Source organism: Equus quagga, chromosome 13 (assembly GCF_021613505.1).
Source record: "Equus quagga isolate Etosha38 chromosome 13, UCLA_HA_Equagga_1.0, whole genome shotgun sequence".
Taxonomy (NCBI): Eukaryota; Metazoa; Chordata; class Mammalia; order Perissodactyla; family Equidae; genus Equus; species Equus quagga.
The window spans coordinates 1772934-1842687 of NC_060279.1; the positions used below are offsets into that span (position 1 = coordinate 1772934).

A 69754-nucleotide genomic window follows, 5' to 3' on the forward strand; every position below is an offset into this window, starting at 1 on the left:
GTCCTCATCTCCACATAAATGGAGAACTTCGGATGGAGAGGCTGATGTGGCTAGTGAGTCTCTGCGAAGATCCAAGAAGGCGTCTCTGCACGGATCTAACCCGAAGGCAGGCTCCCAGTGTGGTGGAGAGGAGGCCTGGCTGGGCTGAGGTCTGTGGGTAGGAACACATGCTGGCAGAGGAGCCAGGGGAGCAAGGGGAGGTCTGCGGTCCATACTCCCACCACCGGAGGGGTCTCTGCTGCTGGACGCCCAGGCCGGAGGCCCAAGTGTCGGCCAGCAATTGCCTCACCTAGAGGCGACGAGAGGGCTGAGCTGGCTCCACAGGGCTCCCGGTCTCCCTCCGCCTCCCCGGGGGGCTGAAGATGGCAGAGATCCCAGGGTGCTCCTCTCTGCTTGGTGGCCATGGGATGAAAAGGAGGCGGCTTCCGCTGACTCCTGCGTGATATGAGGGCGTGGGAAGGCCCCACCCAGGCCCAAACTCAGGACAATATCACTCCCTTTTTCTCCCAGGACTTTAGAGCTAACAATGCCTTTTGTGTGCACTGACTCACTTTATCTTCGTCACGACCCTAGACAGTGGCCAGAGAGGCGTCGTCGCACTCCATCTTACAGACAAGCAAACTGAGTCTTGGAAGATGAGGGAAACTTATTCAGGGGCACACCTGGTGAACAGCAGACCTCGGACAAACCCGGGTTTGCGGACAACACCACTTCCCATAACTGAAGGCTGACACCACAGCCAGGCTAAGTGTTGCTTCTCCATGAGCAAATGCAGGTGCCCTGGGAGAGGTAAAACCCTGAGCCATTCACACCTTAGTATGAATTAATTTATCCCATTGAACACTTTCTCTACTCTTCCAGAGAAACACAAGTTAGTATTTGCAGGGGTTGAGGAAAAAACACTTTCAAAGAGGCAGAAAAGGAAGACAAAACTTCTACAAATTCCATTGATTTTCTATTTTTTTCCTCCCCGAGGCTGGGTCCTTTAAGCCACGAAACTTAGCGCCATCGCCAGAGGGGAACAGCTAGGGGGTCTTTGTGTAAGAGATGGGGGATGCTGAGGTGAGCTAGATAAACTCTTTCTCTTTGAACATCTTGAAATCTCCTGAAAAGACAGAGATAAAAATAGGCCAATGACAAACAGCTGGTCATTGCTTAACTGGCGCTCCCATCTAAGGAAGAGCGGCTAAGTGTCTGGGTTAGCTAAGTTCTCTTCACTGGAGACACAGCCGTCCTCACACAGTTATCACTCTCCCAGAGCCTCGTAAGCCTTCCAGCCAGACTGCCCCTTTGTCACCTTGCTCAAGTCTCTCTTCCCAGCGCTGCGCAGGACACCGACCAGCGCAGCCAGGTGAGGGCCTGCAGGGCCCTTGTGGAATCTCTGGCCAATTCTCCCATGATACAGATGAGGAAACTGAGGCCCAGACAGGGGCGATGCCTTGCCCAGGGTCACCACAGTGAGGTGGCACCGAGCCTGGGCTCCCACTGCAGGAGACGTCCCACCAGGACACGACCCCCAAGGGTTTGGCTGGGGAACCCCATGTTCTGTGTATGGCCAAGGAGGAAGGTGGGGTGGTGGTGATGGGGGGCGGAGGGGCCACACCAAGGAGAGGAAGCTCTGAAGCTAGGGAGGAGGGAGAAGATGGAGAGAAGGCGCCCACCAGGAAGGCTGGGAGGCTCACAGGAAGAACTCAGCAGCATCATTCACAGTCTGTCTTCTCGGACCTCGAAAGCCAGGGCCAGTTAAAATTAAATTTAAATTAGTCAATATGAAATAAAATAAAAAATTCATCTCCTTGGCTGCAGGAGCCACATCTCAAGTGCTCAGCAGCCACACGTGGCTAGTGTCTGCTGTACTGGACAGCGGGGCGGGAGCTCGAGTCCATCCTGGCGGAAGGTTCCGTTTGGACAGGCTGCTCCAGACGCCTCATGCGCGTGAGCGCATCTAAAAAACAGCTTTCTGAGTGTCACTGACACTTGTAGAAATGTAACAAGGAAACTCCACTCACAGGTGGTCTCCCCCACTATTAGCATTTGACATATGTCCTTCCAGTCTCTATTCTTCCTTTAGAAGGAAATTCACATGCTGCACGGTCCTTGGAAAAAATGCAAACAATATAGGGGCCTAGAGAGTCAGCATGGTCCCTCAGGAGCCCTCCCCAGAGGAAGTGCTGTCAGAGGCTTGGCAGGAAGGAGTTTGTCCCAAGTCTGAGTGTCCCTCAGCCCCAGCGGCTCATGGATACCGTGGACACCGAGGGGCTGCTGTGAGGGCGGAATCTCCCTTGCACCGCCCTCCCATCCCCACAAGACCACCAGTCTCCCCTCTTCCACTCACCCAGCACCCAGGCGCAGCTGGGAGTCCTCAGGGGGGTCCCTGCGCTCCAAGAAGCACCTCAGCCCTCGGCCTTGCACCCTCCTAGGACCTCTGCCGAGAAGCCTACCCTCCTCTCTCTTCACCCAGCCCTGCTCCGCTGCACAGCACCATGTGGGACCCGGGTGGGGCCCCAGGGGGTCTCAGCGGGGTCTCCCAGCGCCCGCCCGAGGAGAGACGGACAGACCGACTGTATGCCTGCCCTGCCTCTCTAGGTCCCTAGGTCTCAGCGTTCTCATCTAAAGGAGGGAGACAATGACACCTACCTGACGTCTTGCCGGGAGTTAAATGAGGTGATAGATGTAAAACATTTCACATTTCAAGATCCTGATTATTGTCACTTTGCAGAGGAGGAAACCCAGGCTCAGTGAGACCTGCCCATCCCCCAGGGTCCCGCCGGCAGGAGGTGGCAGGAACTGGGCCACGTTGTCTGGCTCCAGTGCCCGCCCTGCTGCCTCCCAGGGCAAGCCCTCTGTGAGCTGACCCCTGAGCTCCAGAACGCCCTGGCCCGGGGCGCAGGGGAGCGAAGAAGGAGGGAGGCGGCCGCAGACAGGCAGGTACCCTAACCCTCTCTGTGCCCAGTCAGAGGTCTGCTGGGTCTGGCAGCAGTCCCTGCCGCGGGGACGTCCCTGCCGTGGGGACATCCCTCCCACTGCAGCTCGGGCACCCTGAGGCATGTGCCTGCTCTCCGCGGACCTCAGTTTCCCCGTGTGTACAGCAACCCTGACACTCTGTCGTTCTGCCCTTCTGTGACCTCCAACCCCAGGAGACATCAGGGACCCAGACTCAGGCTTGACCAGGGGCAGGAGCCAGCCTGCCCCTCAGACCAGACCAGTCACTGACCCTGGGTACCCTTGCTCTCCAGGCTCCCTGGGGCCCTGAGGAGGGGTGGGGTGTGACAGGTCTGCTCGGTGAGAGCAGGTTTGGAAGGAGGCTCAGCAAGGGTGAGGTGGCAGGACGCGCCTCTCAGGCACAGGTGTGATCACTGGAGAGAGGGCACGCCCGCCAGCTTCCTCTGCCGGCTGCACCGGGTAGGAGCCCCCCTCCCCCCCATGCATCCGATGCCCGCTTGCCAGCCCTTCCTTGCTGGGTGGTGGGCAAGGAGGGCCAGAGAGCCAAACCCCAGCTGCCCCAGAACCTTGAGGACAGGAGTGGGGAACCTGTCGTCACAGGCCGAGCAGGCCAGAGGCCTTGCCTCCCCCAGTCGCCCTCCCTGAGAGGGAGCAGGAGCAGACAATGGCCACGGGTGACTCACCAGTGAGCCATCTTCTCATCCCCACCCCTCTGGCCCAGCCCAGGACAGTCCGACTTGTCCTCCAAGGGGGCTGGAGACCAACCTTCCTCGGCAGCCAGCTTCCTCTCTCTTCACCCAGCCTGCTCCCCACTCTGTGCAACACCACATCAGGCAGGGTCCCTGGAGGGAGGGATTTGACGGCAGCAGACCCGGGCGGTCAGGGCAGACTCCTCTGTGGAAGCATCGGAGGCGCAGGGGCCTAGATGTGGCCTGCTCTCCCCTGTCCTGCCTCTTCTCTCCTCCACTAACCTCCCTGAGTCCCGGGGAGTGGTCATTGTCATTTTTTCATCTCCTTCTGGGATAAGAACTTGGATCCTGCCTGCAATTTATTCCCTCCTGAAAGACCAAATATGTGGAGCAGTGTGGAGTCCCATTCCATCCATGTGGGACAGAGCTGACTGTTAGAAAGTATTTCCTTTTGCTTAGTTACTATCTGCCTCCCTATAGAATCCACTAGACAGCACTTCAAGAATTTAATGTCCACTGTCAATGTCCATCTACTCTACAATTCTTTGCTCTGGGCCAAATACCCTGAGTTCTTTCAGTCACTCCCTCCTAATACTGGTTTCAAGATCTTCTGACAGCTTGGCCTGTATCCTCTGGAAACATTTCCGTTTGTCTGTGTTCTTCTTGTACCATGGTGTCTAGAACGGGGCTCGGCGTTCCAGCCAAGGTCAGGCCAGCATAGAGTGTGCATCGCCCGGGGGCTCTGGCATGTTGTAGATCCCATGAGTTCTGTTGTCTTGCCACCTGCGCTGAATTCCGGGTCAGCGAACACCTCCCTGGCGCTTTTGGACCCATGTGGCTGTTTAGCAATGTCCATGTTGAGTGGGCATGCACAGGTCACCCTGGCCTGTGTGACTGCTGCCTCCAAGGATTTGGAGGCCCCTACGCCTGCCGGGGGGGTCCCTAGCAGATGACACCCCCACAGAGGGAGCCCGGGCTCAGGCAGCAGCTCTGAAGGGTTCTCACTGTGGACTCCCTTGAGGGTCTGATGAAAACCCTGCATCTTCTTCCCAGAAAAATGCACCTACTCCAAATCCTGAAACAGAGCCAGCCTCCCTGCAGCCCGCTCCTGAGGCCCAGGTTAGGAATCTCTGTCTGGAAGCCCATGATTGAAAAATGAACCCTGAGACAATCTTCCTGCTCAAACTGCGGGGTCCAGGGCCCATCACAGTAACAGCCTCTCTGCCAGGGCCGGGCCCCACAGCTCACGGAGCACGCTGCTCTGAACAGACCCTAAAGTGCAGGTTATAACTGAACAAACAGGAGGGCAAGGTCCAGAGGGTTCCAGTGCCCTGTGCAAGGTCACACAGCCAATCTGGGTGGAGTCACACTGGACTTTCCTACCCACATGGTGCCTCAGAGAAGCCCAACACAGTCCGCCTGCCAGTGGGGAAGACAGGATGGGAGAAAGGGCTGTACTGGGCAGACTGGTTCCTGCTGCTGCTCTGCAGAGGCGCACCCAGCTGGCCTTGGTGCTGAGCTGTGGTTCCAGCAGCCTCTTTCCCGGCAAAAGCAGGGGAAGGCCAGGCTGCCAGCTGTGGCTTGTGGGAGAGCAGGGACAAGGGCAGAAACCAGGCCTGGAGCCTGAACTCTAGCACCCAGGGGACAGAGAAAGAGCCACTGGCCCCTGCCTCTCAAGGGTGCAGACACCTCACTTGGCAGGAGAATCAAACCCGGCCGGAGGGAGTGGGAGTCAGGGAACAGTGCGCGTCTGAGCACACCGGGCTTACTACAGGCACCAGACTTGACGACTGGAGGTCAGTGTTTACATTGCCAAGGAATTCTTGCTCCCTAAAATCCTTCTGCTTGACCCAGAAAACTCCTCTGCCTGCAGGGCCCAGCTCACTCCCCCCACGAAGCTTTTCCCCAGTTTTCCCTGGAGGAGGGCCTTGTGTCCAGCCGGTGTTCAGACCCCACTCAGGCACCGTCTGACATTACCTGCACCCTCTAAAGACCGCGGCCTGGCGGGCTGGAGCTGGACTCAGTATCTGGCCCCGGCCCCCGGCAGCAGGGGCTCAGTCTGTTTGTTCAATAAGCTCCAGACGCCAGACATGACGAGCTGTCCTCCACTTGCTCTGCGACTTCAAGCTGGGTCTGAAACCTCCCTGGTCAAAGAAGGCCGGCCCCGCACCACCCCCGCCCCATCGGAAGCCAACGATGGCCTCCAGAAACCCTACGAAGATACATCTAACGGCTTTTTTCCAGGTTGTGATGTGTGAGGGAGAAAGTTCAGGAGAGAAAACTGTCATTTTTATGTCTTTCCCCAAACTGGATTATTTCCCTTTGCTCCAAACAGTTGGCAGAGACGTCTGGGCAGAGAAGGGTCGGAGCGTGGACACTGCTCTGCGGGCAGCTGTGGTTCTCCATTCCAGGCTGGCTTGCAGCCAGGCGTGGGCTGGGAGCTGCTGAGGGAGGGCTGGGTGTGCAGCCGGTGGGTGGCTGCTCCGGCCTTCGGTCACTAGCTCTCCTCACAGTGAACTAGTAAATTCATGCTGGTTTTATGCATCTGTCTACCTCACGGGACTGCCAGGCTCCGGAGGGCAGGAATCACATTTATTCAATTCAGAATCCTCAGGGCTGGGGACAATGCCAAGCACACATAGATGCTTAATACATGTTAAAGAAAAAAGCACTGCCCCCTCCCTGCAGTCTTGTTTCTGGGGCAGCCCTGCCTCTCTCAACAGGAAGAGCTTGCTAGTACCCCCTCTGCTGATGGGGTCCATCGTGGTCCTCCTCCCTCCAGGCTCTTATGGGGAAGGCCCTCTCCCCAGGGCTGCTCTGAGGCCAGTGCTCTGTTTATCTCCAGCCCCAAATATGCTTCTTAGGTTTTCCTGCCACCTGGCCCGAAGCCCCGACCACCCCAGCTGTTCCACTGCACGGCCCCACCCAGATGCACCGCCAGCCTCTGACAGCCTTCGGTCTAGGGTGCTACCCGCAACCACAACTATTTTTAGCAGAGCTCAGGCGAGAAGGGAGGGGGAGTCAATGACCTCCTGCCTCATGTTGTTGACATCCTCCCCTGCCCCACCCACCCTTCACCCACCAGTGTCATTTCCCCCTTTTAATAATGCCACCACCCACTCTGCTGTGTTCCACGTTCCACCCCAGGCTGTAACCTCAAGCCCTAAGTCCTCAAGGCCCTCAGACACATTCACTTTTCTGGAAGAACAGGGACTTCTCCATCCTCTCCAGGGTCAGACATCCCAATGTCCGACCCAAGTTCTCAGTCTAACTTAAATCTTTCCTGCTGTTAAGGTTGCCAGATTTAGCAAATTACAGTACAGAGCACTCATTTAAATTTGAGTTTCAGACAAGCAACAAACAATTTTTTAGTTCATCATGCCCCAGGCAATACTATACTAAAAAAATATTCATTATTTCTCTGAAACTCAAATTTCCCTGGGCATCCTGTATTTTATCTGGCAACCCTACCTGCTGTATGTCTTTTCACTAGAGCAAGAGCTTTCAAATGTTTTGGCCTCAGGATCCCTTTACACTCTTAAAAATTATTGAGGACATTCAAAGAGATTTTATATGGGTGAGTTGACGTTTACCGTTATTAGAAATTAAAACAGAAATTTAAAAAATATTAACTTATTTTAAAATAACAGTTTAAAAAATAACAGTAATAACTCATTAAGTGTTTAGATAAACAAAGCATTTTTACAAAAAATGACTATATTTTTCAAAATAAAAAAATTAGTGAGAAGAGTGGCATTGTTTTATTTTTTTTAAGATTTTTAAAAAAAATTTTTCCTTTTTCTCCCCAAAACCCCCAAGTACATAGTTGTATATTTTTAGTTGTGGGTCCTTCTAGCTGTGGCATGTGGGAAGCAGCCTCAGCGTGGCCTGATGAGCGGTGCCATGTCCGTGCCCAGGATCCGAACCAGCGAAACCCTGGGCTACCGAAGGGAAGCACGAGAACTTAACCACTCGGCCACGGGGCCGGCCCCCATTGTTCTATCTTTTTTGCAAGTATTTTTAATGTTTGGTTTAATGAAAGAGAGCTAGATTATTTTCTTTAAGAATTTTTAAAAATTTTAAATTGTGGTAAAAAATATAGAAATAAAATTTCCCGTCTTAATAAGATTTTTGAGCATACGGTGCAGTGGTGTCAAGTACGTTCCCGTCGTTGTGCAGAGCTGGAACCTTGTATCTCCAGCATTCAGTCTACTGTAACATCACGCACTGTGAAGACCCTGGAAAATTCCGCTGTGTACTCACGACAGAATGAGAGTGGAAAAGCAAACGATGTTTTCATACCGTTAGTAAAGCAGTTTGACCTTGCGTATCTTCTGAAAGGACTTGGGGGAACCTCCCAGGGGTTCCTGGACCACACTTTGAGAACTGGGACTCTAGAGCCACAGCCGAGACTTCAGCAGCGACCAGCACCAGCTCCCTCGCCCCTTAAATTAATCTGGGGTGGGGGATGGTGTGACACTGCACACGTAATTTAGTGCAATTCCAAGCTTCTTCTCATTTCTGAGGTGAGTAGTGGGGATGGGAGGAGGCTGCGGCTGGATCTTGCCTAGTGAGTGCCTCAGTAGGGATGGAAAATGGGTCTAGAGAGACTCTGACCCAAGGGGCCTGGCCATCGGACACTTGTTGCCGAATGAACCAAGCTGAGTCTGCTGAGCGAGAGGGAGCTGCAGCTGTGGCTCCCATCGAGGCTTTCAGAGCCCTCTAGACACGGTGAGCCTCTTCGGGTCGGGAGAGAGGAACGAAAGAGCCTGGTGGGGGTTCTGGCTCCTTGGGAGCTCGGTCAATGAGCCAGTTGCTTGCTGCCTCACCCCACCCCCACCCATGGCTGGCAAGGGAGGGAGCTAACCAACGCTATCTCCGGCCCCTACTGGGCACATGTCTGCTCATTCTGACCCTTGCTGTCATTTCCTCCATGGCTAGGTGAGAGCGAGTCTAATGTTGTCGTAAGGACAGCTGGACTCTCACATTTTAGCTGAGCAGCCTCAAGTGAGATCCTAGGCGCCTAGAGCCCCAGTAAGGGGACTTATTCCTCTACTGCCCAATCCAGTGATCCAAGAGCAGGACCCAATACAGCCAGTGGTCTATCCCTCGTCCACACGAGTGTCCCATTACAACCAAGTCCAACGGGACTTGAGTGTCTTACACGTTTTCTATACCAGACACATACCCTTAGCACACTCCCCCTTGTGCTGTTCACAATCACCCTGTAGGTGTTGGTTTATAGCTTCAACTTTATTATACATAAATTCCTTGAGGGAGGGGACCGCGTCTTAATTGCGTCTGTATTTTCCATGGCACCCAGAACAATGGTAAGGTCTCAATCCGTGATGATGGGTTTATTAGCGGGTGGGTTTTCACTGATTTAACAATCAGATTCCCCTTTATAAGGGGCCGGGAGAGCAGGTGGAGGCCCTTTACTAAGCCGGCCCTGAGGACTGACTCTCACGCCTTAGGTTTCTGCGGTGAAGCAGCGCTTACAAAGCATGTTCCTGTGTCGTCTCATTCAATCCTTGCAGCAACATGACTGGTATTATAAGTGGACGTGTGAAAGTGACTCTCTAAGCAATTGCAACGTGCTCTGCCCAAAGAAAGAATGTGCTAAGCTAGGGAGGTTGTATCTGTGGCACCAAATATGTGTGGGGGTACTCTCCAGAGCTGCGCTGGGGCAGGGTGTCCTGAACCTGACGGCCTGGTGGATCCCGGCGGAGGACAGGCTGGCGCTCTGTGAGGACCATTCAGCTAGCTCTCCTTGCCCAGTTTCTGAGCTCTCTGAGTAATGTTCCCACCCCATGTGAAACTGCCAACAGGCAGTGCAGGAGCCCATCGGCAAACCGAAGCATCTGGTTGGTTTGACAGCGGTTATATTTTTCATTGAAAATCATTGAAACGGCATTCCGATTGTATCCGTTCATCTTCTGGAGCTTTGTGAGTCTGCCCCTGAGCCTCCTAGGCCTGTTGCAAGCAAGGTTTCTGAGCAGCAAAGCGAGGCCCAGACCCTGAACTGTGAAAAGGGCTGAAAGGAAACTGGGCCACCACATGGGCTCTGTCCACAGGCGGCCGGCTCTCCCCAGGCCCCACCTGGCTTCTCCAACGGCTCTCCCATTCACAGAGAACTGGGCACCGGGCTGGGAGGCAGAGCAAGCCAGGGGCCCCTTAGTTGAGAGGGAGCCATGCCAGTGGCTGGCCTGCTTCGAGTGCAAAGCACTGTTAACCAGGGACCCACCTGCTTGATGGACAGGACAGGGATCAGGAAGCCTGAGGGGCAGCACCGGCAGGGTGCAGCTGGGAGAGCTTTGAGGGGTACCGAGCCTTCCCCCAGCTTCCAGGGGCTTGTGTCAGTCCTGCTGCCCCGCAGGCCGGAGCCCGGGCCAGAGTGGCCGGAGCTGGCATTCTCATCATGAGGAGACAGCAGTGAAGAGTAGGGAGAAGGGGTGCTGGCTGGGCCCTCAGCTCCAAAGGCAGAGCTGAACTTCCACCCGGAAATGAGGTTTTGGCTTCTTGGGCTGGGAAAATCCTGGCCGGCAGTGTCTGTTTATCAGGGAAGCTGAGTCAGACGCCGAACTATCTTCTGAAAAGCTCTGCTGTTTCTGGAATTTCATAGGTCAATGCCAGGCCCCAGATGCCTTCCTTTTCCCTGGGGAATTCCTTTGGGGGAGGGGGATGGGGGGAGAGAGTGGAGACTAGAACCTGCAGTCCGAGTTTTTGCCCTTTTATGGACTTCGAAGCCCCCTCCCCCACCCTAAGATGACTCATTCCCCTAGCTTGACCCAGAGCCCCTGGAGAGGAGAAGGGTCAAACTGAGAAGGTGAGATCAGCTGTGGAGGGGGTTGGAGGCTGGGAGAAAAGGGAAAAGACGACTGAAAAGTGTGGGGAATTCTTTTATGAAGCAACCTCTGAGGGGAGGATTTTTAGAGGTGAAAGGAGGCAGAATGAGAGAGAGAAAGGTTCTATCCCAGAGGGAAGCCGCATACCCAGGGGCATAAAATTCCTCTAAAGAGGTAGGCCAAGGGCCCTACCTGGAGTAAGTTCTCAGACTTCAGTGTGAGCAGAGCCACTTGCCGGGCTTGTTAAAATGCAGATTCCCGGGCCTTCAGTGAGCTATGCCCAGGCTCCCCAGAGACCTGAAGCCAGAAGGCCTGAAGCACAGGAAGAGGCCTGGGAATCCGGGAGCTGGCTCCTTCTCCCAGCTTCGGTTGGACAACGCAACTCCCATCCCCTCTGCCAATGTCAGATGCAGAGCCCTGGCCCAAGGGTGACATTTCTAACATCCTAATAAAACCTGTGAAAGCCTTTGAAGGTGTGCAGCCATGGAGCTGGAGGGTCTTGAGGAGTCTTCCAGTCCCGGCCTCTCATTGCACAGGTAGGGAAACCAAAGCTCAGGAAGGTTCGACCACATGAAGGGCCATTTCCCCCAACCTTCTCCTGCCACCCCAGGAGAAGGCCCTTGATCTTCCTCTGGAGCGGGAAGCCATCCCAAACAGGCAAGACTGCCTCCCCAGCTCGGCACCACCCACCTGCCCCGCTTTCAAGCTTTTACAAGCAACTCATCAGCCTTGGGAAGAACTGCTTTCCGTTCCATAAAATCCCAGAATCTTTACAACTAACGATCTTCAAGTCATCTTGTCTGATTTTCCATCCAAAGCAGAAATTCCTTCTCACAACAGCTCCTAAATCTCTATCTCTAACTCATGTCTCTTTCCCAGATTCCAGACTCTTATCTCCACTGGAGGTCTGAGTGCTCCCGACTTCCCCCACGCCCTCCACCTGCAGGCCTTCCTGTCTCAGCTAATGGACACACCACCCTTCAAATCCTTCAGGCCAAAAGTCATGGAGTTGACCCCCACTCCCAACCCTGGCTATTCTCAACAAGCAGCTGGAGGAATTTTTTTAAATTGGTAAGTCAGACCATGCCACTCCCTTTGCTCATAGCCTCCACAGGCCCCCCATTTCAGTCCGAATGAAAGCCATGGCTGGATAAGGGCTCACAGGGCCCTGTGTGATCTCCCCCACCCCCTCATTTATCTCCCTCAGCCCCCTCTCTGCCACTCTCTCCTGCACTCACTCTGCTCCAGCCTCCCTGGCTGTTCTAGAGCTGCCTGACCTGCTCCTGCCTGAAGGTCTTTGTGCAGGCTGGTCCCTCCCCGGAGCACTGCTCCCCCAGACACTGACTCCGTTAGCTCCCTCCTCTCCTTCAGGTCTTTGCACAAGGGTCCCATCGTCAGTGAGTCCCCTGTTCACCCCTATTTACAGTTTTATTCTTTGTCCCATCCATCTCTGTACCCCATCTTCATTCTCCTAATACTTATGACCTGCTAATATACTATATAAGATACTTACCCATTATACCACTGCTTTGTCTTTCTTCCTCTGTTACAATGGAAGCCCCATGAGGGTAGAGATTTTTGTCAGTTTTGTTCGCAAATGTGAACGGGGCCTAGAACAGTGTACACTGCAGGCACTCAGTGGATAGACCCTTACTGAAGGAAGGAGTGAACGCATCCTGCAGGTGACTGCTTTTTCAAGCTGGACCCTGCATCTCGGTGGCCCCCACCAAGGTGGAGTCCTGCTGTCTGAGCCATGAGGCTACCCGTCTACTCCCTTGTTCAGAAGGCTACCCCTGTCATCTGTTAGGGGATTTCCCCAAGTTCTCTTCCTCTGCCTAGAAGTCCCCAGGCTCTTCAGCTCACCCTTCGTCCTGGGTGCATCCTGCTCATCAGGACATGCTCTGGCTGTCAGTCGCTCTGCAGATCCTGACTCGCAGAGCTGACTGAGGAGCTCCAGAGGGTGAGGGCTCTGTGCCTTGCAGGGCACTGCTCCTCCCACACTTCTGAACCCCCATTTCCCTTTACTTGAGCCCACCAGGAGGGCCCAAGGCAGCCTGGCTGGATTGGGGCCAAGGGAGAAGTGAAAGGGTTGTCCTGATGGTGGGGACAGGCCAGAATGCCCTGGGGGTGTCCCTCCTTGCACATGGAGGACCTCTGCACTACCCAGGGAGGGGGTCCACTCGGGGACAGTCTGGATGGACTTGCCTGGGAAAGGGCTGAGGACAGAGAGAGGATCTGACCAAGAGGTTTCCTGTCTTGGTCTCAGAAGGCCCTTTCCTGTCTCCCAAAGTTGTCCCCTGCAGTTGCAGTTGTTGTCTGGGTTATTCACATTCCAGAAGCACTGTTGTGGCACTAAATATTCCTAGGCTCCAGCCTTCTCCCCGTGGGCCCCACGTCACCTCTCTGAGCCTGCTTTCTGGGATGTTTTTGGTATGAAGCATCCTGGCAGGTGAGGGGAAGGGCCCTGCAGCAGCGATCCGCAGCCCAGGCTAGGTCTCTTTGGGGCCAGATAATAGATATTCTCTTCCCAGCCAGACTCTCCTTTCCCATTAGGCTCCCCCACATCCACCCTGTCTCCCCGCCCGCCCCTCCCAACTCCCGGCCTAGAAGGAGACGTTAAGCAAACAGAGCACAAAGAGGACAAAGATCTCAGGACCAAACACCTCCACTTTTCCCCTCCTTCACTGAAGTCCCCCCGCCCCCCACTGAGATTGTGCTGAGGGACAGGGCTGCAGGGGCTGTGGCCGCGCCCTCCCCCCATCCCACACGCTGCTTTCCCTCCTCTGTGGCCTCCCTTCTCCCCTCCTGGCCACTTCAACTTCTCCGTGATCCCACTCAGTCCTTCCTTTCCAGCTCCCTTTGGGGCTTGTGGAGATGAGGGGAGAGCATTTTAGCAGAAGGAATTGCTGTATTCCTTGCGCCTGCAGAAGAGCATGGCGTGTAATAGATGCCCGATAAATATTGCCAGTTCCATTCACCTATGTTCTCTCCCGCGCTCTCCAGCCAAATGCAGCTTAAATGACCCCCCTCCCAGGCTAAGGTCTGGCATCCCACCCGGCTGTGGGGTCTGGTTTTCCCATTTGCTAGCTAGGCAAGTTATTTAATGTTTTTGAGTCTCAATTCTTCTTCTGTAACATGAGAATGATAAAGATTGTAACAAACTAACAAGGTTATCTCTCAGGAGCATTAAATGAGATAACACGGACAGCATAGGCACTTCCTAAATGGTAGCCCCTATCATCTCCTCCGTTGCAATTTTTTTCTGTCACCCAAACTCCCCTTCAACATTATCTGAACTGACATTTTCTCCATTGAACTTTACTTATTTTTATGCAGGCTAGCTTGCTGTCCAGTCTGCAGCCTCCTTGAGGCTAAAATCTTGTGTTGCACCAAAGACTCAGCAATTACCTCTCTCTTCCATAGAGCTTAGCCCGCAGTAAGGCTGAATCCTGAGCTGAATGAATAAATGAGCACAGACACCCCCACGGCTGAACCCCGTGCTTCGTGAGGGGAAAGACCCCTCCCCCATTTTTCTGATGTCTACCCGGAGTCTAGCCCAGCGCTCCAGCACTCAGTAGGACCTCAAAGGTTTTAGACCGAAATACCCCAGTTGTAGCCTAAGCCATTTCTTGTTTGCTCTTGCATCTTGACCCCACAGTTGCCTCGCCTCCCCACTTCTCCCCCAGACTCAGCAACTTTGCCAGATGCAGGGCGGGGAGGGAAGCTCCAGCGCTGCAGGCACCCAGGGCTGCAGGAGGACAGGTGTGCTGCCGAGCGGGGAGCTGGAGCTGCGCAGGCCCGCCAACACCAGAAGAGGGAGGGAGCCAGCCGGCGGCCTGCCTGCACTTTGTCCTTATCCTCCCTTTCATCCTAGCCCTCAGAGCCAGAGTTTCTCAATGGAACAGGCGTGCAGGGAATGCTCTGCAGGGGGCTGAGAGGGTTGGCCTACGAGGGGGGCATTCCAAGCATTCTTTACTTCCTCTCCGAGTCAGGCGGTGGGGGCAGAGAGGGGAGCAGCTGCACAGCACTGGAGGAAAGCGGATTTCTTTGGAGGGAGAGAATAAAGGCAGTGGGGGCGTCTTCAAACAGCAGGGGACAGAGCTGGAGCGCGGAGGAGGGGATGGAGGATGGGGGAGGGGTGGGAGGAGAGGGAGGGAAGGATGGGGGCGGGGCTGTATAATCTGCCAAACCCAGCTCTTCCTTCAGTGCTAAAGGCAGGAAGAGCAAATTGGGACCCTCAGCCCAGGGCTCACCCACCTGCGTGGTCGACAGGGCAGAAGTGCTGATAGAGGTATAACGGGGAGATTTCAGAGCTAAGAGCTGGAGGGTTTTTGTTGTGTTTTGTTTTTATTAAGCAGGCTCTCTGTTTCCCATGCGTGACAGCCCAGGGGGCGTGTGTCAAGAGAAGGTTCCAAGACTTGCGTCCCACCTCCCCGAACAGAACAGCAGAGGCTACTTTCCCGTCACTGTTCTGGTTTTTAACGGAGTGGTTCTTCCCGGCCACAGAGGAAGGGAAGAGGCACTATCAGGTAGGCAGAATTGGGCGTGGAGCGAGGGAGCCCGAGACCCCATCCAAACAGTGCAGTGGGACATGGATTTAAAAAAGGGCCCCCCCTTCCCCACCATCAGCAGGAAATCACTGCAAAAATATCACTACACAAAAGTTAGATGTCATAGTGGATTTCCCCAGAACATAGTATTCACATTACTGAAAACAGCAAGATTCACTTTTTTAAAAACACAGAGCTGAAAACATAAAAATAAATAAGGACATTCCAGGGGCCTGAAAGTCCAGAGAAACGGACGTGTCCATTCTCAGTGGCAAGAGCAACTTGGAGGCCGGAGAAGTTCAGAGTCTTTGAGGTCCAAGGTGGGCTCCAGGAGAACCTGGGCCCTTTGAGATGAAGTCCAAGAGCAGCCTGAGCCCTTCAAGTCTTTCAGATTCACAGCAGCAACCTCAGGAGGCGTGGGCCGGGTTTGCGGGATGGGAAAGGGGAGAGAACCTTTGAGGAAACAGAGGTTGTGTTCTCTTACTGCTAGGATAAATAAGGGAGGGTGCACTCTAGGAGACCACTCCCAGGGCCCCCAGGCACATTAGGGGGTGCCACACTCCAGGTTTAGAGCTCGGTGGGGTTGGGAATGTAGATGTGCACTTTCCATCCCCACCTTGCCAGGGAGGCATCCCGCACAAAACTTACTCATTGCAATAAAGCAGATGGGCACTGACAGAGCGCTCTTTCCAGATCTCCAGGGCTTACTACGCATATGAGAAACAGGAACCTGGCCTTGGCCGCTGGCCTTCCCTTCTACTTCTCTACTCTGCCCCTCTACTATCTCCTTGGTTTGATGGAGCTGAAGACGTTAAACCCTCTATGCATTTCACTTGCCCATTTCCCACATCCAGCCCTCCCCAGGGCTCAACTGCAAACCACCTCAGCCTTCTGGGCTGGGATGCTGGTCCTGGGAGGCAGGGGAGAAGGCAGTCTCCCCTCAGGGTGCAGCCAACTGCATCTTAGAGCCTGCCTGGGTAAGGCAATGACCCGCCCGCCCTCAGCTGAGCTTTGAGCGGACCCCTAGTGCCTGTCGGTAGGTCTCCGTGACCTCCTGGCAGTCTGTCACAGAAAAGCAGCTATCCCCCAGGGGGTCCTGCCACCAGCACCTCAGGCCCCTGCTTCCAGGGCCCTCTGAGGGGGGCTCCTCAAGCCCCATGAGGTTGTCCACAGATACACAGCCCCGCAGTGGGGGCTCGGGGAGCCGTTCGGGCAAGTCCAGCTGGTCAAAGGACTCAGAGGACAGGATGCTGTCCTCACTCACAGCCCCTGAGGGGTGACTAACCCGGGCCGGGGGGCGAGGTGAGGCCAGTTCATCCAAGGAGCCGAAGGTGGCGGGGGTGGTGAGCTCCGAGGCTGTGCGGGAGAACCTGCCGTTGTGTTTGAGGATGCCCTTGCGATGCAGGAGCAGCCCTGAGGCTTGCAGGGGCTTCTGCTCCACAGAGTCCCCACTTACAAACACGTCCCCTGCATCCAAGAGCTCCCCCGACTCGCTGGGTTCAGGAGACGAGTAGTAGCCTGATTCCCGCTGCCGAGACTTCTTGAGGATGCCCTTCCTGGGGAGCAGGGCGGCAGCCTGTCCTGGGCTTGTGGGGGCGGGGCTGAGCGCAGGGTCCTCCCGGGCCCCCTCCAAGGAGGTCGATGCCTTCTTCTTGAGAATGCCCTTTGGCAGCTTGAGGTTGCCTTTGCCAGGGTGAGGGGAGGTGTCATCAGCCGGGTCCCCCTGGAGAGACTGGGCCATGTCATTCTCTTTGCGAGACTTCTTGAGTGAATGCTGGCGCTCCAGGCTGGGGGCAATGCTCCCACCTCCAGGAGCATGCTGCTTGAAGAAGCTGCATACCTTGGCCCCGTTCTCCAGGAGGGGGCGGGAGGACCGCCGGAGCCAGTCAGCCACGGAGGCCCGGCCAGAGTCGCTGCCAGGGTGCCCTCCCTCATGCAGAGCCTCCTGCTCACTGACACGGGTGGTGTAGCCCCAGTTGACCCACCAGTGACTAGCCACATCCTCTAGGGTGGCCCGGCGGGTGGGGTTCACCATTAACAGCCACCGGATCAGGCCACAGGCATCTGGAGGACAAAAGACAGAAGCTTCGGATGGGCAGCCATGAGAATGGACCCCACAGCCCCTCTCACTGACCGACCCCCATTTGTGCTAAGACGTTGCTCACTCCTGCGTCAGAGACGTCCACTCCACCTAGGGCTCCTCTCACACCCAGCCCAAGTGGCTCCCTACAGCCTCCAGCTTTCCTGGATGGGTTCTGCCAATTTCCTCTCCATCCCATGACCCCTCAGGCCCATGGCCCCCTCCCTAGCTTGCTTTGTATGTTAGTATGGATCCCCTTCTCTCCCCTGAAATGCAGCCCTCTTAGGGTAGAGACTGTGCTCAAAGGTAAAGCAAGGCCCTCACACCCTCTTCCTGCCTTCTACATCACACGTGAAAGGAGAGAAAGCTTTCTAAGGATGAGGACAAAAGCAGTGGGAACTGAGACTATTGTAGCAAAGAGGATCTAAGTTAGACCTCAGGAAGCACTTTCCAAATATAATAAAGCATGCTTGAGATATCCCTTCCTTCCTTGGAGGTCCCAGGCACTGGAAGCAGAGAGATGGCAGCAGGAGATGGGGTGGAAGGTACCCTTATCTACAGGGGGCTGCCCTCTTCACTTTGTTGCCACTGTCTAACTTCTGCCTCAGGAATCAGCGAGGGACACCAGGTTCTGGACGAGCACACCCACACCTCTCACTCACCAGAGGGTTTAGGCGGCTCCCGGTAGGCCCCGTTACTAATTTGTTTCACCAGCGTCTTATGGTCCTGCCCGTCAAAGGGCATGGCGCCATGCACCAGGATGTACAGGAGAACACCCAGGGACCAGCTGTCCACCTGAGAGAGAGAGAGAGAGAGAGATCAGCGGGGATGCCCATGTGCCGCAGGCTGGATGGCTTCCAGCCTCACCTCCAACACCAGCGAAGAAAGGGGTGCACACCGGAGAACTCAGAGGCCAACGCATCTGAGGCCCACCTCCCTCCAGTGCCCAGTGCAGGGCGGGGGGCGGGGGGGGGGGAGCGCTGCAGAAGGGGCTGAGGTTCATGGGGAGAGTGTTGTCCATCACTTGGCCTTGGAAGGGGCTGCTGCAAGCACAGAACAGTGGCGAGGTCACCCCTTCTGGGCCAGGCGGGGGTGGCTGTGACAGACAGTGCCTCTCCAGGGAGGCTGGCTGGGTGCCAGGAGAGCTGATGGGAGCTAGGAGGGTGAGAGGGCACAGACTAGACTGGGGGTCAAGAGACGTAAGTTCTTCTAGTTTTGCCGCTCCTGGCTAGAGACCCGGCAAGCCACTGCTTTGGGGGTAGCCCACTTCTCTCACAGGTTCTAAAGTTGCAGCAAATGGCTGAGGCGGGCTGGTGGAGGGCAGGCACTCACCTCTGGGCCTGTGTAGGGCTTTCCATTGACGATCTCGGGTGAGGCATAGAGGGGGCTCCCACAGAATGTCTGCAGGAACTTGCCTTGGTGGTAGAGGTTGGAGAGGCCAAAGTCAGCAATCTGCAGGACGGGGTCAAACAGGGGCAGGGGTCACACCAAGGCCTGGGTTGTTCTGCAGCTCTCGGATTGCCCCTTCTAGACTCCGGGGAAACCCAGGCCCCAGCAGGAGGTCAGGGTGCCCATAACCTCTACCCCACACTGGGCACTGCCAACACAGCTCAGGCCCCGGAAGAAAGAGCCCTGAGGAGGTGGTGTCAACAAGGAACGCCTACGCAGGGGTATGTGGGGGCTCCAGGGTCCTCACTCTTCTCGGGCCCCTTTGCTCACGCCGTACTCCACTCCAGGGCTGCTCTCTCCTGCCTACACATCCTCCTGATCCAGCAAGCCCACCTCTCCTGCTAAGCCTTCCACTGCCCTGAGGCCTTCTGCCACAAAGCACTACAGTTTCCAATAGCTTGCTTAGCCCTGCTCGTCAGTTCTGTCTCCTCGCACTGCCGTGTCAATACATTCCCCATGCTGGCCTCCTTCTGCCCCCACCCCTCTGCAGCTCCTTGCACAGGTGTGACCTATGGCTGGGACTCAATGGACCGTTACTGATTGAAGGAAGGGCCTACCAGATGGAGGGGACAGTCAACTTCGTGGGCCAACGCCACGACCCTCAGAAGCCAGCCCACCCATCACTGAATGACCATGCAAGATCTGGGCTGCCCTTCCTAGCAAAGGGCTCATCTCTGCCCACACATGGGCAGGAACATGGTGGCATGAACCCAGGGTCAGCCCAGTATAGCTGAGAAGCAACAGTGAGGACCGAACAAAGATCAGGGCTATGGCTATAGCCGAGGAGAAGAAATCTCCTTACATGACTCTCTGAGCAGCTGACACTGAGGGTTTGAGAGGCCCCAGCCCCAGCTCTCACCCCGAGAGAGACCTTTCCCTGACTATCCTCAGATAGAGGCAGAGGCTAACGCCCTGCTGCTCCGACCTCTTAGCCCCAGCAGAGGGTCATGGGTGCCCAGAGTGGGGAGGGGCTGTTTATGTAACTCAGGCTACGTCGTTTATGGTTTTATTGGCCTCTTATCAAGCAGTTACCAGTTGAAGCCTATGAGGCAGATGATTGGTACAGATGGGAAAGTTCGTGCCTGCCCAGGCTGTGTGGGTTTATTAGCTCTGGCTTCCCTCCCCCTGGTCAGCATCAAAGCGAGCCCCACCTGCTCCAGGAATGGGCTGGGTAAAGGGAATGAACTCAGTGCCAGGGCGCCTCAGGGCACAGGTCAGGGGCCACTGGAGAAAGGACTATGTCCTGGGTTCAGGAAGATTCCGCGGAGGGTCCAAGTGCAGAGTCAGAGCCCCCCAGGGACCTGCAGGGAGCAGCCCTTGCCGTCTCCCCCTTCCAGCTCTGAGATCTGAGTCCATCCCATCAGCATGAACTTCTCAGACCTAAATTTAACCGCTTAGACATGGGAATGCAGCAGCTGCAGAAAGCTGGGGCTGGAGGGCTCAGTCTGTGGGGAAAGGTGCCAAACAGCTACCTAATTGCAGAAGATTAAAGTGCACGTGTGTGTTTGTGTGTGCACATGCGTGCGTGTGTGCGTGCGTGCAGGTGGGGAGATGAACTCAGGCCGTGGCCCTCTCCCTGCCAGCCCCAAGGTTGCGAGCCAAAGGCGACCCTAGATCTACACTCCTCTCACCCTGTGACATCAAGAGCACTGATCAGGGAGTCAGAAGACCTTGGTTCTCGCCCAGCCTCAACCAGAAGCTAGCCAAAGACCTTGTGCAAGTCATCCCTTATTTAGAGGCCTCAGTTTTCTATCCATAACATGAGGCACTGGAATAGATGACAGCTGAGGGCCCTACCAGTACCAACAAATAAATCTGAGCTTTGCTCAACTCCTTCTGGAAGCTCCTAGAGGCTCAGAGATAATTGATTAGGGACAGTGCAAAAAGACTGGGGATAGGTGCGGGAGCCGCTGGAAACGAGAAGTGGGGCTCACCTTGATATTTCCATTGGCATCTAAGAGGATGTTCTCCAGCTTGAGGTCCCGGTGGACAACCCCATTCTGAAAGAGGGAGGGAGGAGGTCAGGGAAAGGTCACAGGGGAGGGAAAGACAGGAGGACCTAGTCTGGGAAGTGAGGTAAACACAAAGCGGGCCAAGAAGGGTGAGAACAGGTAGGCTGGGAATACTTTCTTTATTGGGACTTAGGGCAACAAATCATAGGCCCTTCCATCCCGGGCAAGAGAGTCAAGGCCAGAGACACTGACTCTCCCTAGGCTGAGGCCAGAACCTAGTCTTGCCTCTGCTTCTGTCTCCCTGTGTGATCCTGGACAAGTCATGGAATCTCTCTCGGGCAAACCAGCCCCCAAGCCCCAGGGACCACCCCACCAGAAGGGTGCTCACCTGGTGGCAGTAGTGCACGGCGGAAACGATCTGCCGGAAGAAATGCCGGGCGTCGCGCTCGCTGAGCCGCTGCCGCTCGCTGATGTAGTCATACAGGTCGCCTCTGCTGGCGTACTCCATGACGATGACGATCTTGCTGCTGCTCTCAAACACTGGGGCAGAGCAAGAGGGCAATGTCAGGCCCCTCAGAGTGCACTGCTTCCCACAGGGGCCACGCGCTCCTCCCCGGACCCGGACCAGACAGGGCTGCCCTGCAGGGATGTCTGCTGACAGGGCAGGAGAAGGTGCTCTGAAGCAGACAACATCTTCCAGGAGCAACAAGATAAGGCCAAGAGAACTGGCTCCGTCCCTCTCCTTGGAAGTTCAGGCTTTTGAGGATCTTAAAACTACCCTGCAAACTCCCAGGAAGGCCGAGACACCCCTGGATGAGAATGAAAAGTCAGGCTCTCTGGTTCAGAATCCAGTGCTTCCTCTGCTTGTGACCTTGGGCAAACCTGCTCTAGATACATCAGTAAGAATGCAGGTCTGGAGTCTGAATCCTGGCCCCTTCACTTACTAGCGGGGTGACCGTGGCAAGTTACTCATCCACTGTGCCTCAGTTTCCTCATTGGAAAAGTGGGATAATAATGGCAACCTCACAGGGCTGGGGTGAGAAATAGATAAAAGACAGTGACAGCTTTGGGTCTGGCCGAGCAAGCTGACAGAGGGTCTGACGCACAAATGAGCACTCTACAAATGGTACCTCCTGTTGTATTTCTTAGGTGCATCCTCAAGCATAAACTTGATAATAATGCCTGCCTTGAGGATCAGAAGAGGGATAAAATTCTATGAAAGTGATTTGTGAACTATAAAGTACAGGGGAGAGCTGAGATATTCATCTGGCTCAACATCTTGGACTTCTCGTCCAGAGCATCCAGGCCAGGGCCTTGTACACAGAAACGATCAGTAAATACTTGGTAATTAATTGGCCGGCTGGGTTCCTGGCAGTCAGCCGGCCCCAGCTGACTCATCTCCACGTGTGGGAGGGGCCCTCTTGCCACCTCAGGCCTCGTCCTGGCTCCAGCCCCCTGGAAGGTTGGTTCGCCGAACTGGTGTGTGTCAGAACACGTATGTCTGAGACATTGCATCTTTGTGTCAAACGGGTCCTAGGAGTCTGGCTTGCGCAGCCAGCCGCAGGCCTATTGTTGTCTAGCCTGGGAGAAGGAGCCGAGGGAGGTGGCTTCTCCCAGGAGGAGTCCCGGCTCCCAGGCAATTGGCTACATGGCCAGGAGGACTGTGCTTTTTCCCAGGGGAACGTGAGCAAGTGGCCCTGATGTCATGTGGCCCAGACTCCCGGGGCGCGGAGCTGAGACGACCTGTGTGGTTTTCCATATCTCTGCAGGGGTACAGGCAACCTTTGTGCCATGAGATTGGGGATCAGAAGCCAGCTGGGGCACCTTCTGCAGAGCAGCTGGGTTAGAAGTCAGTTCCTCCTACTCCACATCTCCTGAAGTCTGGGGCAGGATGCAGATGGATGTCGGGGAGTCTTGCCAGACACACAGTAATTGTGATAGCCTATGTCTGCTGAATCTAAGGTGCAGGAGACGACATATCCTGACCCTCAAAGCTCAGTTTCCAGACCCAGCTGGAGACATGGGTGTGGGGGAGAATTCACTTGCACACTCTCTCTCACACTCACTCTCACACACACACACACACACACTGCCCAATCACCAGGCTCAGGCTGGCTTAACCAATACTCTTTCATCTGCCCACTCTTCCCTGGAGGAAGTACAAACGTACAAGTAGCCTTCTCAGCCCCTTGCCTGGGCTCCTCATGGGACAGGCTCAGGCCATGGGACCATGTCAGTGGCTCTGTCCTTAGTCTTCCTATGAACAGAACCCAAAAGAGGAGACTTCTCTTTTACTTCCCACCGGGAACATTCAGAGGGCAAAGCCCATGGGCTCCCCCGACTCCCACTCCCACTGTGATCCCTGGCTTCCTGTGTGCTGATATTGTGCAAAGGCCGGCAGCAGACAGACGGATGTGGGAGGGTGCTCCCCTCCATCCCTCATCACCCTCTCCTGCTCACTTTGTTGTCTGGGTCACAGGGAACAGGGCAGCGGGAGTGGAAAGCCAGCACTGATGTCAGAGCAAGAGGAGGCTGAGGGAGACGAGGAGAGGTAGGAGCCCGGGCCACAGCAGGAATGATTCAGGGTACAGGTGAGAGCCTAGGAGGCCAGGTCCTTGGGAAGGATGGAGAACAGCACCCACGCACCTGAGACAGGTGCAGGTCTCTGGATGTTGCAGCCTCCCCCGGATTGCTAAGGATCTCACTGGTCTGGGGAGGTAGTGTTCAAGGATGGAAAACCTAACAATAACAACAAAAATGCCTACAATCCTCCAAAGTTGAGTTCCTCCATGAGCCGAGCTCTCAGTGACATTTAACTCGATCTTTGCAACAACCCTCTAACGTGGGTGGGATTATCTCATTTCATAAATGAGGAACTGAGGCCCAGAGACTAAATTAAATGAGTTGTCCAAAGTCATACATCTGGGTTTCATATCCAGCTTTTGCCCAACTCCAAACCTGTGTCTTTTATACTTTTGGGTCATCTGTTCTCACTGCTCTTACACACACACGCACACACTCACTCCCAGCATCCAATGCCCCGCCTCTGTACCTTCATGGATGGCGATGATGTGGGGGTGGTTGAGTGATGACATGATCTCAATCTCCCGCCGAATGTGCATCAGATCTTGCTCATCTTTGATTCTGTCTTTCCGGATCGACTTGATGGCCACCTGAGGACAGAGAACACGGGAGAGTGAGGAGAAAGGTCTGGCAGATAAAATAGCCCTGAAGACACTCTGGAGTCCTGGATCTGGTCTGCCTGCGCTACCACAGGGGCCACCGGTGCACCCAGAGAAGCCACTCCCTCTGGCACCAGGGGTGGCGGCAGAGCAGCTGGGGAGCACCCTCTCCAGAGAAGGCATCCCCCGGGTTAGGTGCAGTCTGTGCTGTAGGAAGGTAGATGGGCCAATGACCATATTCAGTCTACAGAGCAACAAGGAAGGGAACGACCTGCGTTCGTAAGGCCAATGCCATTTGATTTATAAGCAAATTTACACCCCACACCGTGAAGACAAGGAGTGGGGCTGTTGTGCTCACCACTGGATGGCGAGCACAGTGCCAGACACACAGGAGACACTGAGTCACACTTGTTACAGTATTAAACGGAATGGCCCTCATGAAAATCTTGGGAGGTAGGCGCAGAGCATATCATCAGCCCCATTTCCAGCTAAGGAAACTGGTACCCAGAGAGGTTAAACGACCTACTCAAAGTCACACTGTCAGTAACTGCACAAACTGGGGTTCCACCACTGACTGTGTGGTTTCCACTCTGGTACTTTCCCCACCACAGTCCTCTAACTTGCTGTAAACAACCAGTCTCTAGCCAAAAGGTGGACACAACCTAAATGCCCATCAACAGATGAGTGGATAAACAAAATGTGGTCATCCATACAGTGGAATATTACTCAGCCATGAAAAGGAATGAAGTTGTGATACATGCCACAACACAGATGAACCTCGAAGACATTATGCTAAGTGAAAGAAGCCAGACACAAGGACAAACATTGTACGATTCTACTTATATGAGGTCCCTAGAACAGGCAAAGGCATAGGACAGAAGGTGGGATGGAGGTCACCAGGGGTAGGAGGAGTGGGGGTGGGGAGATGGGGAATTATCGTTTAACGGGTACAGAACTTCTTTATGGAGTGATGAACAGGTTTTGGAAATTAACAGTGGTGGTGGTTGTACAACACTGTGAAGATACTTAATATGTCACCGAATTGTACACTTAAAATGGTAAATTTCATGTTATATTTATTTTACCACACGCACAAAAATCGCCAACAAAAATTATGAGAAAAATACCAGTCTCTTTAGCCTAGGTAAGGAATGTCCTTCCCCCAACAACAAAAAACAAGCAAACAGCTAGCCAGTTCCACAGTGCTCAGCTCTGCTCCCGTCCTAAAGGTGGAACCGCCCACAAGGACCAGCCCCTCCACGGGCTGTGGAGGGTCCAGGAAGGGCGGAGGGGCAAGAGGAAACGGAGATAGCTCCGCCGAGGCGCAGCCCAGCAAAGCTCTTGGAGACGCGCAGCCCGGCCCGCTGCTCCGCCCCGGGCAGGAGGTGACAGCAGAGCAGGCGCTGCGCAGTCCCGTGCGCGAGTCCCCGCCCCTCGCGGAGCCTCCCTCGTCCCTTCTGTGAAGTAAACAGGCTGAACTAAGGGGGCCGAGGGGCCTTCCCGCTCGGATTCCGGGAGCCGGGCCGCAGAGAAGCCGCGGCCGAGGCTGCGACGACAACGGGGGTACAGGTGCGGGGGGCGGGGGGCACGGGGCTGGTCAGACCCTGCTAAGTCCTGCCCAAGGACACGAAGGTGAAGGCAAGACTTCCTCTTCACGGGAGAGGCAAGTTGTGGAAAATCAGAAGGCACAGACTGAGGTGAAGCGCTCCTCATTCACCTGCCCAGGAGGGTTTGCCTCCCCTCAAGGTCCAAAAGCAGGCGGGAGGAAGGAGACCGCCGGCCACGGCAGGGCCCTGGCCCTCCCCTCCACAGCGCTCTGGAGGCACAGCGCGGCTTCCAGCTCGGCTGAGGACAGCGCTGGCCTGTGCTCCCCGCGACAGGAATGCGGAACAGCTAATCCGGAATCCGCAAGAGGAGCTGCTCACAATGCCCTGCCCGGTCACCCCGGCAACAGGCCAGGGATGGCTGCCCGCCGCCCCGCTCCCTCCCCGGAGCTGCCGAGCAGCGCAGGGAGGACAATGGCAGCGGGAGGGCTGGTCACCATGGAGCCTCCTCCCAAAGATGCTGGAGAGGCCCGCGCTGCAGCTGCAGGGGCAGAGCCGCCCCTCAGGCACCCCCAACCCCCACCCTGCCCCTTCTGCTCCAAACCTCACAAAGAGCAAGAAGGAAAATCCATGGCTTAGATGGGACAGAAGGTGGGGATGGGGAGGAAGGGGCTGGAATCAACTATGAGGATTCGACCTGGAGCATCACTCCTGCACACCTCTCTCTTCACACCCCTTTTCTCTCCCACAGGGGAGAGCTTATGGACTCCTTCTTTGCTCACTAACATTTGTTATTTTTAAAATGAGACAAGAGATAAAGTACTATGAACTCTTCAGATAAAGGGCCATAAAAGTTATATTAATAGATAGTAAAAAAAAAAAAAAAAATCATATGTAGGGGCCAGCCCAGTGGCATAATGGCTGGGTTTGGGCTCTCCACTTCGGCGGTCCAGGGTTGGCAGGTTCGGATCCTGGACAGGGACCTACACACTGCTCATCAAGCCATGCTGTAGCAGCGTCTCATATACAAAGTAGAGCAAGACTGGCAGCAGATGTTAGCTCAGGGCCAGTCTTCCTCACACTCACAGACACACAAACTCATATGTAAATCACATATCTAGATAATGACACAGAACTATTTGAGAGCTCAAGATGCACATGTATGCAAAAACTCGGCACATCTCGGATGTACAATTCCATACACACAAATGTATATAATAGTGAGATAAGTCATCATTGGCTTAGGGAGCAAACCCTAAAGAAGACAAGGCCTAAAAGAAATGAAGCTCCAAAAACATAAAGGGGTCTGAGTGGCGCTGGGGGGTCCCTGCATGAGTAGAAGATACACAAGTCAAACCCCTAGATCCATTTCTTTCAATTCCGGAAGCCTCTGATTCTAAATCAGAATTGGTAATCCTCAACGGACAGTTCCACCCCCTGCAAGCTCGTGCTCTGGCCTCAGGGGGCTAGGTCAGGGGCCCCCAGTTATCTACATTATGTCCTCGGAGAGGACAGCGTGGCTGGCGTTTCCCAGGAAGGAAACAAGTTACATCACCAGGCCTTCACCAATCCGCAAGCACGTGACAGACAAGAAGAGTGATGTGTCACTGACGTGGTGGGGCTGGGCCCCTGCTCCCCAACTATCCCAGCCCCACGGGACAGGCCCCTGGCTATCTGCGGGCCCGCCTCGCAAAGCAAATTAGAAATGGCAACAGCTTGGGCTGAGACAGAGCTCCGCACACAGAAAGTATTCAACAATTGTTTACTGGTGAACACAGATCACAAATAAATAAATACTGGTTAAGGCACTGACTGATGGACCAGGGCCCAGATAAGATTTTCTGCCCTTCCAGGCGTGGGTGGGGAGTCAACCTCGGTACAGGGACTAATTCTGAGGGACCTTCACTCTCATCTGCAAGAGTTGAGCAATCGTTCTCTAGAATAAAAACATACCAACTAGAGCCAAGGAGCAGGGCAACAATCGCTGAATGGGTCAGCCAGAGGCAGAGGGCCACATGCCCGAGACACTCCTGGCGCGTTCCGGTAAAAATGTTAATACTGCCTTTTCACTCTCCAGGGTATCCATGATTAGACAATATATTATACGGCCACCCCACTTAGAGGGGGCAGGAAGCCCAGGCACAATTATATGATTATGCAAATGTGAATACCAGAGCCGTGGAGTGGGTGTCAAGAGCCCCAGTCTCTCATCCTTACTCGCTTCATCCCCCTATTGAGCTATGCAACTCAAGACAAGTCACTTAAATGATCCGGTTAACTGGTTTGGCTAGTTGTAATGTCCTCATGTGAAAAAACGAAAGGGCGTTTATTCTCCAAACATCTGCCGAATGCCTACTATGTGCCTGGCGCTAAGCTAGGTGTTGGGGATTCAGAAGAAAACTGGACAGTCCTTGCACCAAGGCCCTCGCTCCAGTGGGAGGACAGGCAATGAAGTCCACTCCAGTCTAGCGTGCTGGATGTGGCAGTTTAGGTCCCTGCCCGGCCAGGGGCTCCAGGAGCACTGCAGAGGGCTCGCCCGGAGGAGCAGGGAAAACCACCTCTGGGAGAAAACTTTGCTTTCGATCTTGAAGGATGAGGTGGGATTTGCCAAGCCAAGGAGGGCAAGCTAGGTAGGGGCAATAGGGCCATTCCAGGCAGAGAGAGAGGTTTGAGCAAAGGCCAGAGAGAAAGGAACCATTCACAGATTTGCACATGAGGCTCTCTGAGCTCCCTTCCAAACTCGAGCATTTTCTGCTGAGCTTCCACAGAAATGACTCAGCTGCTACTGTGCCAGGAAGGTGCCAGCCGAGGATTGTTCTAACGGGCTTCTTCAGAGGCCCCACACTATATGTCTGTTAGCCTGCCTGCGTGAAACACCTACAGATCCTGGCCTAGGGATGTCCCTGCCCCTGTGGCCCTGCATGTTGGAAAGGCAGCAGACTCATGTCCCACTCCGTTTTGCAAATGGCACGCACTGAAGGCCACAAGGTTCACTGACTCTTCCGAGGGTTCCCAACACATCAGGGCAGTCAGGATCCAAGATGGAGGGGTGTTGCCTGGAGAAGCTGCCATCTCAGAAGACAAAAGTTCCTTGCAGACGCCCTGCCCTGCTTTCACCTCCCTGCCTCCCACCCCTGGAGAAGGGAAGGCGCCACACGCTGCTTGGGCCAGGCTGTGCAGTACCACCAGCCACCCCATCCCACTTACAGACATACAAACGTGCCGGAGACATGGGTGCTAGGGCTCAATTGGTTAAACACTGCCCCTCACCCCAGGAACTCAAATCAGGACTAATCTGGATTCAGGAGAAGATGGCAGAAAGGTCTTAGAAAAAGATCTAGAGGTGCTGGATGCAGATGCCAGCGGAAAGGGTGCAAGCTGGACATTTCTGGTCATAGTTATTGCCTGGAGTCGGAGCCAAGATCCTTGACTCCTCTCTGGCCTTTCACAGAGCAGCTGCTGCCTGGGAGGCGGGGCAAGGAGCTAGAGGATGACCCATTTAGATAACGGAGGAAAGGCTGGGCTGGGCAGAGTGGGGTAATGGGCCTGGGGGGTGGCTCACCATCCCACCAAGCCTACCAGAGAACCAGGCAGGAAGCGGGAATGGGTTCTGAGGGGAGTTGGGGGTGCCTCCCCTAAGCCTGCTGTGTGCCCACCCCTCCTTCCACTTTCTAGCCCTCTCTGCCAGGTTGCTGGGCAAGGCGCTTCCCTGCCCAGCCCTCTTGTGTGGTTTGGCCAGAGCCCAAGGACAAGAGTCGCCTGCAGCCGGAGCCTCCCTCCCTGCTGCTGAGCAGGCAGGTGCAGGAGGAGTTGGGAGGGCAGCCTCAGAAGAGGAGGCCTTCAGCAGCTGGCCAGGCGGGAACCCTTCTCTGGAGCAGGGGCTGAAGGAGAGACTAGGGCTGCGAACACAGCAGAGGCCAAAGTGGTTTGGCTTAAGGAAGCTGTGCACAACCTCATCCTCTTGCTCAGGGCAGGACAGACCCAGGATGGGGGCCCCCAGGAAAGGGAGGGTAGGGCCTAGTCAAACCCAGCCTTGCTGTGATAGTAAGCAACATTGTGTGTGTCAGTTCCTGTGCCGAGCACTTTACATATATTTTCTTATTTAATCCTAGGAGAACCCCACAAGGTAGGAATTATTACAATCCCCACTTTAGAGAGGAGAAAACTGAGACACAGAGAGGTCACACAGCTTGTAAGCAATAGAGCCAGGACTGAACCCTTGCAGTTCAGCTCAGTCTGACTCTGAGCTAAGCGGCCTTCCTGACAGGTGAAGACCAGGAACATAGTGTGGTTCATCCACTCAGGATCCCCCAACAGTCAGCATGGGGGGGTGGGGGCTGGCACCCAGCGACTCGTCCATCCTCAGCCCTGCCTGGAGCTCTGGGAGGCGGCTGGAGCCAGCTGTTGGGATGACAAAGCACACCGAGGCAAGCCCGGGCGCAGCACAAGGCCAGCTCCCAGGCCGAGACTCAGTATCGGTCACCCAGGGCCTGTACTGGTCCAGCAGGACAGTATGTTGCAGGAATGCCACTAAACAGTCACAGAACAACTCACGTCCCCTCTCTGGACCTCAGTTTCCCCATCTGTCAATGAAGGAATAAGACCATCTCAGGCATTTTCAAACATCTGGGAATCCCACACTGCAATCCAATACATAAAAGAGACAGAAGGACCCCTGTTCCAGAGCACTATCCACTTGGACCCCCCTGTGCTCCTTACAGCACCCCTCGGATGTAGGACTTCCATGCAGTCATGCCAAAGGCTTTGGTGGACTCCACCATTCCAAGGACTGCAGCAGGTGTTTTTTTCTTTAGAGGGAGGGGCACTCAGGGGAGCTTGGGAGAGTCACAGGAGGAAACGTCATTTAGATACCAGGAATGTACTTGGAGTCTAGAAGATCCAGAGCAAATATTTGTTTTTCCTTTGATGCCCTCCTGGAGTAGCCATTAGTCCTGCCCGCCTGCCCCTTCCCCTGGACAGTCCCGTCACGCCCCTGATAATGTCATCGAGGCAGGTTAGGAATGGGAAATATGCCAGAAAGGGGGTAGAAAACTGGGATGGGAGCCACTCAGCAGGCTTTCCTCTGAATCTAGCCCCTGCCAACAATCTCGGTCCATTTTGAGGGAGGTCTTGGACCACTCCCATGCCCCTCTGCCCTACTAGAGATCCTGAGGCACCAGGTCACTTTCTTTTCAGGGAGGACAGTGAAGAAGTAGGAATGGGGGTGGAGAAGAGGACTCCTCTCCAGAACTGAGAAATCATCGGCACAGCAGGCAGCTGCTCTCCAAGGAGGAGGGAGACCCCCGGGCAAGTTCCCAGCAGAAGGACAGGGTGGTCTAAGGATAAGGGAGGTTCAGAGCAGGTCCCTTTCCTACTGATCTTGGCTCCCTGCAGAAAACAAGAGGCATGGGGCCAGGAAGCACCTTCTGAATTCTCTCTGTTCTGATGTAATAAGAGCTGGAATTCCTGCCTACAGCCGCTCAGGTTTGAAAACTGAAAGCTAGTTTATCTCCTCCCAGAATCAGAGATCTCTCTCTCTCTCTCTCACACACACAGAGGCACGCACCTGTGCGCAGTGACCCAGGTCAAGAGTCTGATGGGATCTCTGAACTTAAATCTCAGTTTCCCAGTGTCTGGGCCACCCCAGTCCCCCGAACCCAGTATGTCCCCTAGCAAGAGGCACAAGCCACGAGCAGCTCTTTTCCAGCTGAGCCCCTGACAAAGCCTGGAACCTCACCCGGCCCTCACACTTCATAGAAAGAGAAAGAAAAGGAAAGCCAGGAAGTACACGATTGCCCAATAGCTGTAACCTGGCAGCGGGCAACTGGGGACTGTGCCAGGAGTTAGCAGGAAAAACATTCTGGGTCCTATTGATGGGGCCATAATCCACCCCCTTTTTCCAGCATCCACTTTCCTTCACCAATGAAATGACTTCTTGAATTTCAAACCAGCTACTGGCTGCAAAAGCAAACAATCTGGGGAGGTGACTGCTGCCACAGCCGACAGGGCAAACCGTGGCCACACACACACACACACACACACACGCCTCTCAACCAGCACCCACCGGGATTGGAGAAATGATCCCTAGACCATCTGACCTAAAAGGCTTGTTATATACAGATTATTTGGCCCCATCCTAGATTTTCAGAATAAAATCCTCTGGGTGTGGAACCAGAGACTAAGCAGCTTAAACAAGCACCGCTGGCGATTCCTACGCACATTAAACTCATTTGCTAACTGACTTTCGGCAAACCTGACATCCTTTCAGCTGGCCTTTCCACATATAAATATCCGTTCTCACTGTGGGTTCTATGTGTCAGAAACAATTTAAATTCACGTTTGTATCTCATTCAGTCCTCATTGCAGATTGTGAGGGAGGCCGTGTCTTCTTCATTTTTGCAGAAGGGGAAAGAAATAAAGTAAATTGTGCAAAATCGCACAGATTATTACTACCACCACCACACACACAGCCACCAAATTAACAGGACACATTCCGGAAAAGGTCCCAAACCCAAAGGTGTCTTGGGGCACAGTGAACCTTGCCCCAGCGCCTGGTTTCACATTTCCCAGACTGAAACACCTGTCATAATGAAACTTGGACCCAATCTTAGACCTGGAAAGGACCTAAGTGTCAAACTCACCCCCACCCCACCCTGAGCAGACCTCCGTAGCCTGCTGGGCTGCCAGACTATAAGGACTGAGTTGAGGAACTGGACACCTAGTCCATTGAAACAGCCACACACACATTTTTTAACTCCCAGGAAAATGAGGCACTTTCTACTTCCTCTTCCCATTCTACTCTGTGGGATAGCCTGTTGTAAGTAAGATTCAACTGAAGCCCCGTCTTCTTTAGGGAGCCTTCTCATCCCAAGACAGGGCACCCGGCGCCAACCGTCCTCTCACTTATTTGGCTGACCGGTGTTGGGGTTCTCAGGTCCACGACCATTGTCCCTACAAGCATGGCCAGACAGACCTGCAATGGATACCGCCTCCCCCCACCAAACACAAACACACACCCTCAGCATGGTAAAGACTGCTGCCCACTCCACCGAGCAAGGCACCAGCCCCCGGCGCAGCCCGTCGCTCAGCGCCGCGGCCAAGCCCGCCCGCCCGCCCGCGCCGAGAGGAAGCCGCACTCACCAGGCGCCCCGCACTCACCAGGCGCCCCGCGCTCTCCCGCGCCTTCTTCACCTTCCCGTAGGTGCCCTTGCCCAGGGTCTCCAGAAACTCGTAGCGGTGCCGCAGGTTGTGCTTGTGGTGGTGCCGTTTCACCGCCTGCTTCTTCATCGGGGGCTTGGGCGACTTGATGAGCCCGTCGGCCAGCGGACGGCCGAGCTCCGCGTCCAGGGCGGTGGCGGCCGAGGGGGCCGGGCCGAGGCGCCGGGGGAAAGCCCGCGACTCCATGGCGAGCAGGACGGGGACAAGGCGGAGCGGGAACCGGCGGCGAGGGGACAGCTGGAGGCCGGAGCACGCGTCCCGCGCCTGCGCCCGGACCCCAGCCGCACCGGAGCGCTAGGAGAGGCACCGCGTTCCGAGTTCTTATAAAGGCTCCGCCACGGCCTGGCCACGCCCCCCGCGCCCATTGGCCTGCTCGCTGATTGCGCGTGATCAGGGCCGCCCACATTGGCTCGCCCTGGCCTCCGGCCCCGCCTCCTCCCTGCGCGTGTCCGGGAGAGGTGTCAATGGAGCCCCGCCTACCTGGGCCCCCGGGGGCATAGGCAAGGGGAACAGACGACACCAGCGGAGGCTGTTTGGCAGCTTGGTACTACTGGGGTCTGGAACCTTTGAGGGGCCTTGGAACTGCTCTGGCCTCTGAGGGGGGTCTTGGTCCTGATTGGAGCCACCTGTTGTCCTTCTATTGTGTTTTCTGTTAGCAAAGGACAATCTGACAATCTGACTATAGGTCACCAAAGTATTTCTCCATCCTGAGTAATCTGCTTCTCTCAAGCTAAAATCTAGCAAGTCATTGGACCATTTCTTTAGGGCATAAGGAGAAAGGGGGATGGAATGGGACGGAAGCAGTCTCCAGCCAAGTGGGAGGGCTGGTGGAGAGCTGTCCCCAGGTTCTGAGTTCACCTGTCTTCAGTTAGATCAATCTTAATTGGATCCCAGAAATGCAATTCTGGAAAGTTCCTACCTCTTCATCAAAGAAGGCTTCTAGGATTGAGTGGGTCCCTCAAGATGTGCTGAAATTTATGAAGTGATGGAAAGAGGTGGAGGGAGCCAAAAGGAAATATTCGTTCATTAAAAAACACAGCTATTATTTAACTTGTGTCCCTACATTTGTAAATAGTAGCCCACCCAAGGTTTTCCTCCCTGTGATTTTGGAATCAGGAGGACTGGTGGTAGGTCACAAAGTTTGGCTTGGTTTTTAAGGCCTGGAGCACTAGATCCAGAATCCTCATTCTGAATGTCATTTAGAGTGAAATGAGAATACCCATAGGCTATCCTCCTCTCTGTGGAGTGTAACGGGGAGACAGGAATATTCCCCTCGAGTCTTCATGATAACCCAGTCCTGTGAAGTGGGTATTATTCTACTGAAGGCCACACAACTGGTAAGAAACTGGCAGAGCTGGAATTCAGACCCACCCCCACCCCCACCCCCGGAGGATGGTGCCTCCAGCTGTGTATTCAGGACATGCTGAGGACCAAGAAGGGCTAGATCCCCAGGGACTGAATTTTGTATTTAGTGTCTGCCCACTTTCCCACTCCCACTGATCCTTTGATCCTTTCTAGTGTGAGTTAGGGATGGAGAATAGGGCTGGAGGGTCGGCTTGTGTAGGAAACCTATCCCTTCCCCAAATGTGGAGGCCCACAGGAGGTGGCAGCCAATCTGGCATTCTTCCCTCTATTGGCCTTCCCTCTTGCTCTGAGTTATCTGTGAAAATAGAATGAGGCCCAGGTAACAGTTCCCCCAACATGCTGTTTCCTTTCTCCCCTAAGATCTGCATCCATTCCTGCAGGCCCAGCTAGCTGGGCCATCCAGGGGGATTAGGGCTCTCAAGAGGAGGCATGGGTAATATAAGAGTAAGCACAGGGCTGAGTGTTGGGGGACCTGAGTTTCCACCCTGACTAACACCAACCAGTTCTGTGACCTTTTACCAACCACTGGTCCCCACTAGGTGCTAGGCCTGTGGATATGACGATGGTGACAAGTTGGACATGGTCTCTGCCCTCAGAGAATTCTCAGTCTAGTGGGAAATGAACAAGCAAATCCTAGACAGAAGATGTGTCCATGATGGGGGAAGAACATCATGTTCTTCATGTTACATGCCCTTGGAGTGTGTAACAGGAGGGAGCCTCTAGCCCAAACAGAAGGAGGCTGTCAGGGGCAATGTCCTGCAGACAGGACCTCTGAGCTCAGACCTGAAGGATGTGAGACAATTAGCCAGATGAAGCAACATTTCCTCTTAAGCAAGATGAAGAATGACACAGATGAGCCCAAGATTCCCTTTTAGGCTTAATCTAGACTCGTCTGAGTTCTTCCAGGTACCCCCAACACCTCGTGCACTGCTAGGCACAAAAAAGGTCTCAGGAGATGCTTATGAACCAGAGGAATGTGTGTGCACTGGGATCCACAGACTGAAGGGAAAGCACCCACAGAGGACCTATTTCCCTCCATGACCAGCTGAACCGGCTACGGCAGGAGGGGTAGATCTCCCGCACCCCTGGGACCTTCCCCACACTCACTTCAGCTCCCTTTGACCAGAATGTGAATCCCCACTTGGGGGGCAAGCCATGGATGACCAAAGACCCCAGAGTAAAGGAATTGCCCCTGTTCCAGCCAAGATGCAGCCTGGCGGCCCCTGAGTTACTACAGGGCAGAGCTTTGGTGACGAGGGAACCTGGCGGCTGTCTGTGCACAGCAGACAGGCAGGGCAGACAGATGAACAGATGCAGAGCCGGAACGGCATGCCACTCGGAAATGATCCCACCTGCTGAAACTCAACTCTCAGATTCCTTAGAGAGAGACCTGTCTGCGGCAGAGAGAGAATGCTGGGCAGGGAGTCTGCTCCGTCAGAGGACTCGGCTGCCGACAGGGCTTGGGGAATTTCTGCATCGTGGGCTCTGATGTGCCGGGAATCTGAGCTGAGCTGAGCCATCTCAATCCTGCCTGCCCCACCATCCAGTCCGGGGGCCACCCACGCCCAATCACTGATCCTGAACGTTGTCTGAGGGGCTCCGGGGATACCCACTCATTGGGCCTACTAGGTGCCACACTGGGAAGACAATTAGGAACAAGCGGCTGTCCCAGTCCTTATACACTCACAGTCTGTGTGTGTGTCTATGTGGGTCCAGCCTAGTAAAAGGGGATGTCAGTGCAGCTCAGAGCAAGGACTGCTGTGACGTGTGAAGTGTGGGGTGCTGGTGGGAGAGCAGGGAGGGACACCAAGGCCCTGTTTTGGGGGTGAGCTGGGGGGTAGGGGGTAAAACAGGTCTCCTGAAGAAGAAAGAAATCTGAGTCTCGAGGGGTGACTAAGAATTAGTTCCCTTCTCTCGGGAAGTTAACAGTTTAGTAAGGGAAATAAGAGACATATACAAGTTACCATGTAATCCAAGGCAGAAAGTGGGAAGACCCTCCAGAGAAGAGCAAAGTGCCAGGTGGGGCTGAAAGGACGGGCCTTATACTGGTTCAGGGGTTTGAGGGAGGGCCTCACAGCAGGCCCGTTGTCCATTGAAGGGAGGGTAGGATTTGGTAAACTGTGAGGGAAGGCCTTCAGGGATCGGGTGGGAGTGGGAGGCAGGGCAGGAGACACTGAGAGTGTGGGGGCAGGAGAGCAGAAAAAGGCCAGATGAGCGCTCTCCAGATCTGATGAGCAACATGGGGGCTCCCAGGCCCTGGAGCATCTCCTACTTTAGGATTTATCTCAGTGTAGATGCTGAGCCTCTCTTTCCTTTTCTCTTGGAGAAGGGCTGCTGCAGGCTGGAGGGCCCAGCTCGCCACTCACTCCCAGCCTGAGACCTCAATCAGTATATTCCCTTCCCCCAGAGCTCTGAGGATGTCACAGCCCAGGTGGTGGGCAATATGGCCTTGAAGGGGCTGACCTTCCCTCTCAGGGGCTGATGTGACTTCCTGGGTAGGAACTTGCACGTTAGAAGTGGCCCTCCAAGATTGGGTGGTGAGAGTCCAAAGAGGGGGAGGTAAATTCTGGAAGTCTCTGGCAAACTGGGATGCTTGACTCAATGCTGCCCTCTTCTGACCAAACTAAGCCTAGCAAGTTTTATGGGATGCCCAAAGCTGTGACCACAAGTGGGGGTCTGCTTAGGCAATTGGTTCCCTCAGTGAGCCAGTCATTGGTTCGTTCATTCATTCGTTCTTTCAACAAGTATGTACTGAGAAACTACAACAATAGGCATAATAATATCTAACATTTATTGAGCCAGCCTTGGTTCTAAGCACCTTAGACAGTGTCCTGTCCAAGACCACCAGCCCTAGCTAGGAGCAACAGAGCTAAGAGGCAGATACTGTGAGTCCAATGTCACAGCTTGAGTCCCTGTGGATCTCACTGCCTTGTGGTGTCCAAATGGGCTTTGGAAGTACAACATGGAACTAGTGAACTGCTTGTAATCTAAATTCTAGTAAGCCCTACCAGGAGTTCGGGGAATTTTGTGCTGCAAACACTGAAAACAGTCCCCAGGCTCTTGATAACAATGGGAAATTCACAGGTCAGGCCTGGGAGGGATGTGACCCAAGAAGAAGCTAGCTCTTCTCCCCAAGTTAGAGAGCTTGCCATGTCTCCTGCCTGGAGCAGCAGAGAGAGCACACACAGATGGAGAGGAGTCAGGAGCCCTGGGTTCCAGCTCCTCTTTCACCACCAACCCACACTGTGGTCGTGGCCAAGGACTTTCTCTCTTGGGGGCCGTTTTCCATCTATAAAAATGGATTGGGATAAATCAACTCTGAGTTCCATTTCGACTCTGCCATAACTTCTCTGCAGTATCTAAGTAGGGACAGATAGGAAATCTCAGTCACTCCCGTTCTTTCACCCACCTGGTCACTGCTTCCTTCACTACACGACAGTCAGGGGCCCTGTACCCTCTCCCATCTCCAGACTGGCATGATGCTTTTGGCTCAGGATTCTGGCAGCCTGGGCTCCAGGCTCTGCTCTGCCCTGCCACTAGTTGATTGTGACTCTCTCTCATCTCTCGGCAACTCTATGGATAAGAATTACTCTCATACAGCTAACACACTTGCTGTGTGCTAGCCCCTGCATGAATGAATTCAATCCTCACCACAATTCTCTGAAGCAGGTGCTAACATACGATTATCTCCATTGCACAGATGAGGAGGCTGAGACACAGAGAAATTGAATAACTGCCCGTGCAGGGTCATGAGCCGGCAAGTGGTGGAGGCAGCTTGGCGCCCAGGCAATCCAGCTCCAGAAACAGCACTCTTAGCCATCATACTCTGGCTGAGAGATGATTCTTGATTTGCCCAAGTCTCAAGTCAACTAAGCTTCTCTGTGTTGACCTGAAACGTGCCTCATGACTGCTTCGTGGGGTTGCTGTGGGATGGAACGAGAGGGGAGGCTGTCAGATTGATGGTTTCCTATCAGTCAGCTTGGGGTTTTGCTGGGCTCTGGTCCTCCCAAGTCCCTCCCGCCCAGGTCTGGCAGAGACCCAAGCGTGGCGTGTGTGTGTGTGTGTGTGCGCGCGTGTGTCCGCAGTGCTGTGACACCAGGGGGCTTATCAGGCTCCCTGAGCTACAGTTGATGTGATCTGAGACAGAGGACAGTTAAGATAAGCTCAGAGCTAGGAAGTGGTCACTGAAAGTGCCCAAGGCTGGAGCTCTGTGCTGGGGGAGGGAGGGAGCCGCCTGACCTGGGGGCAAAAAGAAAGGGCGTTGAATTATGCTCAGTGTGGTTTTTAAGGCCAGAACATGGGTATTCTGAGAGTCAGGGGTGGGCTGGGTAGATATTTGTGTCGATTTAGTCAGGGCTTCTAGTCAGTGTTTTGGGAAGGGTCTCCTTACCTCGTAAATGGCAAAACAAAAAGGTCTTTCTTTCTGCCCCTCACTCCTGTGTGCTGTTCTCGGTCTCTGAGGTTGAGCAACCCCATTGCTGTGGGGTTGGGAATCAGAGGGAGCAACTAGGGTAAAAGGTTTCAGGGGATTCAGCCCTTGGCATCCGGACTCACCAAGCACTTCCCACCGACTGACCCTGCTGTGTGGTTGCTGTCAGTCCTCCGAGCTCCTGATGGACTGAGATGTGGTGCAAGTAAGTAAAAAGAACCCCCATCTTCACAGGGGTCAACACTTTCACATCCGCTCTTTCATTGGTCCTTCACTGACCCTGTGAAGTTGGGGCCTTGGGTTAGATCCTGGGGTACAGAGGCTGTTAATGCAGTTGAGGCAGGGGGCACAGGAGCCTCAGAATGGCAGTCAGAGGATGGGGCTCCATTCCTAGCTCTGCCCCTTCTTGGCCACATGGTGTAGGGCGGGTGACCTGGGTCTAATTGATCAGAGGAGCCCCTGAACACAGAGGCTCTTTGTAAACTGTTAAAGGCTCCCGGCAGCTGGGCATTTATGGCAGTGGATGCTATGGCTCAGGGCTCGGCACCGCACACTCCATTGAAAGGCTGCTCCCTCGAGGGATGGAGTGTCTTCTTCCTCCTGGCCCTGCCTGCACAGCTGCCACCCTGCCCTCAGGGAGGTCCAGGAGGACCAGGCAGGCAGGGCATGGGAAAGGTGCCCAGGAGGGAGGGCGGCGGAAGGTCTGCCCGGTGCCACCTCCCTGCCCTGTGCCTGGCTCCCACTGGCAACCTGAGCCCCTGGCCTCCCAAGCTGATTCTGGAATGTGAACCCCAAGCAAAGCACATTCTTTGGCTAGCTCCCCAGCTCCTGGTCCTTGGTAAGGCCAGGCAGGAGCCAGCATTTCTCTTGGCCCTGAATGACACTGACACGGTCTGGCACTGGGGGTTGTCATCACAAGCCTGGATTCATAGGCTGGTTGTCACCCACAGCTTATGAAAAGCCCAATCCTGACTCCTGTCAGAGCCTCTGGCAAAGGGAGAGGGAACCCAACCCCTAAGCAGGGGGATTTGAAATACTGCTGATTTCCTGGATCTGGCTCTTTGTGCCAGCCACAGGCTGTAGGTGGGCTCAAGGGAAGGGGGGCACTGCAAAGCTTACTCTCAAAGCCGGTGCTGTCTCTGAGCTCTTTGATTTCCGACTTCCATTCAGTTCTGTTCTTTGCTATTCATTTATTTCATCTGGCTGTTTGTCACACGTCTAGACACCCCACGCCCAGCACTCTTTGAAGCTCTGGGCCTGCGAGGGTTAAGGATTCGTCATGGTCTGAGGAGTACCGAACAAGTTTTGTGTGTGGGGCTGAGAAGGGAGACAGGGGCCCACATTCACCAGGCACACAAGGGAGGGGCCCTTCTGGGTGGAGGGGACAGGCAGGTGGCCAGCAGGGACATGTCAAGGGGACTGCTTGCTCCTAACGGTCTCCTGCAGGGAACACTGGGCAGAGGTAAGGAAGCAGGATTTGTGAAGGGCCTTCGAGGCCAAGATGGAGGTTGGGAACCATCTGGAGGGCCAGGGGAGCTGAGGAAGAGTGTTTAAGCTCCATAACGACAGTCACATTTGTAGAATGAGAAAGGCTTCCAAGAGGGCAGGGGATCTAGCCATGATGTGGAGGGTGGGGGAACTGCAGTGGGGAGGCTGTGAAGCTGTCCTCACGCGAGAGGCTGAGGGTCTGAAGCAAAGTAGCGGCCCTGGCAATAGAGAAGAGAAGAGCATGGGTGAGAAGAGCAAAGAGGAGGTGGTTACTTAGGACCCAGGCTTGAGCTGGCTCCCTGGAGGTGCCGGGAGCAGAGGACTGAGACCAGCCTGGAAGGGCAGCTCCAACCCAGTCCCCTTCTTCCACGGATGGGGACACTGGATCTGGAGTGGGAAGCCTGGAAAAGGGCTTTGTAAGTTATTCTTCCCTTATAGATATTTATTTTTAAGAATGTGAGTTGCTAAACTGAGATTAGGCCAAGGCCCACGTTCTGTTGAATGGGAGGCAGGGTGCCCCCAAAGTCCTCCTTCTCTTCCTCCAGATGAGGAGGGCAGGGGGGCCACTTCTGGAGACAGTGAATGGGGCGCTGGTTGTCCCTAGCCCTGCTGGCACAGCCACACCCTCCCTTCCACGGCTGACCAGAGGAGGAACTCGGACAGCCCAGTTAGAGCCCAAGCAGGCCAGAAGGCCCCAGCTGCACACCTGGAGCTCCCCACCCGCCATCTCACGGTGCAGCAATGAGGGTGACCCCAGGGGCCTGAGGGAGACAGACTTCTCTGAATCACCCAGAAGACTCATCAACCCTAAAGTGTCACCTCAGGCATCAAGTCCTCAGACACTTCCTGACCTCTGGCCCCTCACTCCACAGACCCTCTGAGTCATCTGCCAACTATTTCCTGTTCGGAGGAGGTAGGTAGCTGGGAGGTTTTGCATGAAAAGTCTGGCTAAACGAGGAACAGGGACTGGGGTGCCAGGCTCTTCCTCCAGTACTCCCCCTAAAGGAACCATCCCTCACTCCCTCAGCACGTGGTTATGAAGGACGGCTCTGTGCCAGGCAGGAACGAGGTGCTGAGCATGTGAAGGTAACTGAGAAAGACCCGGTCTCCAGTCACCAGCTCAGGAGCTCTGGACAACGTGTGGGAGCCAGGGGACTCCAGTGGGTCTCTGTTTCCTCATCTGTAAAACAGGCCCATCTCAGTCCTTCCCAAGCTCGTAGGGAGATGAGGGTGCCCAAGGTCCCTGCAGCCATCACAGCAAACTGCAGCTCGGGGCTCTGGAGAGAGGGGGCTGCAGATGCGCCTGCGCCAGTGAGGACCGCAGAACACTGCAGCAACTCACGCTCCATGTGAAAAGGATTCTGAGCCCAGGCGCCTGCGCCAAGTGTGCATATGAGAGTATGAGTGTGTGAGGGGATGAGGTATATCTGTGTGGGTGTGAGGTGTAAGGCATACATATGTGCATGAACAGGTGTGCATGAGTGTGAGGTATGTGTTTGAAGTGTGTGAGTGATAGGGTTTAAGGCAAGTGTGAGGCATGAGAGTGAGCTGTTTGAGTTGTGAGTGTATGAGCATGAATGATTATGTGAGTGTAAATATGTGAGTGTGCACGTAAGATGTGTCTCTAAGAGTGAGGGGTATGTTGGTGTGCGAGATTACGTGTGAGTGTGTTTGTGAGGTGTCTGAGTGTGTGTGAGCTGGGGGGTGGTTATTTGTGCGTGGGGGCAGGCTGGCCCGGAGTGCAGGAATGGAAGACCAGTTGCACACGGTCTGCAAAGAGCCAGCTTGCTCTTGGGAGGGGAACACGTTGTCCCCTGGGCTGCAGAGAGTGGCTTCTTGGTGCCCTGCGTCATGCCATCAGGACACGGCTCTGGGGGTTCTTTGAGCCAGGTACACACCTGCCTGGGGAGCTCAAACGAACTGGAATATTGTGGAAAACAGCCCACAGTTTAAACCATTAAAACAAAGGGTCATACCATGAGGGAGAATCCAAACCCTCCACGAATTTAACTCAGGACACTCTAAAGACGTTTTGCCCTTGCAGCCAGCTAGCCTTTCCCCAGAGATCACCTCTCCCTCCTCCGTCGCTCCTGGCACTGTGGGCCCCCAGGGAGGCTCAGGTCTGAAAGGCACGGCCAGAACAATCGCATCACGCTTCTGTCGACCTTCCGCCAAACTTTTCTTCTTGAGACATCAACCCACTATTCAAGGTCTGCACAGACTCCAACTTGCCTCCTAACCTTTTTTCACACCACTGCTCACTACTTCACTGGGCACCTCAAGTCTTCCTTCTGTTGAGGCCCAGTTATAACAGCCGGCTCCTCCAGGAAGCCTTCCCAGACTAGCTCAGTCCTCAGGGAACTCTTGCTTTTCCTGTCTCACTCATCCCTCCATTACATGGTGTTTTAGTTGAGTTGTATTCTCCCAAAGATATCTCGACATCCTAACCCCCAGGACCTGTGAATGTGACTTTTTTCGGGAAAGGGGGTCTTTGCAGATGTAATCAAGTGAAGCTGAGGACACACTGGGTGAGGATGGCCCTAATCCAATGACTGGCGTCCTTGCAAGATGAGAGAGATCTGGACACAGACACACAGGAGAGCAGCCCTCGTGAAGACAGAGGCAGCGGTTGGAATTACGCTGCCACAAGCCCAGGAACACCAAGGATTGCGGGAGTCATCAGGGGCCAGAAAGAGCCAAGGAAGCTCCCGCCCGTTTCCTTGATTTCAGCCTTCCAGCCTCCAGACTTGAGACAGGCAATTTCTGCCACCAAGCTGTGGTATTTTGATGTGCAGCCCTAGGAAACGAATACACGTGAAAACTTCTGTCTGCCCAGCCTTCCTGGGTCCTTTGACGTGTCTGTCTCTTCGGCGCTTGCCCGGATCCTGCCCTGTGCTCAAGCCTACGCAACTTTGATCTCACCAAACTGGAAACTCCCGTTCCCGCAGCCTCTGGAGCCGAAGGCTGGGGCGAGGGTGATGACCCCAGGCAGGGCTCAGGAGGACGGCGCGGGCGTTGTGCGCTCCTCCGAGCTAGGTTAGAATTTCCTTCCCCTCACTGACCAGCTGTGCCACCCAGGTCAGGCGCAGGGTTCCTGGTTGGTTCTCAGTTCCTTCTTTTATAAGACAGGGGTTGGAAAAGGCCAACCGTACGCCCGCCTTCCATGCAGGAGCTCTATGGGCAGAAGGCCCAACGCAAATGCAAGGAAGAAAGAACTTCTCGAGGAAATGATGTGATGGAGGGAGGGACTTGTCTCCTCTCTGTGGTCCCAAACCGTCCCGGCACTCTGATTGCCCAGCAGATGGACCTTCCTCCAGAGGGGGCCTGGAAAGCTGGACCCACATGCTTTCCCAAGGATCCCAACCCCACCTGGGTCCCTGTGACCTTAGATGGTGCCTTGGTGACTGCACTTACTTCATTTCCCTCCAAAGAGGAACTCGGAATATCCCACGTTCCAATGGTACGAATCTGATCATGACGCTCCTCCTCTCAGAAGCCTTAATTTGCTCCCAGTTCCCCATGTAGATAAAGTCCAGGCTCCTCAACAAGGCACATGAGGCCATTCTCGGTCCGCTCCAGCTGCACTGGCAGCCTCACCTCCCTGGAATCTCTGCTGTGTGTGAGCTGCCCCCAAAACAAGCCCACCCTTCCCCGCAGTGGGCTTGAGAACACCTCAACCTCTCCTTCAACAACAAAAATGACAATGCAGCTGCTCGCCTGATACACACGAGTCATTTCACATAAGGTAGGTAGCTCAACCTCACAGGGAGGCCTTATTTTGCCCATTTCACACATAAGGAAACTGAGACTCAGAGAGGTTAACAATGTCCCGAAGGTCAATTAGCACATGACGATTATGATTTGACCCCATCTCTCTTGCTTCCACGTCTGGGCTCCTCCTCCTCTGCCTGGCCGGTTTCCCTCTTCTTTCAAATGCAGTCGAGATGTACTTCTGGAAGCCTGCCCCGACACCCTCGGTCGTCCTGGCTCTCTGCAGCCACCGCGGCTGGGGCGCCTCTGGGTTGCACTAGCAAGGGCGGACACTTGTCTCCTCAGATGGTAGCTGCAGATGTAGTCCCTACCCTCCCACGACTGCAACTGCTGGGGGGCAGGAATCCCACACCCGGCCCCAGGCCAGGAATACAGTGGTGCTCGATGTGGAACAACGCTTTGGAATAGCCAATGGAAGGACGAAGCCAGACGGGAACTTTCCTGGGATACAAATTGAGGCACATTCTGTGCTCATTTCACGGTAGGGAGCCTTTCCCAACCTTTCCTTGCTAATCCTCACACTCATTCCTTGGGAGACAGTCTCCACCCTCTTAGCTGGACATCTTGAACCCATTACACAGGTCAGTGCAGCTGATTTTCTTGACTTCCTCTGTGCCGTCTCATTTGAGGTAATGTGGTGCGGCAGTCACAAGTTTTGCAGTCAGACCTGGTTCAGGCACATACTAGCTCGTGCCTTGGACGAGTTATATAACTTCCTCGAGCCTTAGTTTCCTCTTCTGCAAAATGGGACAATCCTACCTCCACCTCCTAGAGTCAATCTGAGGACATAAGCAGGTGCTTCACTCCCATGGGCGATGGCACCCTCACTGCTCTTGTTTCAGACTGGAAAATGAAACAAGAGGGCAGGGACTTCCCAGAGGGGACAGTGACCAGAGAGCCTGTGGCGGGGAGGGCAGTGAGGACTGGAGCCAGGCCATCCGACCCCAGTCCCTGAGCGGCCTCCATGGCACCACGCGGTGCAGACCAAGTGGTTTCCCACTGACATTCCCTATTTTCCTGGCTCCTCCTTGAGGCACCCCCAAAGTCTTCCTAGAATGGACCTCCAAGACGTGAGTCCTCAGCAGATAGCAGCTCCAGCTCTGAGTGGCCCTCACCAGTTCCAGCAGCCAATTCCCCATTCTCATAATGGGAAGAACCTTTTAGGACTGGCTGCACCCCTAAGATTCCAACCATTTAAAAATGCTTCAGTCCCATCCACGGATCTAGTACCATTTTATGTGCTTAGAAAGCACCCCCAAGGCTTGGCTTCTTGGCAAGGGTGGAGGGACCCCGTTTGCAAACAGCTCTCTTACGGAGTGGTCTGGGCAGCACAGAAAGGGGAGTGGGATGGGGAGACAAGACCACAGCTAGGCTCTGGAACGGCTTCCCCTAACGTGCCGTCCCACCCATCCCTCAGAGGATCTGCAGCTCCTCCAGACCTTTTTCTAACAGTTACTCCAGGGGGCTGAACTGAAATAGGGGATCCAGAAGCAACAGGCAAGACCTCTGCAGTCTGCTCACCAGGGGGCACCCGAGGCCACAGGAAACCTCCAGCCGGGTAGGAAGGAAATGCTGGGCCAGCAGGTGGCAGTGCCCTTCCAGGGCCCCAGAGGGAGAGAGAAACCCCTCTCCCCTAAGACCGGAGCTCCCCTTGTCCGTGAAGGTTCAGGGGGTGTCACCTCCTTCGGGAGGCTCCTGGCCCTTCAGAGCTGGACAGGCTGCCTTCTCTGTTCCTGCCTCGTGAGGAATAATTTTACCCCCAGGAAAAAGTGTTATCCGACTTCCCCACAACCCCTCCAGGGCAGGTATTCTTTTCATCTTTGTCTCCCCAGCGCTAGCAGAGCTTTTAAAAAGAACTGGGAATCAGAAAGAGGTGCTGTATAATCTAAAAGAGGCAGGTTCTTCACATTTTTAAATCAGTGAGCAATTCCCTTTCTACTTTGGGCAAGACAGAAACGAGCTTAAGCTGAATGAAAGGAGGCTAGCCATGCGAAGGAGTAAGCTGAGGGGGCAGTCAGTCAACGAATGCCGCCTTTTCTTAACAAATATGTGCAGTCTCAACACTTAAGAGAAGGAACATGCGCCGTTTTACTAGGAGTGAGGTGACTGGTGGAGAAGTGATGATTTGAGGTGGAACCTCCTTAGAGGCAACAGCCAAGAATAGGTGGTCACTTGGGGGCCCTCTTTAGCCTGAGAATGTCTGAGGGACCATTTCATGGGGTCCCCTCTACCCATCTAGAGACCCATCCACCCCACCTCGCACGAGGGTGCCAGAGAAGATAGGAATATAGATTTTAATCATTGTGCTGCTGCTGTTAACCAGAATGCAATGACTCCATCCTTCATGGATTGTGATGCCACAGTGTAAATGAGAAGGTCTCACACTGAACCACTCTCGGGCCATCAATGACAAAAGGGCCAGGCCTCTGGTGGGGAGGGGTGGCAGAAGGAGAAACAGAGTGAGGAGAAGACCCTGGGCGGGCAGTCAGCTCCTTCCCCATCATCAGATTCCCATCAAGGGCCCCGAGGCACATGGGTCCTTCCTGGCCAAGGCTGCCAACCTGGACCCATCCATGGGAACCTGACTTCCCTTCCAGTTCAGCCGCCTCTAGCTCCAAGGCCAATTCTTGCTGAGTAGATGAGGTCCAGGGCAGGCCCACAGTTGACCACCAAATGGGGAAAGGATGTAGACCAAGGGAGAGGAGAGAGGATGTGGGGGGCTTGGGACCCCCCCCATCACCCCACCCCACCAAACCCTCTCCACTTTCCCTCCAAAGAGATCCTCAAACGAGTTCAGAGCTAGGGAAAGGACAGTGACAGCAACCCATCCTCTGAGTGAGAACTGCCCCCCTATCTCCTACCCTGGAGGTGGAGAGAAGCGGATTCACAGGAGGGGAGGCAGCAGACACTCCTGTGCCTTCCTCTGCCCGAGCAGTGAGGACTCTCCCCAGAGGTCAGCGGAGCTCCAACCAGGCTGGCGGAGTCATCACAACTTCTGCCAGTTTCCTGTGACTGGTAGGGTTTGGAGGCGGAGGGAGGTCACTCAGAGCCACAGCGCCTGAGCCCACTGGCTGCTGATAGGAGCTGGCATCCTGGGGAGTAGCCCAAACTGCTTTGATGAGACCATTCCTCTTGTCAAGAGTGGGGTGATCTGGTGTAGGACAAAGGCGCTGGGCCCAGGGACAGCTAGGAGTCAGAGACACACAGGGCTTCCACTGCATTGCTCAGACCCTGGTTGACGCCCCCCACGGCCAGGAGGCAGTTCTTGACGACAGTGCTGGAGCAGGCACAGCGGGGCGTGGGCATGGCGGGGAGGACCTCCCACTTGTTCTTCTCAGGGTGGAACGCCTCTGCTGTCTCCAGGACAGTGGGCTGGTTCCCTGAAAGTGCCAAGGGAACCAGACCTTACAAAGGAGTCCAGCCCTGCAGTCGCCCCATCTCCCCCCTCACTCTGGAAGCCACAAGGAGAAGCCAGGCAACCACAACTTCCTCCGCCGCAGAACTGCTCCTTCTCCCTAGCCCGGGCCAGTAGCTTCTGTCCAACAGCCTCTTTGCCTGTCCTGGCTGGGAGCTGATCTAGCTCCCATGGGGCTCCTTTCCTGCGTGGGTAAAGTGTGGTCTGTCCCCACTGAGTAAACTCTGTGTGCCTAGAAGCCCTGCTGCCCACACATCTCTCCCCTGTTGATGCTGGGATCCTGCCTTCAGAACGCCACTCGTCTCTGGGAGTGATAATACGGCAAATCCTGAATTCATTGGAATAACTTATTTGATCAGATTGCTGTTCTATTCCATGACAGAGCTGGGTCTCCAGGGAGAAGAGACGGTCAGAGACCAGGACCAAGGTTGACCCTAGCCACATTTTTGCCTCTAGTTGTTCCCAGACAGAGCCCCAGGGAGCTGTGCTCAGCAAGCCTGTGTTACACAGTTATCAGCATGTCCTTACGCTCCCTGGGCCTCAGATTTCCCCATGTAAGAGAACAGAAAGACCATGACTGGGGCCCATATGTGGACACATGAAGTCCAGGCTAGAAGCAAGAGAGTGTTTTGAATTCTCTGGAATGAAGTGGTAGGCAGGCAATGTGTAAGGAACCAGCACCTTCTCTTGCTCTGGTGGAGTGCCAGGGATCTACCAGCACCAGAACCACAGTACCAGCCTGGAAGCTCCATGCTTACCAAGTCCTCCAGCCACTATGACCCGTCCACTCAGAGAGCCGGCCACAAAGTCTGCCCGTCGCTTCTTGAGGAAAAACGAGCGTTCCATCTTCAGCCATCCCCCTACAGCCATGGATGATGGCAGGATATATAGAGAGAATTAGATGCTGACCACCCCCACCAAATACACAGAGGTTCAGACAGCTCTCGCCCTAGGCAGTGTCTCCATCCAGCCACCCTTTGCGCTAAGGGCATATACAATGCCTCCTGCTGTTTGAAACGACACCATCCGTGGCCGCCACCCCCTCCCATGCTTGCTGCAGCCAAGGAGCTAGAAGCCCCTGTGAAGGATCCCCGTGCTCCACCTCTTCTCACAGGCTCCAAGCTGGAGAGAAGGCAGACTAGAGGTGCGAGCATGGGGTCAGGATGCTCCAGTCTCTCCACGACTGAAAAGCAGAACAAAGCCCTCCCTAGCCCGGCCCTGCCTGGATGTCATAAGAGACAACGAATGGAAAAGGCTTAGATAGAACCAAGCAACCCACCCAAGGGAGCCCTGTACTGATGAAAGAATGGGATCCCAAGAGTAGCCCTGAAGGGAGAGGGCTGTTCAGACTTCTGGAAGGCTCACTCAGCCAGGTTGGTGGCCTTGGGAGGGTGGGTGGATGGGGGTAAGGTGGGGGAAGTCAGCCAGCAGGGAGGTGGGCAGCCAGGGGTGGATGCCCAGCTCACCCTGGTCCATGTCGAACACGTCCATCGTCCGGAGGAACTTGGGCTGCCGGTAGAGCCGACCCTGCCGCAGGCCCCCCAGGCTATACAAGCGGTCCTCCAGGGTCACAAAGCTGGAGAAGGCCCGCTTACAGGGGATGTTGGGGAACTTCGTCCAGGAGCGAGTCTCGATGTCAAAGACCTCAAAGGCATTGACCGCATACTTGGACTGTCGTCCCCCTGGAGGCCAGAGCAGGGTGGGGTGGAGCACAAGAGTCAGTCCCTGAGGCCAGGGGCTGGGCTTCCTTCCCTTCTGACTGTCCCCAATCATACAGGAAGCTCCCTGAGCGGTGGGGCAGTGTGATTACTCTCCAGTGCCAAGGAGATGCCAGCAGCCAGGCACTGCTTCCCACGGGAACTGACCCAGGGCAGGGCAGGGCAGGAGGGGTGGATGTGGGACAGACAACCCATCCTTACCCAGCACGTAGATCTTGGAACCTCGGAGGAAGGAGGTGGCAGCATATCTCGGAGTGGGCATGGGTGTTAGGGACACCCACATGTCCTTGAGCATGTCATAATGTTGAAGGTGGCTGTGTGGACGGAGGTCCAGGCCCATTCCGCCTGCGGCGTACACTCGGTAATCTAAGGAGAGAGGCCGCACACGGCCCGGGCTCAGCTCACAGACACCTGAGACAGGCCCATCAGCACTCATCACCTAGCAGGGCCAGGCTCCACTAACGCCTCGAACACCAGCACTGAAGCCAGGCCAGGTGGCCAAGCACTGCTCTGCCAGAGTGAGCTATTTATAGGTCAGTGGGGCAGATGGCACCGTTTAAAGTCCCTGCCATGGGGGAGCCTGGGTTCAGGCCTACACGCCTCAGCCTTCCTTGGTGTGCGGCCCTTGGCCAAGCCCGAAACACTGAGCCTTGCACAGGGGTAGGCTGTGGTGCAGTCTAGGGCTGGACAGCCCTTTGCAGGTGTCGTCCCCTCCATTTTCCTCTTGCCTGGGCAGCCAGAGGGGATGCTAAAGAAGAGGGCATACATTCCTCTCACCCCCTGCAGCAGTGGCCTGTGCCCCAGGCATTCCCAGGCTGGAATTCTCTAGACCCAGCAGGAGCCTTTGGAAACAAGGTCAGCCCTACCGTCACTGTTCTTGTGGGACACTGGACTGCTGCTGGTTCTTTGTTTGTCTGCCACGCCCTTCGGGCAGTGCCATCCTCCCTGACACACTGGGAAGCCTAGGGCTCCAGGAGGCACCCTGCACTAAATAGCATAGGGCTAGGGGTGACTGAGAGGGAGGCCTCGGAGGAGAGAAAACTGGCCCCTTTAAGAAACCCTGCAGAGGCAGGACTCTGCGGAGTCCCCCATTCTCTACGGCTCTTGGCTGCAGGTAGCCTTTCAAGGTACTTCCCTGACACACTGCCTGAGGATGGGCAAGGCATCCATGTTTCCCTGGGCCTTACCCCAGTACCTCCTGCGGCCTGTCAAGGACACAACTCCTCCCAACCCCCAGGCCCTCTTTTTTCCCAGGACCCACCCCTGCCTGGGATTCTGTCTCCGAGTAGCCAGTCCTCACTGCTTCTAGCTCTGAGAAGCCTTTATTCTTCAAGGGTATTACAGGGAGGAGTACTATTTCCTTCTATTTTTCCAATCTTACTGAAAAAAAGAAAAAAAATCCCAACCCTAGCCTGTGGCTGGGAGCTGCAGCCTAATGAGGAATTTACTCACACAAGCTCCACCTCTCCCATCCCTGTGTCACCTGAAACACCTCCAGCTGGGAACCCTCCCCTGCCACCATTCTCATCCTTTCAGATTCACCTAGGTGTCCCTGAACTGCAAGGCAGGGCCCACTCACCACACATTACTTTGTCTGTTTCTCTCAATAGATTGTTAGGTCCTGGAGAATTTGTTAATCTGTGGCCCTGGCATCTGGTCAATGCCTGACACACAGGCATGTAAATTCTTATTACACTAACTGTGATCCCATTCAATGCCATAGGTAAGGGCGGACTAGATCATCACTTGCCAGCTGCATAACCTTGGGCAAGCTATTGAACTGCTTCTCTCTAAAAGGAGGATCATAATAGCTCTTATCAGAGGGGCTAACATATACAAAGCACCTATGGGAGGGACTCAATAAACGTTAGTCCGTAATCTCTCTGCACCACTGACCGAGGCCTGGGGATGGAGTACGCCGTCTCTTCCCCCACGGCCTCTGTGCCTTCCCTCCTGCTTACTAGGAGTTCCTGCAGGCCCCATGAGCCAGTGTGCTCTGAGAGATTCTGCCTTAGTTTCTCTCTCGTCACCTTCATTGGTCAGATCCAGGCTCCTGAAGGCAGGGATCAGATCTGCCTCTTTCCTTCCTCCCTGGGACCTAGAACTGTGCCAGGGACAGAGTGGGCACTCCAGAAATACTGGTTCCTGATCTACAGTAGACCCAACAGGAAGCTGGGATGGTTTTGCAAGAGAGGGAGAGAAGGTTGCATCCCATCAAGCCTGTCTGACCTGAACTTGGGGTCTCCTGACTCCTGTTGGACCATTTCCCATAAAACCTATTGTGTCTCACAAAAGAGCTTTTGGAGCCCCTTCTATGCTCTGGGCTGTGCTGCACCTGAAAAGAAGGCAATGAGGGGCTTGGAGGAAGTGAAATGAGAACCATGAAACCATGTGGTCAGCACATACGTGCGTTGAGAACTTAGCGAACTGGGGCAAGATGCTGCAGGAGCACATCCCTCAGGAAACTTCTGCGCTCCACACATCAGTATCTCTGAGATTAGGAGACAGACGGGAGGTTGAGGGTGGGGAGAAGGCCTGGGAATCAGGTCTCCAAGCACTCCCAGTGGGGCCTGCCAACGGTACAAGGATAGAGTGACCATCTCCAGAACCCCAGCTACTCCAGTGTCTGGAGATGGCGGCACATGTAAGGCAGATTTCAGCGGACGGGGTGCTGTGGATGGGAGCCTGGGTCATCCTGCTGCATGAAGGGTTCTGCGGAGACATTGCCCTGAACCTCTGGCTCTCCCTTCTGGCAGGGCCTGCCCGGTTTGTTGCGAGGAGCCCGTTGGAGTGGAGCTCTGGCATCATAAGGAATTACCAGACACTTTACTTTGCTGAGTCTCGGTTTTCCCATCTTTAAAATAAGGTCCGTGGGTCTCTAATTTTAATGTCTACTGTAAGGGTCAAATGGGATCAGGAATGTGATAATGGGCCCCCAACTTGCTGTTGGCTCTCACCCCTTTCCCTGGGGCTCCCTCTCTCTTCCCCCTGCCCGCCCTCCGCCCTGGCCCCACTCGCCTTTGGCCGTGACAGAAATGCCCATGGCAGCTTCACGCAGCGCGCTCCTCCTCCTCCACTTGCCCTCATCGATGTTGTACATCTCCACGACCTTCAGGGGCAGCTGATTGGTGCCCACGCCCCCGATCACCATGATCCGCTTCCCCAGGGCGGTGACGGCCACCCCGGCCCGGGCTGTGGGCAGGGGCGGCAGGGCGGTCCACTGGTCGGCCTCGGGGGAGTACACCTCAAAGCAGTCCATGGGGACACCGTTGTCGTCACATCCCCCGATAGCATAGACCTGCCCCCCAGTCTCCAGCAGGGAGCAGTAGACCCGGCGGCTGGGCAGGGGCGCCAGGCGCTTCCACTGGAAGTCCTTGACGCTAGGCACCTCCATGGCAGCCCCGGGGACCCCGCCCGCCTCGCGCCGGCGGAGCGCCAGGGCGCCGGGGGAGGTGCGCGCCCGGGGGTCCGCCGGCTACTCCGCGCCCCCTCTCGCCGCCTCCATCTGGCTCCCGGGCGCTGGCTCCCGCCCGATCTCCAGCAAAGGCCCCGACGCCGGCCAGCGCTTCACCGTCCCTCAAGACTCAGCGGTCCGGCGGCCTCCACGCCTGGCCCTGCGGGAGGAATGGGGAGAGTCAAGGGCAGTCGGGGCCACGCGCCCTCGCCTCCTCGCGCGGGCGAGCTCCCCGCTCCTCGCCAACTTTAAAGGGAGGACGCGGCGGCCGAGGGCGCCACCCCGCGGCAGCAGCACCGCCCGCACCGCTTTGTCCCCCGCCCCTCCCCGCCGGCTGGTCGGGAACGCGCGGAGCGCGGGGCGGGGGCGGCTTTCTGGGGTCCGGGCGCCTGGCTGCCACCCGGCAGAGCGAGGAATTACCACCTTTCCGCGCCGCCGCCTCCTTTCCCCGCCACCCCCGCCCCCGCCCCCGCCCCTTACTCAGCCAGGCCGGGCCGCGCGGCGGCGAGCGCACACGGCGCATTCGTTCCCCGAGAGCGGGCAGCCCCCCTCGGCGGCGCGGGGACAGGGGAGAGGGCGCTCTGTCCTTCCCCGGTCCGCACCGCTGTCAGACAGGCAGATGAGAATAAATGAGCAGCAGGAAGCAGAAGCGGAGCGGCCGCCGGGGAGGGGGCCGGCGAGCTCGCGCGGCACACATCCGCCACACCTGTGCAGGAATCCGCGTGCGCCCCACGGCGGGGCACGCCGTGTCCTCCTTACATAAGCCCTGCGGCGCCCGGCCCGCGGCCGGCGGGAGATGCTCCCCTTGTCTCCAGGGCCAGGGAAAGCGGGATACTCGAGCCAACTACGTACCAGATGACAGGGACCAGACTTCCTCCAGTGTAGGGGTGGGCGGTTTGTGTTTGTTTTGGTGAGGGGGCGGAAAGGCCAATTACCCAGTTTATCTATACAGTACACAGACTCAGTTCGTGACAGGCTGGCTCAGTAGCCGGCTTTGCTTTGGGGGAGGTATTATCAAATAGTTTAACCTAATAGAAACAAGTTATGTGGTGTGACACATGCAGACCTGACACAGGTGCATGCAAATAGCGTATACACCGACCTGCACACATATGCGTAACTTACACATCACCCTACGCCCACTCGGAAGTAGACATATCCACGGAGAAACTGACAAATGCACAGATGGGTGGACGCACAACCGGAGACGTCAACATAGATAAACACACAGGCTGTCTCTCCACCTCTCTCCCTCCTTCCCACACCTTGGGAAGGGGAAACATGGTTATCCAGTCGGCCCTCAGCACCGACACACAGGGCTTGCTAAATAATTCTTTCAAGTCCCTCTCTAGTAGCTTTTTCCGGACAGTAGTTCCCAGTAACAAAGCTGCCCATGACATCAGTGGGCCACCTGGTCTGATGGGCTGCAAGCCTGGCAGGGTCCTCCTCCTACCTGGTTCCCTTGAATACAGCCAAGTCTTGAAACACTCAGGCTTGGGAGTCTGACAGACCTGGGTTTGAATTACGGCTCTGAAATTATTTAACTGCTCTGAGCCTCAGTTTCCTTATATTATTTTACCTTTTTTTAAAGATTTTTTTTGGGTAAAGATTGGCGCCTGAGCTACTATCTGTTGCTAATCTTTTCTTCCCTCTTCTCCCCAATGTCCTCCAGTATATATAGTTGTATATTCTAGTTGTAGGTCTTTCTAGTTGTGCTATGTGGGACGCTGCGGCCTCCGTGTGGCTTGATGAGCAGTGCCGTGTACGCACCCAGGATGCGAACCTTGAAACCCTGGACTGTGGAACCAGAGCACACGAACTTAACCACTGGGCCACGGGGCGGCCCTTGTTACCTTTGAATTTTGAGATAAATTGTAGATTCACAAACAGTTGTAAGAAATAACACCCTTGACCCAGTTGCCCTCGATGGTAACAGCTTGCAAAACTTATAGTCCAATATCTGACACCTAGGATATGGAAATAGATCTGTGAAGACACAGAACACTTCCATCACCACGAGGACGCCATGCTGCCCTTTTGTACCCACACCTCCTTCTCTGCCAGCCCTCGCTCACCAAACCCTGGCAACCACTAATCTCTTCTCCATTTCCAGAATTTTGTCATTTCAAGACTGTTGTATAAATAGAATCGTATGACCTTCTGGGATTGGTTGCCCCCAGCATGATTCCATGAAGACTCATCCAGGTTGTTCCATGTATCAATAGTTGATTCCCTTTTATCTCCCAGTAGCATTCCATGGTCTGGCTGTATCCTTGTAGATGTTGTGGGGATTACATGAGGTAGTGCTTGCAAAGTGCTCAGTCCAGTTTCTGCCACGTAGCAAGGGCCTGGTAAGTCGCTGTTAATACCATGACTTCTATAACCACTGCCAACAAAACCAGGAAAAAGGAAAACCCAGAACAAGCACACACATGCTACCCCTCACTTGGAAATGATGTCCTGGGAGAAACGGAAGTCACAACTCATGACAGGCCCATCTTAATATCGTGAGTTCTTGGCTTAGAAATTCCACAGTTTTTTAAATTCTCTGTACTTACAAAGTAAGCACCTCTAGAACCTTCACAGAGGAAGATTGTATTGCTTTCTTTTTATTCAATAAGAACTCATAAATTCCAAAAGAATGTGGTCTGAATTAAGGAAGTTTCACAGGAAACATCAAACATTTCTCTTTCTCCCTAGGAATCACAATCTGTCCAGAGGAATAGGGAACAAACCCTCAGCCCTCAGCTTGAACCGTCTTCACAAAGTTAGCACGGGGTGATCAGGAAGCTTAAAAGCCATAGAGTTTCCTCAACGGGGCTTGTTGGGTCCGTCTTCAGCCTCTTTCTACCAAAGCAAGGCTTCTGGTGGCCCAGCCCCCGAGCTGGGGCTGCGTGATGAGCAGGCATACGGAGTTCCATACTACTTTATGTTTGCCTAGCTCGTTGAGCTAAACTAAGCCCTTGCATGTCCATTTCCTCTAATCTTAAAGCAACCCTGGGAAAGGTTGCCAGGGCAGATGTCAGTATCACTTTTTACGCATGAGGAATCTGAGACTTAGTGAAATGAAGTAGCTGACTTATGACCATGCTGGCAGTTCAGAGTGGGTCTAGTTTGCGAATTCCAAATCCAATGCTTTCTCACTTTATCACAATTAAATCACAAATGAAAGAATTGTGCATTACGAAGGACATCAAACTTTTCCATCCTTACCTGGCTTCTGGCTTTTTGTCCAACCGCAGCGAAGGGAGGAGGCCAGACTCCCAGAGAGGTCCAGCCACTGCCCTTTCCCCACTGCACGCTGTCTGCACTGGGCAGCACGGCTGTGAAAGGGCTGGAATCCAGCCCCACAGTGAGCCTCCATTCCAACCTGACGCTCTTGTCCCACAAGCACTGCCCTCCGTGAAGACCGTAGGATCTAGGGACTCGGACCCTTGGAAAAGTATTGAGAACAGGATGCCTTCCAGGCCACACCTAATTGCTTAGTCTGGAAGTCCTGGCTTCTCTCCATCTTCTCCTTTCCTCCCCCCGTGGCTCTTCCTCTCAGCCAGGTGACATCCTTTAGTCCTTAAGTTGAGTGCACTTTGAGGAAGCTTGTAACCTAGCAACCGCCACTTAAGATTCCCTGAGTCACCTGTGGTTTCCTTGCCTGGGCTGAGTGCACCACGCTGGGGCCTTATGCAGTGCCAGGCAGAGGTGGGGAGTCTGGCAACCTCTGTGATGCCTTACTACCCCATTCTAGTGTGTGGCCACTTTCCCTGTCAGGAAGTTCTTCCTCATGCCAAACCTAAATCCTTCTTGCTCTAAGATCTAGCATCGGGCCTGGGTTTCTTTTCTCTCTTAAAAAGTGTTTTGACTTTTTGCCCGACTTGCAAGGTGGTGCTGGGAGGGTAGGGAAGGTGGGGAGGAGAGTTCATGACTTCCGTACTGCGGAGTCTCCATCATTGATGTTGATGCGTCAACCAGACTTGCGAAGGGGGCTCAGACCCAGCGAAAGTCACTCTGTAAGGATTTTTGTTAAACGTCGCATCCTGGGCTTAAGTCTAATTTACATACAATAAAATGCACAGTTTACCCCGCCTCGAGTGGGCACATCAGGTATTCAGCAGGGATCTACCCTCACGAATTCTGACGTAGGTTGTGGGGGAGCTGAGGGTGTGGGGCTGGGACAGTTTCTTCCCAGTAACCTAGGCGGGTTCCCAGCGTGGAGGCCACGCATGGAGTAACTGTGTGCAGGGCTTCAGGTGCCCGTGGGATTCCGAGTGCAAGGCACCTTGGGGGAGGGAAAGAGGAGTGGTTAGCTGGTAGGGACTGTGGCAGCTCCACCCCTCCTCACAGAGGCGGCTCCCCTCCTGTGGGCGGGCACCACCAGAACATCCTCTGTGGTGCTCTGCTGGCTGGAGGGACGACACACTGGGAGCTCCCGAGGCCAGGCTCACCTTCTGTGTGTAGTTGTCTTTCTAGAATGCCCCATAGATCATTCTGTGGGAAGAGTATGGAGTCTGGAATCAGATGCTGGGCCTGAATCTTGGCTCGGCCAGCCAAGTGACCATGAATGAGTCACTTATAGCCCTGAATCTCAGTTCCTCATTTGTGAAAAGGGGAATAAGCAAACATACTTTCTAGAGTTGTGGGAGGAATCAGATGCCTGGCCTAGTTCCTGGGCAGGCAGTAGGTACTCTGTGACAGGGAGTCTTCCTTCCTCCTTGTGATGGCAAGGTTCCGAACCTCTGACCTGCGTATTCAGGCTGGGGCCCAAAGAGCAGGTGCCAATTCCACAAAGCAGGCACCTTACCTGGGCCCACACCCTCCTGCAGCCAACCATTTCTGGACCATGTCTTGGATCGCATCTCCTCCCCAGCAGCCCCAACGGCATTCTGACCGGAGGTGCCGCTGGTGCCCTTCCTGCAGATAATCACCTTCTTGTTCCTCATCAGAAGCTGGGGTGTACTCGGGGGTTGGGGAGAGTGACTCACCCACTTAGGACTGAGGCTGCCGGCAGACCAATGGAAGGGTGGATTCCTCGCCCAGCGTGGGAAAGCCTCGTGTGGGCTTCCTCCGCCCAGGCCCACATCAGCCCCGAGGGAGGATTCAGGGCTCAGGTGGACTTGGTTGGACGCTGACACAGGTGTCAGCAGTCAGAACCGTGATCTGCATCTGTTCACGTGGCACTGCCACCCTTGGAGTGGCAATCGGGGTCCTGCAGAATGGCCCAGCAGTAGGGGCCCCCCTCCTGACCAGAGTTCAGTTAGCTGCGTTCCTTCTACTCCCCACCCTGCTCCCTTCTTCTGAGCACAGGTCGGGGCTGGAGGGCCTCCTCGGGTGTCAGTTGGGGAATGAGTCTGTCCACCTCTGAGCAGCCCCTGCCTATTTAGGTGAAATGGGGAGGCTGGAAGGTGGCCTGAGGTTTGGCACGGTGGGGCCGGGGCCAGGTCATCCTGGTTCCCACTCAGGAGCTGCAGGGGTTAGGGAAGGAGCTGGGAAGGCACACACTCCTCGCTGCTTCCTGTGAGATGGCAATGCCCGCAGGAAGGGAAGCTCTGCAAGGCCTTAGCTGCATCCCTTTGTTTATCAAGGAAAGTGTGAGAGAAAACGGGCCTTATGGCACAGCCTGCGGACCTGGATTATAAACGAGGAAGAATTTCCTGCCCAGGAGTATCAGAAAATTAAAACACCAGCAGGAGGTGAGGTGAGAGGCATGGTATCACGGCCACCCCCTCCCCCTCCCAGCTGCCCGGGAGACCCTGGAAACAGGAAAGACAGGACTGAGAGTCTCTCCTAGCTGGAATGTTCTTTACTCCTGGGGGACACAGGGTGGGAACCCTAGAGAAAGAATCATTTAACCATAGTGACAAAGCAGCAGGTTCCAGAATGGACAGCCTTACATTCTTGCCGGTGGCACAAACCCACAAGGGTCTGGCCCTACCGGCTCTCGTAGGCCCTGCCAGCTACCTTACTGGGGGCCTTCCTCTGGCCCTGTTGTTACCACTACCCTCGTTTTCCCCAGTCAGCCCAGAACACGGGGGGACGGGGTCTTGTGACAACTGTAGCTGTCGCTGGTGGGCTGGCGCCTTGTAGACCTTGGGCACCCCCCCACCGGAAGATAATCATGCTTGCGGTTAGGTCCTGACACTTCTGGGGTACCCGTTGCCTTCCCACAGGCTGCTAGGACAGGAGGCAGCGGACTCAAGGGCTCAAGTCGTCCCGATTCTGGCCCTTGCGGCCCTTCCTCTAAAAGCAAAGATATGGCCATTAGTTCCAGGTCTCCAGGCCAGGGCCTGGCTGGGCACTGGGGCCACGGCAGGGCTTATCCTCCAGTCCTCCTAACGCGGAGGAAAGCAGAGCCTCACGGGGCCTGGGCAGCTCAACAGCAGGGCAGAGGCCACAGACTGGGGAAGGCTACAGACCATTCAAACAGGGCTCTTTAAATGCCCATTAGCAAGTTAACCTCACCATTTCCAGAGCCAGCAGCAGGCTCCATTCTTCTTAATTAAAAAGAGCTCCCTGTCCTGGCAGAGCTGAGAGAGGGCTCTGAATGATTTACACACCGGCCCGCTGCTCCAGCTGGGAACTCGGCAAGGAAGGGTGATTGGCAGATGGGCTGGCCTCAGAGCGAGGTGAGGCAGGCAGGCTCTCCTGCTGCGGGCCCTGGGTGAGTAGGGCCGGGGACCTCGGCCAGGCCCAGAGGTTACAGCTCTTGAGAACAAAAGACTCAACGAAAGGCTCTCCTGCTGTCTCCTGCTGGTCCCTCTCCCCAGGTAACTGTCTTATCTGTGCACTGTGGTCTCATCTCTACCCAGGAGAGAAAGTGGCCATGTCCTGGAGATCCCCCATCTCCAGGTGGATGTTGCTCACCCGACAAATTACATTCCTGCGGGCTTCTGTTTGATCGTTACTGCTGACTTTAGGAGAACGATTTCTCATGGCCCGAATCTCCTTCACCTGCCTTCCTGCTGGCGCCAGGTTTTGTCTGAACCTGACGTCCAGTGGGAGCCAAGCCTCTGGGCCCTTCTAGGGGGCTACGAAGGGGATGATGGGGGCTCATAGTTGGACTGGTGTGAGAAGACCACCAGCCCGGGGCCTCCAGAGACCCAGAAGTGAGAGCGGTCACTCTCAGAGGTCCCCACCCTCTTCGGCCTCTCCCTTCTCACCAGGCCTTGGGGGGCTTCTAACAAAGTATCCTCGTTCTCCACCAGGGGCCTCTGCTGCCCTCCAAGACCCCACTATCCTCCTTGGGGGCCTGAGAGGCAGGTCCAGCTCACCCTCCGGCTGGAAATGGGCCTGTCCACCGCGTCGGGACCTCGATAGAGGAACAGAGTGGCTTTCCCTCTGGTACTCTCTCTTTTCCTCTTGCCCTGTCCTCTGGCACTTCACGTCGCACACACACAGTCCCAGGCACACAGGCATGCACACATACACACCTTTGTGCTCACACACACACACGTGTGCACACATGCCCTCCTCTCTGGAGGTCCTGGAGAAGGGGCCAGGTGGAGGCACATTAAAGAGCAGGGTGGGACTGCTGAGCAGGCATCCTCCAGCGCCCCGCTCTAACCCTCTCCTCCCCAGGAGACAGTGATCTGCCGCAGCAGCAAGCTTGCCATCTGGTGTGGTGACCTGTGTTCTCTGTGCTGGAGACAGAGCAGGGGAGGAGGCGTGCTGGGCTGGCTGCAAGTGCAGTGTGTGTGTAAGAATAGCTGTAAGAGAGCCCAGGGAAGTGGAGAGAGAGGACAAGGCGTGGGTGGATGAGAGCATCTGCCCGTCCTCATCAGCAGACACTCCCAGGGACAGCAGGTGTGCTCCGGGGAGGTCTGGGAGCCCAGGGAAGCTGCGCTGCTTCCCTGTCGAGGAGAGAGCCCTTGAGCAGCCTTCCCAAGCCTGTCACCAGGAGATGTGGCTGCCTGCTCAGCACCCAGGAGCCGTCAGTCCTTCTCAGGACATCACTAGGCAAGAAGTGGGATGACACCTCTATTCATGCCCTGACCTAACGGCAGGCGCCCCAGCGGGGACCACCGCCAGGGATCTGGTGTGTCCTTTTGTCCTTGGCCGGCCTGGCCCATAGGCTGACATCCCTCCCCTGCGGTCCCAGACTCAGGAGTGATATTCTGAGAGGCTCCTTACTACAGACCCCCCAAATCACAGGTGAAGTCCTCTTGGAATGCCTTAGGGCAGGGTCGCGGTCCAGATCTGGCACACTGCCTGTTTTTGTGTGACCCGTGGTCTAAGGATGGTTTTTACATTTTTAAATGATCGGGGGAAAAAAGCAAAAGAGAAATATTTTGTGACACATGAAAATTATATGAAATTCACATTTCAGTGTCTATAAATAAAGTTATATGGGAACACAGCCACACTCATTCGTTTACGTGTTGTCTGTGGCTGCTTTCCCGCTACCACGGTGGAGTGGAGCAGTTGCAACAGAGAGCGTATGGCCCGCAAAGCGTAAAATATTTACTATCTGGCCCTTTAAAGAAAATGTTCGTGCCTGCCCCGGCCCCCAGCTTAGGCTATTTTAAAGGATAGAGGGTTACCACCTTTTTCTTGGCAACCTGCTTCTTACTTACCTTGACATGTTAAGTTGGCACAGCAATATCTTGTGACAAGGGAAGGAAACTAATGTTGTTGGGCACCTACTGTAAGCCAGGCACACTTTCTCTGTTTATCACCAGTCTTTACCGCAGTCCTGAGAGGAACGAGCACTAAGGGCTTCTTGCGGCGTGAAGGCACGGAGGCACAGAGAGCCTGGGGGGCTTGCCCAGAGAGCTCTGCCAGCGAGTCAGAAGAGCACCCTGGATTCAGGTCTGTCAACGCCACAGCCCAGATCCTGCCAGGCCGTGTGATGCTAAGATGACCACCAGCAGCCGGTGAGGACCAACCACAGGGCTGCTGACTTGGGCAGCCCCAGGAGCAGACAGGGGAGTGGATACTCAAGCTCCCTCAGCCGCAGAGCCCGGCCTTCGGGTGGGGGAGTGTGGGCCACAGGCAGCAAGTCAGCAACAGGACAACAGTGACAGCTCCACACCAGCGCTGCCTCCCTCTTCCTGCCGCTGCCTCATCTCTCGATATCTGTTTTCATCACTTATTAGCTTTCCTTCGGGAAGATTCAATTTGCATTTAAATAGAAAACCTCCGGAATGGAAATGGCTCTGATATAACGTTAAGGTGCTAATTACAGATTCATTCCTCTCTAAATATTAAGGCACTCCAGTCCATCTCAGGGGCGATGGAAGGCGGCCGGAAGCCTTGCTGTTTATGACTAGTGAATTTTGAGCAGTTTACTGCAAAGCCCTTACAAGTCCCCACCAGCAGAGGGCAGAGAGGAGGTGTTCTCAAGACCCACGTGGGAGGGTAGGGGTTATGTCTTGGGAGCCCAAAATCAATTAAAATAAATGTCCAACAGCAATAATCCTTGAAAGAGGCCGGAAGACGGCCAGTAGGATGGAAGCTGCTGGCAAGGAGCACAGGGGCACTCATGTTGCCAGTTCCCCGAGATCCTGTCTCAGGGCTGGGTCCTAGCCCGTCTCATTCGCCTGTCTCATTCGCTGCTCTCTCCCATCACCAAGACTGATGCCTGCAGGCAGTGAGGACTCCAGGAGTATTTGTTGAATGAATGAATAAATGAATAAGTCAACCAATCAATCAGTTATGGGAGAGAGCATTCATTCAACTCCTCTGTGACTCAGGCGTTGTACTAAAGATTTTCCTCAGTCTCCTTGTTAAATGATTTATTCCTCTGCATTTCCCCTACAGTTGTGCAGATAATACACTAATTCTCTTTTATCTTGAAGACTAGTACTTTGCATTTTACATGCTGATTTGTAACTTCACATTCCTATGCTGTGGTAATGATTATGGTGAAATTGGGAGGTAAGTCAGGTTTTATTATTCCCATTTCACAGGCGAGGGAGCCAACTCAGAGGAGGAAGGAGATCAGCCTCAGAGCACCAAGCTCAGATGGGAGCCAGGACCCGAACCCTGGTCTCGGGCCCCAGGCTGGGTCTCCTTCAGGTGTCACACTCCCCCTCCTCTCGGTGCTGGGCTGTTACTCCAGGATTTACAGCGTCACACCCCAACTTGGCCCTTGTCCTCAAGATGCTGGGAGCCCAAAGTCCAGCCCAGCCTCTGGCCAGGCACAGTGCCTGGGCTCCAGCCAATCTGCTCTGGAGCCGATCGATGCCCAGCGGGCCTCTCGTCCTGCCTCCATCCCATGGCATGGCACTGTCTGCTGCACATACTCCTCCCTGCTTGCTGAAATCCTGTTCATTCTTCAGCACTCAGCCTCAATGCCACCTCTCCAGGAGCTTCGCAGACCCCTGCAGGGAGAGCAAGCAGCCCCAGGCTTCCATGGAACTTTATCTGTAGCTGTGTTAGCACTTATGACCGCCTTGCATGAGAATAAGCACTGCTGATATTCAGAGCACAATGCCCAATTCTTTACATACTTTATATAACTTGAACCTCACGTGAACTTAACGGTAATAGCTAACAAGTGTATGGTGATCATCACGTGTCCTGAACTGATATATGGGGGGTGTCTTTTTTTAGCCTATAACGTAGGCACTATTATTATCCCCATTTTGCAGATGAGGAGACCAAGACTTAGAGAGGCTAAGTGATTTACCCGAGGTCACACAGCCAGAACAGGGTGTGAAGGCCAGCTTGCCTGACTCCAGAGTCCGCATACCTGCCTGTGTGGACGCTCTATCTTTCTAAGCAGATGGGAGGCATTTTGAAGGCAGGAACCGTGTTGTGTGTCATTCTTGCAACCCCTTCGGAGCCAAGCACTGCAATTTGTACATAGTTGATATTCAGTAAGTTGAGCTGAATTCAGACCAAAAGCTAGAAGTTCTGGGGATTCGCTGTATGGTGGTCTGTCTGTGCCCCAGACAATGACCTTTGGAGTTAATTATCCGGCTTAGAACTGGGAAGGAACCTTTACCTTCACACCCAAGAGGCCCAGCTGAGGAAGAAAGGCACTTGGAGGCCCTCAGCCCTCCCATCCCACGCAGCCTGCCCGGGCTGTGTGGCTCCCCTTGCCACCACCACTGCCCGCCTCCCCAGCAGCCAGCACTGGGAATGCCGGACCATGCTCTACGTAGATGGATTGAAATAGAACTCACCTGACCTGGAGAAGCCGCCATCAGGTGATTGTCTGCCGAAGACAAAGGAGGGAGGGGGCTGTGGGTGGGGGGCAAGGATTGGCTCAGAGGCTCCTCCTAGGAGCAGGCTGGGGCCAGTGTTCCCAGGGTCTCTGGGGTCTGGGGGGCTTCCTCCACGATGGATGAGTCCACTGCTGCTGCCTCGGCGGATGAACTGGGAGACAGCCGGGCCCTGTGCAGAGGGCCGCACCGGGAATGTGTCAAGCTCAGGGGTCCCTGAGCTCCGGGAGGCGTGACCCCCCCCCCAAGGGGACCTCCGCCAGCTTGCCAGAGCCCTGAGTCTCTGCCTGCCTCTCCCTCCACGCCCTCAGCCGTGAAGAGAGGGTGAGGGGGCGGACATGCTCGCACACAGACAATCACTACCATGGAAACTAACCAACAAAAAGAAGATTTAGAAAGCCAGGCTCCTCTGCCAGATGGGGAGGATGGGGGAGGAGACAACGGGGCCGTCCTCTGCCACACTGCCAGGGCATTCATGCAAAGGGCAGATGTCCACTTAGGCCCTGACCCAAAAACTCCTGGTTTCCCCCCTCTGGGGTGGTGGGGCTGTGGGTGAAAGGCAGAGGGGTGGGTTGGCCTTCTTGTATTAGAGTCCCAAATAGCCACCCCGTACCTCTGCCTTTCCAGGCACAGATAGGGCACCAGTGTTCAGAGAGGGTGAGCAGCTCCCTTGGAAATGCTGAGCACTGCTGGCTGCCCCACCAGGTCAAGCTGGGCCTCTCAGGCAATTCAGATCACTCACGGAGCCGTGGCGCACGTGGCTTTGCCTTTCCATGACTTTGAGTTCTGTGTGGGGAGTGTCTCTCTGGAGTGAAAGGAAATCTAACTAGGGGAATTTTTATGTTATCTGAAGAGATGTTGCTGCTGGGGGAGAGCATGAACCAAGCTGTGGAAATCCCGCTCCAATGGTTCCGCTGCCCGACGTTGGGCGAGTTTCTCCATCTGTGAAGTGGGACGAATGGGGTTGTGGTGAGGACTAGACGAGGTGACGTGTGTGCGGTGCTCACGCAGCGCCTGGCCCAGCCTGCTTGCTGTTGTTGTTGCTATTGTTATCAATCTTTCTGGTCTTCCACTTCCTCACCTGTGAAACTGAGCCAATAGCACTAATCTTGCTCAGGGGGATGGAACGTGGGGATTAATTATGAGATTAGACTCGGTGGGGTGGTGGTTATAAGGGTATACGCCTTTGTCAAAACCCATCAAACTGTGGATTTTCCTGTACGTAAATTACACCCTGACTTTTGCATGAGTTTATATAACCAGTACGTCAGTCATAAGTGTCTAGAGCACAGGAAATACTCCCACCCTTCTTATGCCCTGGCCCTCTCCCCAGGAAGAGAGGAAGGAGAGAGTGAACGCTGGAAGTAAAGAGGGGCCTGCACAGGAAGGAGGCCTCTGTACATGGGCTGCATCGATTTTGTAGGTAATGGGCCACCTGTGAAGGCTCAGATATTCTGGATGTTTGCTGAGGCTTGAACGTCAGTCTCTCGCCTGCAGAGGCAACACTTTGCTAACTGACTTGCCTTTGTTAACCCGGCTCCTAATTTCATAACGTGGGATAAGAGAATGAACTGCACTCCTGTGTGCTTCACACGTCTGTCCCAGGAGCGGCTCATAGCCATGGCTATCGCTTTGTCTCCCAGACTCCCCCGGGCTGCGCTTTGGTCCCTGAGCAGGGTGGCATGGTGACTGTGGGCTGCAGGCTGTCACACTTAATGAAGCCTTGGTCCAGGGAGACAGCTGTCCACCAGAACAGCCCACGACTGAACTATGTGCCACATTAGAAACGTCTGAGAGAGACCACTACAGCCCAGTTAAAGAGGAAGTGCGTGTGTGTGCAAAGGGACTGGAGGGGTGGGAAGGAGAGTATAATTAAGAATCACGTAAAACCGATCCCTGGAGACAGATTACAGACCACAGGCAAACGGCTTGCCAAAACGATGGCTGCCTGGGTGACACGGGGGATTGGAGCCATGTTGCCAAATGGCCCCAAACCAAAGGGAAGCTTGCTTGTTCCTGTTTGTCCTACAGGGTGATGCCTAGAAATAAATAAATTCCATAATCCATAATCTGAGGATAATTTTAAACTCAATTTGTGGCTATCCATTTTAAGCAGATATTTGGGGGCATGGCTCCTCTTCCTTTTCTGTTTTGTTCAGGGTTACAAGACCGAGTAAGGGACAAACGCAAAGAATATGGTAGGATGAAGAAGTTCCAAATGTGAAATCCTTTCAAGATTATTTCCCTTATCTTCCCAAAGATGTTCACATCCAGGGATGGGAAGAGAAGGGGATGATTGCGATCGTGACGACTAAGATAGCTATTCAGATGACAGTAGCCCTAAATTACAGTTCCAAGTGCGAAATCGCGGTGGTGAGAAGGTTGAATGTTCAGCCCAGAAGCTTTCCGATGATGGGAATGAGCACGGACTTTTGGCAGGGGTCTGGTATTAGGTGATGAAATACAGGAAGCGTGTTCCAGTTGAAATCAGCAGGCTGGGGTCCAGGTTAAAAAGCAAACGAAGAAGTCAGTCCGGAGTTGGCTGGGTTCTGGGCTGCAGAGAAGCCACAAGGCTGGGTTTGTCGGCAGGTGTCAGGATTGACCAGCCCAGAGTCCGTTTCCAAGGCTCGTCTCCACTCAGTCCACACACACACCCCAAAAAACGAGGCCCAAGCTGAAGTATAAAAAGGTGCTGGATCTGAAATCCTGCCTAATTTAAGCTCTACTCACAAAGGAGGCCAGAGAGCACAGGGAGAGATGGAAATCAAGTAAGTAAATGTCAGCCCTGCAGTTGGGTAGGAGCCATTAGCCAGGCAGAGCGTCCAATTAGAAGCCATTGAATTAGAGCAGTAAAGAGGGCTGACATCAGAGGCGCTGCGGGGAGGGACGGCCTAAGTGGGCAGGAAGGAGCACAGGGCGGCGGTCCCTGGAGGATTGCTGTAAGATGTGCAAATGGCAGGAGCAGATGCCTTCCAACTGACAGGCCCTGATCCAGACACCCTTCATAAAATGCCCACACGATTCCTTTGTCCTCGCCCAAATCCTGTCTCAGGGAGCCCAGCCATCTCACGGGCTATTTTGGAAAAGATTTCTCCCTTCTGCCTGAACCCAGAGACAAAACGGGCTGCTCTCAGCCGCTCTGGGATTAGCAGAACAGACAAAGGAGGGGAGCAAATCCCTTGGCAAACAGTGCCCGGGAGATTCCATTTTTCTGCTTTTCAGTACAAACCTACTCGAACAGATGCTGAAATACATCTGTCTGCCTGTGCATGCGAGAAGAGAGACCTCTGTTCACCTGGACGTTTTTATTTAACACTATAGTAATTATTGTATTTTGTAATCAGTGGTTGCCAATGCTGTCTTTTTTTCTTTTTAATAAACTCTCATTTCCTTGTCCAGAGAATGAAAAGATTAACATTTCAGCCCTTTCTCTTATATTGGAAGATTTCAGATTAAGTCTCTCAAAAGCCACATATGCCAGTGGTGCCATGTTCCACTGATTCCAGGGTTTGCGGAAGAAAATCCACTCTGAAAATGAAAGTGGAAGGCAGCTCTGATTCAGGACAATCGAGTTTCGTTTTTTCACTTCATAATCTCTAAGCAGCGCCTCCTGAGTGCCAAGCATGAGGCGGTGCACTGGATGCAGTCTGTGTGTGCAAGAAGCTTCCAGGCTGCGGGGAACGGGGCACAGGACACGCAGCTCCAGAGTGCAAGGAAGCATGTGCTAAGTGACACGCGATCGGTCTGCTCTTCACACTTTGGGAGTGGAGACGAGGAAGAAACCGTGACTGTCTGAGGATGCCAGAGAGGGCTTTGTGAGAGAGGGGGTCTTTGAGGTGGGCCTTCAGAGGGGTGTCAGATTTTGGCAAAGTAGAGTGGAGGGCATTTGAAGAGAGACAAGAGGGACCCATGTTTGCCTACTGGGGTGTCACCGAGACTGCCTGTAGGGTTGCCAGATAACATACAGGATGTTCAGTTAAATTTGGATATTTAGGACATACTTATACTAAAAGATTGTCATTTATGTGAAATTCAGATTTAACTGAGCGTCCTGTCTTTTTATTTACTGAATCTGGTGACCCTATGAGAAGAGAGAATGGCCACTCCCCTATATCGAGTCCCTGGAGTATTCCAGATGCTTAAGTGTGTTATTTGTAACCCACTGCAACTACCTCTGCAAAGCGAGTGTCGGCTGCCCATTTTACAGGTAAGGAAACTGAGGCTTATCAGGATTTAAGCAACTCGTGACTCTAGTCAAGCAGTTAACAAGTTGCAGTGATGGGATTTCACCCTAGGCCTGGCCAGCCCCGAAGATGCCTCCTGAGTGCTGGAAGGTCAGGTGCGGGGAAGCCCGGCAGAGCTAGAGACAGCCGCTGCTTGAAGGCCAGCCTAAGGAGCCAGCCTCCTCAGAGGCAATGGGGAGTCCTTGAAGGTCTCTGAGCAAGGGAGTGAAATGACAGAGTCATGTTTGCAGTATGAATGTGGCAGCAGACTGTAGAATGGGTCTGGTCCAGGCAAGGAGCTCAAAGAAGACCATGCAGCCTTCCTTTCCTAAGGATTATGCAGCATCTCCTAGGTGCCACGGTGCTGGGCCCTGAGGGCACCATGGTGACAAGGCAGGCATCATCTCTGTCTTAGTGAGGCGTATAGCCGAATAACTCACCAAGCAACTGACTTCAATAAAGGGTGATGAGTTTATTCGAGAGGAGCTTGGCCTACTTAGAAAATGACCGAAATAGCCCAGGGTGAGGAGATGAAGACCTAAATTAGGATCATGGAGAAGGGAATGTACGGTGCTTTTGTAAACCAAGATTTTAAAACCAGGACGTGACCAAGTGATTAAATTGTTGATTGTAAGGATAGCTGGAGCAGGAGAAACACTGACCATTAAAATCCAGCAGTAACTCCAAATTCCACTTCCTCAGGTGTCTCACGCCCGCCTGCCCCGTGTGGTAGGTGCGTTTGTGTCTGTTCGCACACAAAACAGTAAACACAGCAGCTGGGAGTGAAAGCTTCTAAGACCTAAATGTTGCAGCTGAAACTATGAAACTCTTAGAAGAAAACAGGCATAAGCCTTCGTGACATTGGGTTAAGCAAAGGTTTCTTTCTTTTTTTCAGCTTTTTTGAGATAAAATTGACATATAACACGTGTAAGTTAAGGTGTACAAGTGACGATTTTGTACATGTATATATTGCAAAAAGATTATCACATAAGTTGAGATCTCCTTCACTTCACATAGTTACCTTCTTTTTGTGTGTGGTGATAACATTTAGGATCTATCTCTTAGCAACTTTCAAGAATGTAATACAGTATTGTTAACTACAGTCAGGCAATGGTTTCTTAGATATGACACCAAAAGCAGAAGGAACAAAAGAAAAAATCTTTGGTATCAGTACTTCATTTCTTTTTTTTTGCCTAATAATATTCCATTATATGGATATGACATTTTTTTAGCCCTTCATCAGTCATAGACAGGTTTCTTTTAAGGGTGATGAAAAGGATTTATAAGGTTGACCGTGATGCAAGATTACACAACTCTGTTCGGTAAAGTCATTGAACTTTGCACTTTAAATGGTTGAATTGTATGGGATGTTAATTATATCTCAATAAAGCTGGTATTTTTAAAGAGCAAAGTCTTCAACATCCTATATATCTGGGTTCCTATCCCACTTCTCCACTTGTTCTTGAATATATCAAGTTCCTGGGTTTCGATTCCTTCATCTGTAAAATCAGGATTATTCTAGTAATTATTTCACAGGGTGACTGAGAGGATTAAATGAAATAATGCATGTAAAATACTTAGCCCAGTTCCAGGCATATAATAAGCTTTTAATTGATGTTACCCCACTACGTTTGGATGAGTATCAACTCCCGTGTGTGACCACAGACCACGCTTAATTCTCGCACCTTAACTCCTGCAGAGAATCCTCTGAAGGCATGCTGGCACTGTGAGTACATTTAAGGAAGCCACAACTGTGCGCTTCCATACAGCACTGCGGAATCAGGAAACATCCCTCTCAGCTGTTGAAACACAGTCCTCAGAATTACAAAACAAAACCAGAAGACAACCACGGTTAAACTAATTTGGCTTGAAGTTTCCACAGCAAACTTAGCAGGGGGTATTCATATTAACCTCACATCCTCGGAGAGGAAGATATTTTTGGTAGGTATGTGATTGACTAAAAGAAAGTATAACCAGGACAGCAAAGAAAAGTACTACCACAATTTTCTGTAGCTTCCACCTATGTTTATTTTTCCATCATTTAAATGTTAACTGTGAAAATTAAACACTTGTATTTACACGTACATTGTATGCCATGAAAGCATAATTGCCTACGAACATATGAAAAGACTTGTTAACTAGTTCGATTGGACAATAATGTAAAAAAGTATATAGCAAGAAAAAAGAAGTCTAGAAATCTACAGTAGCAACTTTAATGGTTTCAATTTCTTCTAATTCTCCTGTCCAGCTTAACTGGGCAAAGCCGCACAAGTACAGAGA

At 54.2% G+C, this 69754-nt stretch overlaps 2 protein-coding genes across 2 annotated transcripts; both read right to left on the reverse strand.

Moving 5' to 3' along the window:
* Window positions 1–15141: 15141 nt before the first annotated feature.
* NUAK2 (NUAK family kinase 2) lies at window positions 15142–32747 on the reverse strand. The gene is made up of 7 exons (XM_046683965.1): window positions 32393–32747; window positions 23561–23681; window positions 20897–21048; window positions 20491–20556; window positions 18440–18559; window positions 17770–17902; window positions 15142–17091 (listed from the first exon to the last, which is right to left on the reverse strand). The coding sequence occupies exons 1-7, from the start codon at window positions 32636–32638 to the stop codon at window positions 16028–16030; spliced, it is 1902 nt and encodes a 633-aa protein (XP_046539921.1). The 5' UTR covers window positions 32639–32747; the 3' UTR covers window positions 15142–16027.
* Window positions 32748–45785: 13038 nt separating this feature from the next.
* Window positions 45786–52137, reverse strand: KLHDC8A (kelch domain containing 8A). The gene is made up of 5 exons (XM_046682646.1): window positions 51657–52137; window positions 48840–49004; window positions 48387–48602; window positions 47679–47780; window positions 45786–46885 (listed from the first exon to the last, which is right to left on the reverse strand). Exons 1-5 carry the CDS (start codon window positions 52030–52032, stop codon window positions 46692–46694), a joined length of 1053 nt encoding a protein of 350 aa, XP_046538602.1. The 5' UTR covers window positions 52033–52137; the 3' UTR covers window positions 45786–46691.
* Between the last annotated feature and the right edge of the window lie 17617 nt (window positions 52138–69754).

Bases quoted from the DNA above. Each gene is read 5' to 3' on its own strand.
- NUAK2 (XM_046683965.1), bottom strand. From the start codon at position 32,638: ATGGAGTCGCGGGCTTTCCCCCGGCGCCTCGGCCCGGCCCCCTCGGCC. The intron at 18,560-20,490 runs GTGAGCCCCACT...CCCGTCCTGCAG, and splicing joins ATGCCAATGGAAATATCAAG to ATTGCTGACTTTGGCCTCTC. The intron at 17,092-17,769 runs GTGAGTGAGAGG...TTTGTCCTCCAG, and splicing joins GGAGCCGCCTAAACCCTCTG to ATGCCTGTGGCCTGATCCGG.
- KLHDC8A (XM_046682646.1), bottom strand. From the start codon at position 52,032: ATGGAGGTGCCTAGCGTCAAGGACTTCCAGTGGAAGCGCCTGGCGCCC. The intron at 49,005-51,656 runs GCGAGTGGGGCC...CTCTCTCCTTAG, and splicing joins CATTTCTGTCACGGCCAAAG to ATTACCGAGTGTACGCCGCA. The intron at 48,603-48,839 runs GTAAGGATGGGT...TCTGGCCTCCAG, and splicing joins TTCCAAGATCTACGTGCTGG to GGGGACGACAGTCCAAGTAT.